The 72089-nt window shown below is 38.8% G+C and overlaps 3 protein-coding genes and 2 long non-coding RNA genes across 5 annotated transcripts; 3 read left to right on the top strand and 2 right to left on the bottom strand.

Annotated features, from left to right (window-relative positions):
* Positions 1–3521: 3521 nt before the first annotated feature.
* Positions 3522–5298, bottom strand: LOC117278693 (uncharacterized). The gene is made up of 2 exons (XR_011415776.1): positions 5057–5298; positions 3522–4017 (listed from the first exon to the last, which is right to left on the bottom strand). It is a non-coding gene; the product is annotated as an uncharacterized lncRNA (long non-coding RNA).
* A 23355-nt stretch (positions 5299–28653) lies between these two features.
* Positions 28654–29250, top strand: LOC138909817 (uncharacterized). The gene has a single exon (XM_070201034.1). The coding sequence runs from the start codon at positions 28654–28656 to the stop codon at positions 29248–29250; it is 597 nt and encodes a 198-aa protein (XP_070057135.1).
* A 6153-nt stretch (positions 29251–35403) lies between these two features.
* On the bottom strand, positions 35404–36689 carry LOC138909818 (uncharacterized). The gene is made up of 3 exons (XM_070201035.1): positions 36360–36689; positions 35773–36258; positions 35404–35667 (listed from the first exon to the last, which is right to left on the bottom strand). Exons 1-3 carry the CDS (start codon positions 36687–36689, stop codon positions 35404–35406), a joined length of 1080 nt encoding a protein of 359 aa, XP_070057136.1.
* A 16660-nt stretch (positions 36690–53349) lies between these two features.
* LOC104120556 (uncharacterized) lies at positions 53350–55996 on the top strand. The gene is made up of 4 exons (XR_691686.4): positions 53350–53489; positions 53564–53663; positions 53755–53824; positions 55922–55996. It is a non-coding gene; the product is annotated as an uncharacterized lncRNA (long non-coding RNA).
* Positions 55997–60235: 4239 nt separating this feature from the next.
* On the top strand, positions 60236–63239 carry LOC138909819 (uncharacterized). The gene is made up of 5 exons (XM_070201036.1): positions 60236–60749; positions 61211–61399; positions 61787–61947; positions 62124–62383; positions 62987–63239. Exons 1-5 carry the CDS (start codon positions 60236–60238, stop codon positions 63237–63239), a joined length of 1377 nt encoding a protein of 458 aa, XP_070057137.1.
* Positions 63240–72089: the final 8850 nt, after the last annotated feature.

Raw genomic sequence — 72089 nt, forward strand, 5'->3', positions numbered from 1 at the left:
AGTAACCTCAATTTTCACTCTTTGGGATCATTCATTGTCTCCTACATTTTTTGAAATTTGCTCAATTTTATGATAAAAGTCACCTGACTAGCCAATGAGTCAATGACTATTTGTTATCTGGATTCGGGTTATTCAATCATCTGTTAAATCTTTGTACATTCAAAGTACTGCCTATTACACACATGGCAATATCAATCTTTTAGAAACTGATCATATTCGTTGTTAGATTACATTGGATGGTATTCACCATCACAACTCATTGTGTTCTTATTTCTATGCACCCTATGCACCCCATGTTGGGGGGGCGTTTGGAAAAGAATTTTTATGGGCTTCCTTGAGGGGCTGCTGAGTGCTCCTGATCAATGGCCAGAGAATGTAAATTTCACAAAATTAACCCATATGCATCCTTTTCATCCAGAATTTAAGTGTATTCACAACGAGACACATGCAGAAAAAAATGGGGTGAAATTCAAAATTAGCCAGATTTACAAGTGATAATTGAAAAATAGTCACAATTTCAAAAGTAATCAAAATTTAGCCACTTTTCATATAAAGATAAATTTGAACGTAAACACTGTTAAAAATCCGAAAAATATTTCAGCATAATATACTGGAGTTCCAGCATAATATACTGGTCCAACATAATATGCTCGAAGTTTATACACATGTGCTCCAATCTCCTGTATATTATGCTGGAACTTTCCGTGGTTGGAGTTCCAGCATAATATGCTGGAAGTTCATACACAGGTGTAACAATCTCCAGTATATTATGCTAGAACTTTCTGTGTTGCAGCAAAATAGTGACTATTTTTCAATAACTTTGCAAACGCTGGCTATTTTTCAATTATCAATCCGAAAATTGGTTAGGCCGTGCTATTTTCACGGGAAAATGCTCATACCCCATGCCTAGAATTAGAAGAATATGCATACATTAATCTCTCCAATAGAATATTGCACGGCAAAGATTGTCCAAACCATGAGCCAAAATCTAACAAATGATGAACCAAAAGCTAAGCCCAAATATAAACATAATTTTGTCTTCATCAAGCAATGTTACGATAAACCAAAAACTGAAGCTTCAAGGATAGAATTTAGTTCAAAGTTGCGATAAACCACTTGAATCCGGCTCTTCCTTTTCATTGTAACGCTGGACATGAAACTTTATCAATCGTTGAAGTCAAACCTAAAAAGAAAAATTACATTATAAATATATCTATATAGTTTAAATAATTGAACAACTATTAAGACAACAATAAGAAAATACTTGCTATTTAAATTATTCCATAACCACGTGCGAGCATACATCAAAGCTTCCAAAGTACTTAGATGAAGTCTACATCGCTGCGGACTAATCAATCTCCTACTAGTGCTAAATGTCGATGTTGAAGCAAGGTAGACACGAGAATGGCTAAGAGATCACAAACCACTTTTTGCAATATAGGAAATTTCAATCCATTTATTTTCCACCAATTCAAATTCTCAAATGATGGAGTTCGAGGGAATAGACTTTCATCTAAATACAAATCCAACTCTGATGTTGTCTCTACGGTAGCTCCACTCGAAGCGACAAATCTATCAAAGCTCGAATGCCGATCACCCTCAGTAAAACTAGTGACTTCACTAGAACTAGATTCTACTGAATTATGCGGGGCAGATAATTTACTCTTATAATCTTGAAAGAGCTCATAACAATGGGATCGAACTTCTTGAATTTTAGTTGAAACTTATTCACCATAAATTAGTGGAAGAAATAACTCTACCAACTTCATCTTATACCGTGGATCAAAGATGGTAGCTACTCCCATCATTTTAAATTTCAAAAACATCACGAATGCCATATTGCTAATCAAATAATTAAAGCTCTTCACCCAAGCTTCCAGTTCTAACTTAATTTCACAAACCTTTGTAAAGTATTGACTAGAAGTTGGATATTGAGTTCCAAAAAATTGTTTACTAATTTGGTCAAAAAGTTTGAGCTTATCAGATTCATTTTCTGCATTACTCTATTGCTCTTCTGTTGGATAAGACTGATAAGCTGTGTCAGCTAGACTCAACTTTTTAAACACCTCTTTATATTCTATAGACGTTCTCAACATTAGATATGTTGAGTTCCAACGAGTAGGACAATCATATTCTAACTTCTTGTTACAAGAACAGTGTAGCAAACGTGTGGCTTTTTCAAACCTCTCAATTCTGCCAGCTGATCCAATCTAATACAAGACACTATCACGCACTTTGCTAATACTTTCTCATATAACCTTTAACCCTTCTTCCACAATCAAATTTAGAATATGTGCAACACAACACACATGTAGGGGTGTTCATAAAAATTAGAAAAACCGAACCAAACCGACCAAAAAACCGATACTTTTTAGGTTTGGTTTGGTTTTGATTTTGAATTTTAAAAATCGATCAAATTTGGTTTGGTTTGGTTTCGGTTTTAATAAAAAAATTACCGAAAAACACGAACCAAACCGACTATAGAAGTAGCTATTTAAATTTATTATTACACACACACACACACACACATATATATATATATATATATATATATATATATATATATATATATATATATATATATATATATATATTTTTTTTATATAAAGTTTCTAAAATTTTATGGTACATATTAGTCATTTGTATTTTTCGTCTAGTTCTTTGCGATTATAATAATCTAATTCTTTGCTTTTATATTCTAGTTTGATTGTTAGTTTTCTTTTGCTAAGTATAAGAATTTAGTTCATGTTAAAAATAATCGATTTTTAATTGAGTAATTAAATTATTCATCAGTATTTGATTCAATTATTATCGATATATCTTGGTAAAAGATAGATTACTCAAAGAGCAGATGATTTGATAGTGTTACATTAAAAATGTACTCGCCCGAATATATATTTGGTAGTGCATGTCTCATATTTAAGAAAAAAACCGATAAATAACCGAAAAAACCGAAAAACCGACAAAACCCGAATCGATAAAAAAATGACTTAATTGGTTTGGTTTGGTTCCAATATTTGAAGAACTGACTTAGTTTGTTTTTTTTAGGGAAAAATCGATCCAAACCGAACCATGAACACCCCTACACACATGAAACACATGACCAGTCAACAACAAATCCCTTTCATTAAGTTTCTCATCTAATAAAGTTTTAATCATAGCATTATTTGTGCTAGAATTATCAACTGCGATTATTGATAATTTTTGTTTAAGTTTTCAATCAAACAAACAATTAACCAAAGCACTACACAAAGTATCTTTATCATGTGGAGCGAGTACATAAGCAAACCTTAAAATATGGCTTTGAAGCCTCCATGAATCATCAATAAAATGCCCAGTAATAGCCATAAATCCTTTTTTGTTGCTATTGGAAGTCCACATTGTTTTTGCAATTCTACTGGCGACTTTCTCTAACAACTAAGAAGTTTGTAATTTCAAGTAGTTAAAAATATTTTGTTATGTCATTCTTGATTGTATTTCTAGAAATCATCTTTAACATAGGTTGGAGACTCGTAACAAAGTTTTTAAACCCTACATGATCAATTATAAAGAGTAAATACTCGTATAAAATAATAGCATGTGCAAGTTATTTACGTGAAACATCTTGATCAAAATAATCATCCTCTGTATCACCCTCATTTTGTATATCTCTTGGCCTTTTAGGACATTTAGGCATATGATCTTCTAATATAGATTTCCTTTTAGGACATTTAGGCATATGATCTAATATAGATTTTGTCTCACAATTTCTATAATTTTTATATCAACAATGGCAATACTTAAACACCATATGGAACACCATTAAAAGCCACCAAACTGAAATGCGTCATGCTTTGGAATATCTCCTTTTTTCCAATTCAACAACTTCATCAGGTTGTGAAGGCCTTCGACTCCCATCCTCTAACGAAATAACATTAGACGATAAACCCGGTAGATTCTCTTCATTTCAGATGCCATGATTACCTATTCCAAATATATTGCATAGTATAGAATCTGACAACAATATTAATGTAGAACCTACACATAACAGATACTCTATGAGCAAACATCCGAAGAGTGTGTTGACTATCTGATTAAATACTCCACGAGACAGTACCGCCAATTTTTGTATTAAACCCAAAATTAAAAATTACAGTACTGTTGCCAATAAAAAGTGTGTTGACACTTTGATCGAATATTAATTTAAATGAAGAGGAAGGGAAACAAGTATTGATCCGGATATGGATAGGACCATGTGAGAACCTGTTAGACACTAGAAAATTTAGTGGCCAAATAGTCCATATTCCTAGTATTTTGTAGTGTAAAATCTTACTATTAACCTAATTACAAAAGAAACTTTTGATGGATTATAGAAAAAAACTTATGCAGATTGCTCAGAGAAGAGTAAACCACAGTCTAAAAATAAAGCTAGAACATTTTGAGAATAATTTTTCATGATACTAAAGCCTGATGAGCAATTTGAAATGTCATTTGAGGTTGGAGTATTATATTATCATTATCTACTTCTAGATAATCAGCTTAAAAAATAATAAAGTTAGAATTTTTAATGGAAATCAAGAAACCAAAGGAAAAAAGCGAAAAATCAAGAAAAGAAATACATTGGATTTTGCTCTCTAGGCTTATCATGCCAACCTACTGAAAATGCACAAATTCGAGAGTACTTCCAAATGCAGTCCAAATTGAGAGGGGCGCTCGTTAGCCAAATTTCTAGAGTACTAAAGAAAGACGACATACCCATATCAAATGATGGAATATCAAATATGTAGGACTTTCTCTTATTGCCTTGTTCCTCTCTATTTCTTGCAATTCCTATGTTCAACAGTTAAACTAGTACAACACTCCGACTAATCAAAATAATTATAATTCCTACAAAACATTAAGATTAAAGGAGAGAGGATTGGCCAATCATTAGTAATTTCTTGGAAAATGCATAGAGAATACTCTCTCGTTGCCTTTGGCTCAATTAATGGCCGGTTAATCTAATGGAGAAATTCTCAATTGAATCCCAAAACTCAAAAGAAAATAAAATTGGATTGAACGGATTAGACTTATTTACCTTGTAACTTGTTGAGTTATTGGAGATTGAACTTTGGATGGAGGCTGGAAGATTGAAGAACCGACGAAGAAAGGTTTTACTGTTTTAGGGTTTCATCGTTCGGAAGAGACAAAGAGAGTTTGTCGGATTCAAAGAAGGGATTGGGAAAAAAGAGTAAAAATACACCGGTCACTTATTTTTTACCCGACCCATCTATTATTCCGACCTTGCCCTGCCCTTCCCTAACCCATTAAATTAATTAAAAAGACAACACATTCCCCTACCTTGTCCTGCCACAATTGTCATCCCTATTTCTACACCTAAAATATGAATTTTTAAAGGAAAATTTGGGATTTCTATCTACAACATAAGGAGGAGTATTTTGGGAATTTAAAGGTCGATTAGGACTTGGATTTGAAATCTAATCATATATTTGGACTCGTGGATTATGGGTAGTCGGGATCTACCTGTTGATGCATTTTTTGACTATGTGGGTCCGGATTGACTTTTATTGACTTTTGGGAATATGTATAAAGATCGAAACTTTGTTGTTTGAGGTTATTTACTATGAATTTGTTTGATGTTATTGAGTAATGTTTTTACTAGATTTGGGTCATTTGGAGTTGAATTTGGATGGTTAGGCGATGTTTGCTTCATTTGAGGTTGTCGGGCAGAGGTAAGTCGCTTATCTGTCCCGGTAAGACGGAATTCTCCCCATAGCTTATATGACTGCTACTTGATCCATGATTTAGGAGCCACGTATATGTGAGGTGACGAGCGTATATGTGTAGCTATGATTTGGCCATATCCAGTATTGTTGACTTGAGTTGCGCTTTTATTAAATTATGTGAAATTGTTATTCATGTTCAAATTGATTATATGACTATGTGATAATTTATATTATTGATTTAGGAGCATGTATAGGGTTTTGACTTGTTGATTTTACAAGAGGGTTACTTTGCCATGTCGAGTTTTATTATAAATTCATGGTCATATACTTGCCTTACTTGCTCCATAATTTTTTATGATTTCTATGGCCTAATTATTTCATGATAATAATATGATTAAGCTATAACTTGTTAACTAGCTTATTGAGCTGTTATAATATGAGTTACCAGATTTACCATAGCCATCTCTTAGCCATTTGAACTTTTATCCGCATTCTTATTATTAAGTCTTGTACCATTTTATTATATCGGTTCTTACACAAATGCATGAGTAGTAAAAAGTAGTTATTGAGGATAGTTGGGGAGTTTAGCACTATGGGCACTTAAGCAAATATTGCTATTGATTATTCGATTGATGATGTTATGATTGGATGGGGTTGTGCGCCGCAACGATTGATCGATGATCATTAAATATAAAATGATCAACGCTTGTATTATGGATCCGTCTCTCCCGAGTCAGGTGATTAACCATGTTTTCTCTAGCCCTCTGAGTGTAGGCACTCGTGATTCTTTTGGTACTTGTTGGACATGTGGACTGTGTGAGGCACATGGATTTATGTTGTGAGTTGTTGAAAAAGGGATCATGAGAATGCATATGTATATTTGCTTAGACACATGCTATGAATTGATGTAAGTATTTTTGACTGATATCAAGTTTTATTCGAGAATTGGGATGCTGATATCTTATTTCATTTCTGTTATATGAAAAACATGCCTAAATTTCGTATGAGCCGTATTTTTTAGTCCTATACTTGTTGATGATACCATGTTTAGTTTCGTGTTGAATTATTCTCTCGTATGATTATTTGATTGATAGTGAGTGTCGGAGTCGACCCCTCGCAACTATTTCTTCGACGCTAGACTTGATACTTAATGGGTATTGTGGTTTGTACTCATACTATATTTCTGTATATTTTGTGCAGGTTCTAAGGCTGGTGTGAGTGGCATTCATCCAAGTCAGTAGGAGGACTTGTGGAGACTTCGTGGTGAGCTGCTCTACTTGGTCGATTCGCAAGACATAGTGTCCCCATCCCTACTTATCTCTTATGTCTATCAATTTCATTCAGACAAACAGTGTATTCAGATGATTTTACATACTCTTGTTAGATACTTGTGATAATTGTGAAATCCGGGGATTGGACAGTATTGGCAGTTGTGGTCGTGTTTAAACCATGCCTTGGATAGTTTATCTATGCTATCAAAATTGAGATTATTCTGTTTCTTATCATATTGAGTAATTTGTTAAAATTTGATTAATCTGCTTTAGAATTATGATTGTTATTGTGTTTGCTTGCGTAGCAAGCGGGTTAGGAGCCATCACAATCTTTTGGTGGGATTTCGGGTCGTGACAAGTTGGTATCAGAGCATTGGGTTCTAAGGGTCTCACAAATCACAAGCACGCATAGTAAAGTCTTACGGATCAGTACAGAGATTTCTGTACTTATCTTCGGGAAGCTATAAGGCTTTAGGAAACTTCCTTTTTCTTGATTCCTCATCGTGCATTGATTATTGACTTGAGTATATATCCTTCTATTATATTCTCTCACACATGATGAAGACTCATACATCTAGAGCAGCAGAGGATGTAGGGGAAGTACCACCAGTTGTGACCGGGAGAGACAGAGGCTGAGGCTGGGGTAGGGCCAAAGCTCTTGCTAGAGGCCGTAATATTACAACTAAAGGTGAAGCATTAACCGGGCTCGTGGTCAGGATAGGGCAGTTGTAGCGGACCCACCAATGGACCGGGTGGAGGAGCAGATCATAAACGAGCATGTTGAGGCTCCAATGCACACCCAGTAGGCAGAGGGTTTCACTGTTGCCCACGTGTTTCAGGAGGCTATGGCCAAGATGGTCAGTTTCATCGATGCATTGACCTAGGCTGGGTTGGTTCCAGTGGCTCCAGTCATATCTCAGGCAGGAAGGGGAGCTCAAACCCCGGTCACTCGTACTCCAGAGCAGTCGATTGTAGCAGCTAGACCTGAGACCTTGCTTGTCATGTCTGTTGATGAGCAAAAGAGACTAGAGAGGTTTCAAAGGTTGTTTCCTCCACACTTTAAGGGCAGTGCTTTAGAGGATTCTCGAGACTTTCTAGAAAGGTGCCATCAGATGCTTCCTAATTTGGGCTTGGTAGAGTCCAACGGAGTGGATTTCACTACTTTCCAGTTTAGAGGAGCGGCTACGAGATGGTGGTAGACATATGAGCTGGCCAGGCTAGCTGGTTCATCTCTTCTTACATGGGTTTAGTTTTCACACCTATTTCTTGAAAGTTACATTCCCCTCACCATGAGGGATGAGTTGAGAGACCAGTTCGAGTGCCTTCAGCAGGGTCATATATTAGTGACCGAGTATGAGGCGAGATTCACGGAGTTGTCTGGTCATGCAGCTTTCTTGATCCCTCTCGAGGTTGAGAAGGTTAGGAGGTTTATTGAGGGTCTGACTTATGACATCAAGGTTAGTATGGCTCAAGAGTCAGAGATGGGGACTACTTTTCATCAGGCAGTAGAGATAGCTTGAAGGATCGAGCATGTTCACAACCAAGGTAGAGAAGTCATGATGAGGGACAAGAGGCCTCGTCGTTCTAGTGGTTTTAGTGGTATCTCATCTTTAGGTAGAGGTTAGATTGTTAGGGGTCTTCAGGTAGTCTAGCTCAGTTTACTCAGCACGGGACCCGCAGTGTGATGTCCTAGTTCTCTAGTTCCGTCATCCTTTTGTGCTCTTCCAACGAGCTCATAACGTTCTCTCTCGGTTCAGGTAGTAGGTATTCCGGTCCTCAGGGGCAGTATCAGATTCAACAACATTTTCCAAGGAGGTTAGGCGCCAGTTACATTACCCCCTGACCAAACAGCTAGAGGGGGAGGTCACGCAGTGAGAGGATGCCTGAGGGGGGAGGTCAGGTTGGTGGTAGTCAGACCAGTAGTGGTCAGCCTCGTTGTTATGCTTTTTCGAGGAGACCCCAGGCAATGGCCTGCGATGTTGTGATCAAAGATATGGTTTCAGTATGTCATAGAGATGCTTCCATGTTCTTTAATTTGGGATCTACTTATTTTTACGTGTTATCATATTTTTGTCCTTATTTGGATATGCCCGTAATTCTCTTAATACTCTTGTGTGTGTATCTACACTTATTGGTGATTCTATTAGGGTGGATCGTGTGTATCGGTCGTGTGTGATCACTATTGGTGGTTATGAGACTAGTTTCGATCTCCTATTGCTTAATATGGTGGACTTTGATGTGATTTTGGATATGGATTGGTTATCCGTACAAAGATATCCTTGATTGTCAAGCTAAGACTGTGTCATTGGTTTTGTCGAGGTTGCCGAGGTTGGAATAGAGAGTTTCTCTTGGTCACACTCCTGGCAGAGTGATTTCATTTCAAAAGTTTCAACGGATAGTTGAGAAGGGGTGTTTGGCATACCTAGATTTTGTTCGAGATGTTAGTGTTGATACTCCTACTGTTGACTGAGTTCCAGTAGTGAGAGAGTTTTTGGATGTGTTTCCTGCAGACCTGCCAGACATGCCACCCGATAGAGATATTAATTGGGTACCAGACACACAGCCCATATCTATTCCTCTATATCGCATGGCTTCAACAAAGTTGAAGGAATTGAACAAATTTCAAGAGTTGCCAGATAAGGGGTTCATCAAACCTAGTGTACCACCATGGGGTGAGCCAATGTTGTTTGTAAAGAAGAAGGATGGGTCTTTGAGGATGTGTATTGACTATCGGCACTTGAACAAGGTTACTATCAAGAACAAGTACTCATTGCCGTGCATTAATGATTTATTTGATCAGCCTCAGGGCGCCAGAGTGTTCTCGAAGATTGAATTGAGATCTAGGTATCACCAGTTAAAGATTGGGGCTTCAAACATCCCTAAGACGGCTTTCAGGACTCGTTATGGGCATTATAAGTTTTTGGTAATGTCTTTTGGTTCGACTAATGCCCTAGTAACTTTCATGCATTTGATGAACAATGTGTTCCACCTTTATATGAATTCTTTTGTTATTGTGTTCATTGATGATATCTAACTCTTGTAGTGCTGAGGAACATGAGCAGCATTTGAGGATTGTACTTTAAATTTTGAGGGAGAAGAAGCGATATGCTATTTTCTCCGAGTACGAGTTTTGGTTGAACTCGGCGGTGTTCTTGGGTCATGTGGTATCAAGTGATGGGATCAAGGTGGAACCGAAAAAGATTGAGGCAGTTCAGAGTTGGCCCAAATTTTTTACCGCTACTGAGATCAGGAGCTTCTTGGGTTTGGTTGGTTACTACCGTCGCTTCATAAAGTGATTTTCATCTATTGTAACCCTATTGACTAAGTTGGCTCGGAAGGGTGCTACATTCAGGTGGTCAGATGAGTATGGGAGAGCTTTTAGTAGCTCAAGACTGCTTTGACTAGGGGTTGTATATAGTTTATTATGATGCTTCACGGGTTGGTATTGGTTATATGTTGATGCAGGATGGTAGGGTGATTGTCTATGCATCACGCTAGTTGAAGCCCCATGAGGAGAACTATCTAGTGCATGATTTGGAGTTAGCAGCTATTGTGCACGCACTTAAGGTTTGGAGGCATTACTTATATGGCGTATCTTGTGAGGTGTATACGGATCATCGGAGTTTCCAGCACTTGTTTAAGCAAAAAGATTTGAATTTGAGGTAGCAGGGATGGTTGGAGTTGTTGAATGATTATGATATCACTATTCTTTATCATCTGGGGAAGGCTAATGTGGTAGCAGATGGCTTGATCAGAAGGCGGAGAGTGTTACATCGCGCATTTTGTACGTTAAAGTTTCGCCGTAAGTTAATCGACGAAAGCTCGGGAATGAGATTATTTTTGAGGTTATAAGTATTTATGTTATTTGTAACAAGTGATAAGTGAGTGTGGTGAAGATTAGAGGGTAAACAAATCAAAGAATGAGTATTCGTTGAAGTTTGTCAATTTGGGATAAAATACGGTCCAAGCTATAATACTCCATATTTATGGTTTATCCGAAGCCATATTGATCTTATGATATTCCGAGAAATCTTATTAACTTACTTCTTATGCATTTCATTTATTTATACATGTATATTGACATATGACCGGATGGCGTTATATACTCGTATATTATATATATATGGGATATGGGAAAAGGTAGCATTATATACGCACCACCACCTGATCAGTTGGTATACGTTGATGATTTCGCCCACAGAGGCCGAGATGATATAACGGGATGCCCTCAGAGGCTTGATGATGTTATGTACACATATACCTATACATGATACGACACTTATACGCACATGCATGACTTTATAAATATTTCAGTATTCACAAAGTTATTTAGATTTACAGGCGTATTCCTTTACTTTATGTTTCATTTATTTCTTTTATGTACTGATCTTCATGCCTTACATACTCGGTACATTATTCATACTGACGCCCCTATTTATCGGGGCCTGCGTTTCATGCTCGCAGGTGCAGGTAGACAGGCTGACGGTTCCCCTTTTTAGGATCCTTGATCAGCAAGAGTTGGTGTGCTCTACTTGATCCGAAGTTGTTACTAGTTTTGGTACGCTATTTTTGGTATGTAGATATGGGTACGACGCGGCCCAATCCCGTCCTTTATACAGTTGTACACTCAATTAGAGGTCTGTAGATATTCATGTATAGGTGGATAGTATGTGTCCTTGTCGGTTTGTAGTTTTGAATATAAAGTTGTCTATAGTAGCCTTGTCGGCTTGCCCTACCGTATTCTGCATGTATCTGTATATATGTATTTTGGACATATTTTCCTCACGTATGTTATTCACGTGATTCAACAGTTTAATGATAGATGTTTTTCATGACCTACCCTTAATTCATGTTTATATCTTAGACGCATGCTTAGGGGTGTTCAACAGGTAGGACTAGGGCACTCGTGGCCCATCGGTTTGGTTCGTGATAAAAGTGGTATTAGAGCAATTCTGTCCTAGGGTTGTCTACAGACCATGTCTAGTAGAGTCTTATTTATGGGTGTGTTGTACACCACACTTATAGATAGGAGGCTACAGGATATTTAGGATGGTTACTTTTCTTTCTAATCTAGATTGTGCGATAGAACTGAGTCGTAAGTATTCACTCCTAATCTTTACTTTATTTATGTTCTTAGTGATGCCTATTACTACTAGATGAGAGGAGCCAACCGCTAGCACGGGTCAGAAGGCTACGAAAGTGTTAAAAGGAGATATAAGCTACACTATGGAGTGAGACCCATCGGAGATCATGGGTTCTATTGAGGAGGCTCCTTCTGAGGATCCATATGAGTCATCCGTTTGAGTAGTTTCGATTTCGCCGGTAGCAGATGGGGTGAAAGGAGTTCCGACCTCACCAAGACCGTTAGTTTCATTATCACGGCCCGTTGATCAGGGTATAAGGGGAGTGGTAAACAGATTGGCACAACCGGATTTCCCTCAGGCTCAGAACTATGTCAAGGTATTTACAGACACCAGCTCTTTTGAGGTTCCAGATAGTCCAAAGTCTTGGGAGTCCGTCAATCAAGGTTCGTCTGTGTATGTCATGGGCTATGCAGAGGAAGAAGAGAGTAGTCTGGCCAAGAGGAGAAAGGTAGCTAATAAGGATACGAAGATTCCTCTTCGAAGTGTGTCTGATCGAGGCTCTCATATAGGACGAGGCGAGGACCCTCTACTATAGGCTGCCTCCAAATATCAACTTTTGGTTAGTGAGCTCCAATTCTTCCTGAAGTATTACCAAATCAAGGTTATGTATATGTTATGTTGTTTTATGAGGACGTCGGGAGCCCTGTCCCGACTTATATATATTATGGTTATGCCTTCTTAGAGGTTTTGCAGATAGTATCCTATATATAGTTTTGGGTATGACATGTCTACGACCTAATCGGCCCCTATGTATCTATATAAACCTTTTTTTTGAATTAGTTATGCGAATTAAATTCTAATTTTATTACTTATATATATGTGTGGCCTGTAATGGCCTGTGATAAGTTTGATAATAAATAAGGATAAGGTACGTGGCGCTCAGTTGAGTAGATAGGTGAATAAGGCGGCGATCAAGTATAAGTAACCGCTCCAGAGGATCGATGATCTATTTGATCAGTTGCAAGGTGCCAAGTGTTTCTTGAAGATAGACTTGAGGTCTAGGTACCATTAGGTAAGAGTTAAGGAGAAAGATATGCCAAAGACAGCATTCAGGACCAAATACATGCACTTTGAGTTTCGTGATTGAATTTATCGATGATATATTGGGTTATTCCCGTTCAGAGACTGACCATGCAGATCATTTGCATATTGTGCTCAGAGTTCTAAAAAAAGGGGAAGTTGTATGCAAAATTCTCTAAATGTGAATTCTGGTTGAATTCTGTAGCTTTCCTAAGACCCATCTACCCAAGCCCATTAGTGAGGCCATATAAACATAGATATATCTCAATTGCACTTAGAAAACAATTCATAATCCATCTCTCTCTATTTTAACTTGAAGAAGCTCCAAAATATCAGCCCAAGATCTCTCTCAAAGTTATCCTAGGGTTCAAGACCAAATCCACAAGTTGGTAAGATGATTTATCTCTTGGAAGATCAAGATCACCTAGTTATCTCTCTACTTTGTGGCTTGGGGTAAAAAGCTTATTTGAGCTTGAAGTAAAGCATAGTTGGATGAGTATTCTTGCTACCAAGGTAAGGTTTAACTTCTCCTATATGCACTTAAGATCATCTATCTATATTTAGTTGATTTGATAAAGGAAACTTGTGAAGTAAGTTGAACTTCATGATTGAAGTGTTGTAGTTACTGGACTATTTTGGAGTTGAAATCTGGATGTTTTATGGCTAGAAATCAGTAGAAATAACTTAAAAATACTATTACTATTGTGGTTGATGTGTTTGGAAGAAGAGAAGGCTTGGAAATTGCAAGTTAGAACTTGGTTCAATAAAGACTTGGCTAGACCCATTACACCGACGGAGGTTCGTAGCTTCCTCGACTTGGCAGGTTATTATAGGAGATTCGTAGAGGGATTTTCTTCTCTTTCAGCACCATTGACAAAGTTGACTCAGAAGGGAGCTAAGTTTCAATGGACTGATGCTTGCGAGTGGAGTTTCCAGGCATTGAAGGACAGATTAACTTTAGCAGCGGTTCTAACACTCCCAGAGGGAACCGATGGTTATGCTATCTATTGTGATGCTTCGGGCATTGGATTGGGTTGTGTACTGATGCAGCATGGTAAGGTTGTAGCTTATACTTCTAGACAACTAAGAAAGCACGCGAAGAGTTACCCGACCCATGATTTAGAGGTAGCCGCGGTGATTTAGAGGCACTATTTGTATGGCATTCATGTTGATATCTATGTAGATCATAAGAGTCTTCAGTATATCTTCAAGCAAAAAGAATTGAATTTACATCAGAGGAGATGGTTGGAGCTACTAAAAGACTATGACGTTGATATTTTATACCATCCGGGGAAGGCGAATGTAGTAGTCGACGCCCTTAGTCGAAGATCTATGGGTATCATGTCATATTTAAAACAAGAGAAGAGTGGGATAGCCCATGACATTCATCATCTAGTCAATCTTGGAGTTCGATTACTGGACTCAGGTGATACCATAGTTCCTATACAGGACATGGCAACATCCTTTTTAGTAACTGAAGTGAAGGAATGCCAGTACGAGGATCCGGTGTTAGCTCATTATAGGGATACAACCCCTCAGAAGGAGAAGACACCATTTGAAATTACTGGAGATGGAGTCCTTAGATATCGAGGATGATTATGTATCCTTAATGTTGCAGGGGTGCGCCGGCAGGTTATGGGAGAGACTCACTATTCTCGTTATTCTGTCCATCCAGGAGCAACAAAGATGTATCATGATATCAGGGAAATATATTGGTGGGACATAATTAAAAAGGATATAGCAGAGTTTGTTGGTCAGTGCCCTAACTATCAGCAGGTTAAGATTGAGCATCAAAAACCCGGTGAATTAGTGCAGGCTATAGAGATTCTAACTTGGAAGTAGGAAGTAATTGATATGGATTTCGTCATAGGCTTACCTCGTACCTAGCATATGTTCGATTCTATATGGGTGATTGTTGATAGACTTACAAAATCAACACATTTTCTGTCCGTTAGGACTACATATTCTGCTGAGGATTATGCAAGGCTTTATATTAAGGAGATAGTACGACTTCATTGTGTCCCTATAACTATTATCTCGGATAGAGGAGCTCAGTTTACAACTAATTTTTGGAGGTCCTTCCAAAAAGGGTTGGGGACTCAGGTAAGTCTTAGTACAACATTTCATCCCCAGATAGACGGATAGGCTGAGCGTACTATTCAGACACTGGAGGATATGTTGCAGTCTTGTGTGATATACTTAAAGGGTAGCTGGGATGATCATCTGCCACTTATTGAGTTCGCGTATAATAATAACTATCATTCCAGTATTTAGATGGCTCCATACGAAGCTCTTTACGGACGAAAATGTAGGTCGCCTATCGGATAGTTCGAAGTTGGGGGAACTAAGTTAGTAGGACTAGAGCTAGTACAACAGGAAATCGAGAAGATTAAGCTTATACAGGAAGTCTATTAGCAGCTCAAAGCCGCCAGATGTCATATGCGGATAATCGACACTTGGAGTTTCAGGTTGACAACTAGGTATTCCTAAAGGTATCACCGATAAAAGGCATTATGAGGTTTGGTAAGAAAGGAAAACTTAGCCCTCGGTACATTGGACCATATAAGATCATACGCAAGGTAGGCAAGGTAGCATATGAGTTAGACTTGCTTTCTAACTTGGAATCTCTACATCTAGTCTTTCATGTGTCTATGCTCCGTAAATGTATTGGAGATCTTTCTAAAGTCGTGCCAGTTGATGATGTTCAGGTCACAGAGCAGTTTTCATATGAGGAAGCTCCCATTGCTATACTAGATAGACAGGTTCGGAGATTGAGGACTAAAGACGTAGCTTCGGTGAAAGTACTTTGGAGAAACAATAATGTGGAAGAAATGACTTGGGAAGCTGAAGAAGACATGAAGTCTAGGTATCTTCACTTGTTTCCTCCTCCAGAGGAGGATCCGACTGAGACATCACAACTTTAAGGTTCGTGTATGGATTCTTGTGTTAGTTATTGTCATTGGTCGTGTGAGGCTATTGTCGTTATTGATGATTGTGGCCCTATTTGGCATTGAATTATTGAGTTTTCTACAGGATGGGTTGGTAGTAGTACTGTTGCAAAGGCGACTCTGACAAAAATTTATATAGATCTCGGGGAGTTAACAATTCGAGGATGAGGGGGGAAGGATGTTACATCCCGCATTTCGTACGTTAAAGTTTCGCCGTAAGTTAATCGACGAAAGCTCGGGAATGAGATTATTTTTGAGGTTATAAGTATTTATGTTATTTGTAACGAGTGATAAGTGAGTGTCGTTAAGATTAGAGGGTAAACAAATCAAAGAATGAGTATTCGTTGAAGTTTGTAAATTTGGGATAAAATACGGTCCAAGCTATAATACCCCATATTTATGGACTAGTGCCATACAAGGTACCACATGACCATGTTAGTAAGGTATATAAAGTATGCTAAAAGTGATTAGTATTTTAAGTAATTTGAGATAATTCTTAATTATGTTGGTAATGGGTTAATTATTACTTTGATTGGGAAGTTAACAAATTAATTAGAAATTAATGGATAAATATTTGGTGGAATCACCACCCCTACGTAGCAGCAAGTGAAAATATGGATCAAAAACCTAATGGTGACTCTTTGGCTAGGTGGCATTATTTTGGGGATGTTGGCACATTAATCTTTATCAAGTGGGGCCCACAACCACTATAATAAGAAACCTCCCTAATTCATTAACGGGAGATAGATGAGAGCTTCAACAAAGTAATAGATGAAGCTACAACAAAATTCATACGAGACTACATAATGTAATAGCAACGTGATTTGCAATTCTAAGGGAGCCCGATATAACCTTTCTCAAGAATATCATACAGAATTTTCCCTACTTTGATCTCGCCTTTACGTGTTTTGTCGTGATTGACGTGTGTTAGAGAGATTGTCAAGAGAATTGGCTTAGGTATGTTAAGGCTATCCCTTCTTTCATTTTGGCATGATCCATATGATACAACGAAACGAGAAAACGCATAACTTTCATAAATGACTCTATTCATAAAAGTACTAGAGGTGCCTATTTTATTGATTCCGCTTATGTCCTATTATTATATCATCTGTTCATGGGTCTTAGAAAATACGTAAGTTGATAAAGTTTATCCGAAGGCATATTGATCTTATGAGATTCCGAGAAATCTTATTAACTTACTTCTTATGCATTTCATTCATTTATACATGTACATTGACCCATAACCAGATGGCATTATAAACGTGTATATTATATGTATATGGGATATGGGAAAAGGTTACGGCATTATATACGCACCACCACCTGATCAGTTGATATACGTTGATGATTTCGCCCACAGAGGCCGAGATGATATGACGGGATACCCTCAGAGGCTTGATGATGTTATGTACATATATACCTATGCATGATACTACATTTATATGCACATGCATGACTTTATAAATATTTCAGGATTAACAAAGTTATTTAGACTTACAAGCGGATTCCTTTACTCCATATTTCATTTATGTCTTTTATGTACTGATCTTCATGCCTTACATACTCGGTACATTATTCGTACTGACGCCCCTATTTTTCGTGGCCTACGTTTCATGCCTGCAAGTGCAAGTAGACAGGCTAACGGTCCCCCTTTTTAGGATCCTTGATCAGCGAGAGTTGGTGTGCTCCACTTGATCCAGAGCTGCTACTAGTTTTGGTAAGTTGTGTTTGGTATGTAGATATGGGTACGACGGGGCCCAGTCCCATTCTTTATACAGTTGTACACTCTATTAGAGGTCTGTATATGGTCATGTATAGTTGGATAGTATGTGGCCTTGTCGGCTTCTAGTTTTTTGATATATAGTTGTCTATAGCAGCCTTGTCGGCTAGCCCTACCATTTTCCGCATGTATATGTATATATATCTTTTGGATATGTTTTACTTATGTATGTTATTCACGTGATTCAGCAGTTTAATGACATATGTTATTCATGACCTACCCTTAATTCATGTTTATATCTTAGACGCATGCTTAGGGGTGTTCGACAGATAGGACTCGGGCACTCATCATGGCCCATCGATTTGGTTCGTGACAGAGAGTATGAGAAGTTTAGTATTCATTCCAGCTGGGGATAGGCCTTTAGCTTTGGATGTTTAGGCATTATCTAATAGCTTGGTGAAATTGGATATTTTGGAGTCGAGTAAAGTCCTTGCTTATGTTGTTTCCCAGTCATCTTTGTTTGAGCGTATTAAGGCTCGCCAGTTTGGTGATCCCCATTTGCTTGTCCTAAAGGACATGGTGCATCACGGTGGTACTAAGGAGGTGACTGTTGGTGATGATGGTGTGTGGCAGCTTCAGGGCCAGATTTGTGTTCCTGATGTGGATGGTTTGAGGGAGTTAATTCTTGATGAGGCTCACAGATCGCAGTATTCTATTCATCCAAGTGCTACAAAGATGTATTATAATTTGATGCAGCATTACTGGTGGAGAATGATAAAGAAGGACTTTGTTGAATATGTTGCTTGGTGCTTGAATTATCAGCAGGTCAAGTATGAGCATCAGAGACCGAGTGGTTTGCTTCACAGGTTAGAGATACCTGAGTGGAAATGGGAGTGCATCACTTTGTACTTTGTGGCAGTGTTTCCACAGACCATGAGGAGATTTGATGTTGTTTGGGTTATTATGGATAGACTGACTAAGTCTGTGCATTTCATTTTGATCATGACTTCCTACACATCGGAGTGGTTGGCTAAGATTTATATCATGGAGGTTGTCTGCTTGTATGGTATGCCAGTGTCTATCATCTCGAATTGTGGCCCTCAGTTTATATCGATCTTTTAGAGAGTCGTGCAGTGTGAGTTGGGCATGCATGTGGAGTTGAGTGTGTTTTTCACCCTCAGATGGATGGGCAGTCCGAGAAGACCATTCAAATCCTGGAGGATTTGTTAAGAGCCTGTGTTATTGATTTAGGTGGCCAGTGGGATCAGTTTCTACCACTAGCAGAGTTTGCATACAATAACTACTACCAGTCGAGTATTCAAATGGCTCCATATAAGGCTTTATATTGGAGGTGATGTCATTCTTTGGTTGGTTGGTTTGAGCCTAGGGAGGCTAGGTTTTTGGGCACCGATTTGGTTCGTGATGCTTCGGAGAAGGTGAAATTGATTCAGTTTCGATTTCGTACAGTGCAGTCCAGGCAATAGAGGATATCGAGCATGATATGCAGAGCAGATATCCTCATCTTTTCCGCACTCCAGATACGATTCTAAACCAGATCGAGGATGAATGTTTGTTTAACATGGGGAGAATGTAACGACCCGACCAATCATTTTGTGTATTTGAGCCCCGTTTCCCTATTTGATGCTTCTCATATATTTGTTTGTTATTTTTTGACTTGCGTGATGGTTAGTTTATCTTCAGGAAGTTTTGAGAGGGATTTGGGACACTTAGTCTCATTGTGGAAGCTTAAGTTGTAAGAGTTTACCAAGGTTTGACTTTTGTGTAAATGGCCTTGTATTGTTATTTGAGGATTCTACTAGGTTCGTATGATGATTTTGTACTTGAAAATATGTTCAAAATTTGATTTGGAGGTTCCTAGGATATTTTGGCGATATTTGCCGAAAGTTGGCAATTTGAAGGTTTGGAGAGTTCCTAAGTTTGGTTGGGGGTTGACTTTGTAGTTATCGGATTAGGATAGTTGTTCCGGAAGTTTGAATAGGTTTGTTTTGTCATTTTTTACTTATGTGTAAAATTTGGATAAAATCCGGATTGGTTAGGATTGAATCGGACGCATGGTTATAAGTTTTGAATTTGATGAACTTAAGAGAAGCTTAACATGTGTTTTGATCGTTGATTTGTGGTTTTGATGTTAGTTGTGGTGTTTGATATTTTGGACAAGTTTGGATAAGGTATTGGGACTTGTTGGTGTGATTGGATGGGTCCCGGGGGTTCGGGTGTGTTTCAGATCATTTTGGTGAAGATTGACAGTTCTAGTGTTGGTGCATTGCAACTGCAGAGAAGGGATATGCAAGTGCGAGGTCGCATATGCAAGCAGGAGGTCCGCAGATTCGAAGAGGAGGCTGGGATGTAGTGGTCGCTTCTGCGAAGCCTGGGCACTTCTACATAGGGCACTTTTGCGAGGTTTATCCGCAGATGCGGACATCACATTTGCCAGGATAGTCCGCACATGCAAGGAGTGGTCAGTTTATAGGAGTTCGCAGATGCACAACTTTGGAACGCACCTGCGTGCTCGCAGATGCGACGAATCTTATCGCCGATACGGTAATCATTGGGCAGTTTTATGTTTTGAAGGGTTAGCTCATTTTCATTATTTTGAATTTTGGAGCTCGGCTTGAGGCAAGTTTTGGGGAGATATTCATCACCACTTTGAGGTAAGTCTTTCTACTTGGAATTGATTTTATATATTTATTCCCCATGGGTTTCTACACCTAAAATATGGATTTTTAAATGAAAATTTGGGTTTTTGTCTACAACTTAACAGGGTGTATTTTGGGGATTTGAAGGTCGATTTGCTTGGAATTGAAATCTAATCATATTTGGACTCATGGGGTTATGGGTGGTCGAGGATTTACCCTTAACTCAAATTTTGACCGTGTGGGACCGGGTTGACTTTTGATAACTTTTGGGAATTTGTGTAAAGATCGAAGCTTTATTATTTGGGATTGTTTCCTATGGCTTTATTTGATGTTATTGAGTTGTTTTTACTAGATTTGGGTCATTTAAAGTTGAATTTGGACAGTTAGGCGATTTTGCTTGATTTGAGGTTGCCAGGCGGAGCTAAGTCTCTTGTCTATCTTTGTAAGAGTGAATTCTCCCCATAGGTGGTATGATTGCTACTTGATCCATGATTTAGGAAACTTGTATATGCGAGGTGATGAGCGTATATGCGTAGCTAGGCTTTGACCATATCCGATATTGTTGAGTTGAGTTGTGCTTTTGTTGAATTATGTGAAGTTACTATTCATGTTCAAATTAATTCTATGACTACGTGATAATTTATATTCACAATTTAGGATCATGCCTAGGGTTATGACTTGTTGATTTGACATGAGGGTTACTTTGCCATGTCGAGCTTTATTATTAACTCATAGTCATTACTTGTCTTACTTGCTCCATGATTTTTTATGGTTTCTATGGCCTAATTAACTCGTGATAATAATATGATTAAGCTAGAACTTATTAAATAGCTTATTTAGCCATTATGATAAATTGAGTTACATGATTTGTCAAAGCCATCTCTTAGCCATTTGACCTTTTATCTGCATTCTTATTATCATGTATTGTGCCTTGTTATTATATCATTTCTTACACATATTCATGAGTAAAAAAAGTGGTTATTGACGATTTGGGCTCTAAGGGCACTTGAGCGGATATTGGTATTGATTATTTGATTTATAATGTATTAATTGGACCGGGTTGCGCACTGGAATGATTGATTTCTCATTCCATATCTTCCTGCCTTTTATACTTGTTATCTCTCTCTTGGTATTTATCTTGGGGTCGTACTTGCTATTTTACTTGTCATCCTATTGTTATATTTCTCATTATTTTCTTGTTACTTAACTACACAAGTATATATGTAGGTGACTTATTTTAGCCTCGTCACTACCTTATCGGGGTTAGGCTCGACAGTTACAAAGTACATTGGGTCGGTTATACTCATGCTATAATTCTGTACTTCTTATGCAGATTTTGGTGTTAATCCTAATGGTACCCAGAGGACGGACTAACGTGTTGGTTGAGGAGACCCGAGGTAGTGTTGCACTCTCATTTGCAAGCCTAGAAGTCACCTATTTCATAGTCTTATTACTATTTATTTGCTTCGAACAATGTATTGTTTATTCCATACTTTGTATTTAGTTATTCGGTAGATGCTCATATGCTCAGTGACTCCAGTTTCTTGAAGGTGTTAGATGGTTGTTGGTTTTTGTCACGACCCAAAACCGAGGAGTGTGATCGGCGCTCAACTGAGTGAACCCAACTGAGCAAGCCTGTTACATTTCATTCTATCTAAACTCATCCACGAATAGAGATAATACATATTATCATTAATTAGACGAAAATGTGTTCATGTCTACAATACCAATTCATTTTCAATAGTTTCATCATTTTTAAAGTCTCAAATGGACAAGTAATACAACCACAACATAACATAGTTTGTCTTTTTCCAGCACCAATACACAATCCACACTATGTCTACGGAGCCTCTATAGATAAAGAAGAGTACAATGATAATGCCGGCAACAAGGCCCCGGCCATACCTCAAACATAATACACAAAGTACAAAAGATTCATGACCCCGGAATGAAGTGGGGCTCACCAAGTCAGCTGGGAAGAAGGTGCACTGCTATCACTGACCAATATCTCCTGCTGTGGAACCACCTGCATCCATTGAAAGATGCAGTGCCCATGGCAAAAAGGACGTTAGTACTGTCGAATAGCACTAGTACATATAACTAAACACCCTCTCAATATAATGACAAATAATACAAATAAGATTATCATAATATCAATGAAAGCCTTAATTAACATCAAACCTCAATTTAGGATCAAGAGAGTGTTCAAATTAATTTCCATATCTCACATTGGGATATTTTTAGTATCGTATACCACTGTCCACAATACCAGTACCATTATTCACCATACCAATACCACTATTCACAATACCATTATTCACAAAACCAGTACCACCGTACTCTTAGCACGGAGTCCGATCACGACTCGATCGGCTAGGCTATCTCAGTAGAGACATCAACCTCAATTTCTCTCAATATCAATACTACCGTCTTTAACACGGAGTCCGATAACGACCCGATCGGCTAGGCTATCCATTAGGGACATCGACCGCAATCACAATTTCAATTACAATTTCCAGCACAATCACCACCATGTGTGCGGCATGGTGTCCGATCACGACCCGACCGGCTAGGCTGTCTTATTTAAGACATCAACCTTTTTATATCAATCATCGCATTTCATATTACTTTCACATCTTTTCATTTCATTGGCACTAATGGCCATAATTATAAGATCATTCTTGGCACGTTGGCCATTTTCAGAATTTCATGCTCACCTTATCAATTTCAAATATCATTATCATCACCAATAACAAATACAACTCAAATCAAGGTGTGTAGTACACATGTGAGCAATTTAGAGTCTAATGCACATAGAGATATTTCACAAAATTTGGCATAATAGCCTTCATTTGAACTCGACTTAAAGTCAAAACATTATTAATGCATAACCCATATTTTAACACATTCTCAATTGATAACATAATATGAATAGAGCATTTGGGATACTTGTTGAACATATATCTTTCAACCCAAACTCGGAATAGCCAATTTCATAATGAATCACTCGGGACTTACATAATTTACATGAATATCGTGGGATTCAATTTTAAGAGAAGAGTTTAGCCAACATACCTCAGTTGAGCTTCCTTACACTCTAAATGTTCCGAAATTTTTAGCAACTTCAATCTATTATATAAATATAACAAATTGAATCAAAATTAGGAAGATTATCATGGTTCTAGCTCATTTGAGCATTTTATCAAACACTAGGTGTGCACAAGGTTTCAAGCCCCTTTTTATGGAGGATTCCATCATCCCACAACCCAATCTTTACCATGCTTAGTTCAACAATCTTCATACACCCCTTGATATCACATGCATGTAAAATAATCAACTCTCATGCCCAAAAATTATCTTGCTAATTACCCATTTTCAGATGATTTTGAAATTAGGGTTTAGGGTGTAGATACTTACCTTTAGGATGAAGACCTAGTGAGCTTGCCTTCTTAATCTTCCAAAACTTGAGCAAGAATTGAAGAACAATTATTGAAGAACCCCTTATCATTCTAGGGCACTCTCTCTCACTCTAAAATATCAGATTATGTCTCACAAATGGCCCAAAGAGCGCATTTAACGAAATAGGGTCGGGTTTAAAAACCCAAAAATGGAGCTCCGGAACAAGGTATGCGATTGCATAACCGATATGCGGACCGCATATCGGTCACATAATTGGTTACAAAATAGCCAAAAGAACTGTCTATGTATGCGGTCACTATGCGGTCCGCATAACTGTTATGCGGTCGCATAATGCACCGCATAACAGTTATGCGGTCGCATAGTCGACCGCATAGTTGCTTCCAACTGACCCAATTAACTGCCTTACTCTGCGGCTATTATGCGGTCCGCAGAGTGGTTCTACGGTCGCATAATGGACCCCATAAATGCACTTTTCCGCCAAAAAATTTCCTTTACTTTCCGATTCATTGTTCAACCCAAAAAGTCTGAGCCGCGAGAATTTCTACAATCCTCAAACACGTAAGCCTAGTCCGGCACCATGAAACATTATTTTTTTTGCAAACTTTACCGGGCTTTACACTTAAGTACTTCGAAATTTTTCGGGATGTTACAGTTTTAGACTTGATAAAATATTTTTCTGAGTTTTATCTTTTATTTATGATAGCATGTCATTTTATGTTTTGCATTGCCTTTATTTTTATTTTTATTTTTTTTATTTTTTAGCTTGCCTAGTAATTGGTGTTAGGCGCTATCACCATCCTTTGGGTGGGATTTTGGTTCGCAATTTGGTATCAGAGCACTAGGTTAGTAGAGTCTTGATGATCGGTACGGAGACGTCTGTGCTTATCTTCTAGAGGCTTTAAGGTCTTTATTGTGCGACTTTTTTCTGTCCTAAAGTTTGAATCTTTCTTTTCTTATTCTCTCACAGATGGTGAGGACATGTACTTCATCTGAAGCTGATAAGGAGCCGGAGCCCTAGATCGCAGCCACTACCAGAGGTAGGGGCCCGGGCACGGGAAGGGGCAGATCTCAGCCTAGAGCACATACAGCGGCACCTACAGTCTAGCCTCAGCTAGCTCCATATGGTGAGATTCCTTCTTTGGTTGAGCCAGTAGGACCGGCTTAGGTCCCAGAGTCATTCATTGCTACCCCAGTGCTTCAGGATGCCTTGGTCCGCATAGTGGGCTTAATGGAGAGTATGGCACAGGTCAGTGTATTTCATATAGCACCCGTTGCTTCTTAAGGCGGGGGAAGAGTTCAGACTCCTGATACTCACACCCTAGAGCATATGGCCCATGGTTATCAGACCCCAAGAGTTCTACCAGTTAGGGCAGTCTAGCCTATTGTTGCCATACAACCTGAGATTAGGCTCGCGATGTCAGCTGATACACTTAAGAGGTTGGATAGGTTCGCGAAGTTGTTTCCTCCTTACTTCAGTGGTGAACCTTTGAAGGATGCCCAAGAGTTCTTGGACCATTGCCATGAGATTTTGCGCAATCTGGGACTAGTTGAGTCCAATGGAGTTGACTTCATGTCTTTCGGATGCATGGTTCAGCCAAGAGGTGGTGAATGGTTTATGAGCTGGGCACGCCAGCAGGATCCCCTCCTTTTACTTCGGCTCAGTTGTCACAATTATTCCTGGAGAAATTCATTCCACTCACTCAGAGAGATATGCTACGTAGCCAGTTTGAGCGTCCTTAGCAGGGTAACATGATAGTCACCCAGTATGATACTAGATTTGTTGATTTGTCTTGTCATGCAGCTATCTTGATTCCTATTGAGAGGGAGAAGGTACGGAGGTTCAAAGAGGGTATTATCTATTGTATTAGATTTAAAATGGATGGATGGGCTGAGACTGAGTCTTCTTTCACTCAGGTAGTGGAAATTGCCAGGACGATTGGGCATATTAAAGGCCAGGTGAGAGAGACCACTTCCGATAAGAGGCCCCGTCATTTTGGAGGTTTTAGTGGTGCCTCATTTGGAGGCAGGGGTTCCCTTGGTAGAGGCCATTCTATCAGGCGGGTTCAGTCAACACTCCAGGTTACATGGTATATCAGGCAACCATAGTTCTTATCAACCTCGTTTCGAGCAGCTATCATTAAGTACACCTCTAGCTTCCATTAGTGCACCTCTAATACAAAGTTACCATGGTGGTTATACGGGTCGTTAGGGACAGTTTCAGGTACAACAACAATGTCAGTAGAGGAGTTGCTATATGTGTGGGGATTTGAGGTAGGTCGCGAGGTTTGCCCAAGGTCGTAGAGCAGTATGTCATAGTAGGGTGCTCATGCCATGATTCTGGTATCAGTTTCTGCACCACTCCCTCAGCTAGTTAGGGGCAGGGGTTAGCCAGCTAGGGGTGGAGGCCAGCCAGCTAGAGGTGGAGGTCCCTCGCAATTCACTTGATATACTTATTTCTAGGTCCACACCAGTTGAGGATTCTATATTAGTAAATTGGGTGTACCAGTTTTGTATTGTTACTATTAATGGTTTTGATATTATAGTTGATCTCTTGTTGGATATAGTGGGATTAGAGGTTATTCTTGGCATGGATTGGTTGTCTTTGTATCATGCTATCTTGGATTGTCACACTAAGACTGTGACTTTAGCTATGTCGGGGTTGCCTAGACTAGAGTGGAGAGGGACCCTTGGTCATTCCACTAGTAGGGTGATTATATTTTTTAAGGCTCAATGTATGGTTGAGAAGGGATATTTAGCATATTTGGCTCATACTCGACATTCTAGTGCAGAGGTTTCTTCTATAGATTCAGTGCTGGTGGTGAGAGAGTTCCCAGAGTTATTTTTGGTGGATTTATCGGGCATGCCACCCGACAAGGATATTGACTTTTGCATTGAGATGTTTTCGGATACTAAACCTATTTCTTTCCAATCATATTTTATGGCTCTATCTGAGTTGAAGGAATTGAATGAGCAATTTCAGTATTCTCTTGATAAGGGGTTCATTAGACCGAGTGTCTCTACTTGGGATATGCTAATATTATTTGTAAATAAGAAGGATTGATCTATGAGGATGTGCATTGACTATCGACAATTGAACAAGGTTACCATCAAGAACAAGTATACATTGCCTAGAATCCATGATTTGTTTGATCAGCTTTGGCTACCATCAGATGAAGATTAGGGCATCGGATGTCCGTAAGACAGCTTTTGGGACTCGCTATGGCCATTACGAGTTCTTGGTGATGTCATTTGGTTTGGCTAATGCTCTAAAAACCTTCATGGATTTGATGAACCGAGATATTTGGATTCCTTTGTGATTGTATTCATTGATAATATTCTAGTTTACTCTCGCAGTAGAGAGGATCATGAATAGTACATGCAGATTGTACTTCAGGCTTTGCAGGATCGTCAGCTTTATGCCAAATTTTTGAAGCGTGTGTTCTGGTTTGACTCAGTTGCATTCTTGGGTCATGTTATGTCTTGTGATGATATCAAGGTTGATCGTAAGAAGATTGAGGCAGTTCAGAATTGATCTAGACCCAGTTTAGCTACAAAGATTCGGAGTTTCTTGGGTTTGGCGAGCTACTATCGTCAGTTTGTGGAGGGGTTTCATCTATTGCAGCCCCATTGACCAATTTCACTCATAAGGGTGCTCATTTAAGATGGTCTGATGAGTGTGAGGAGAGCTTTCAGTGTTGATGTTCCTACAGCTGCAGTGTTGATGTTCCCATAGGTTTGGGGCTTTATACTATATATTGTGATGCTTTGTGTATTAGACTTGGCACAGTGTTGATGCAGGATGGTAGGGTGATTGCCTACACATCTTGTCAATTAAAAATCCATGAGATGAACTATCCCGTGCATGATTTGGAGTAGGCAGCTATGGATGTTCAGGCCTTGGCTAACAGATTCGTAAGGTTGGATATTTTCGATCCTAGTAGAGTTCTTGCTTGTGTTGTTACGCACTCATCTTTGTTGGATCGCATCAAGGATCGCTAGTTTGATGACCCTCAGTTGTTGGTGTTGAAAAACACGCACAATAGGGTGGTGCTAAGAAGGTTGTGATTGGAGATGATGGTGTTATGCGGCATCAGGGTTGGATTTGTGTTCCTAATATTGATGGTTTGAGAGAGTTGATTCTTGAAGAGGGTCATAGATCGTGGTATTCTATTCATCCTGGTGTCACGAAGATGTATCATGACTTGAAATAGCATTAATGGTGGAGGAAGATGGAGAAAGACATTATTAGGCATGTCTCACAGTTCTTGAATTGCCAATAGATGATGTATGAACATCAAAAACTAGGTGGTTTGATTTAGAGGTTGGTGATACCAGAATGGAAGTTTGAGTGCATTACTCTGGACTTTGTGCTAAGCTTATCACGTACTTTTAGGAAGTATGATATTGTTTGGGTCATTGTGGACAATTGACCAAGTCAGTGCATTTTATTTCAGTGATGACTTCCTATACTTCAAGGCGGTTGGCTTAGATATATATTAGAGAGATATTTTGATTGCACGGTGTGCCTATTTCTATCATCTCAAGCCATTTCACTTCACGCTTTTGGAGAGTTCTTCAGCGTGAGTTGGACACGCAGGTAGAGCTTAGTACCCCATTTTATCTGCAGATGGATAGCCAATCCGAGCGGACTATTCAAATCCTTGAGGATATATTGAGGGCCCGTGTCATTGATTTTGGAGTCTAGTGGGACCAGTTTCTACCATTGGTGGAGTTTTCCTACAAGAACAGCTACGAGTCCAGCATTCAGATGGCACTGTTTGAGGCCTTATATGATAGGCGGTGTCGTTCTCTTATTGGTTATTTTGAGCCCGGTGGGGCTAGGATGTTGGGCATATATTTGGTTCATGATGCTTTGGAGAAGGTGAAGTTGATTCAGGATCGCCTTCGGACAACGCAGAGTAGGCAGAAAAGTTATGCACACAAGAAGGTTTGTGATGTGGCGTATATGGAGGGCGAGAAGATACTTTTAAAAGTTTTGCCTATGAAGGGCGTGATGAAATTTGGGAAGAAGGGAAAGTTGAGTCCGAGGTTTATTGACCCATTTGAGATCTTAGAGAGAGTTGGGGAGGTTGCTTATAGGCTTGCATTACCTCCCAGCCTTGTGGGGGTACATCCAGTATTTTATGTTTTTATGCTTCGGAAGTATCATGAAGATAAGTCGTATGTTTTGGATTTAAACATGGTGCAGCTTGATAAGGATTTGACTAATGAAGAAGAGTCGGTAGCTATTCTAGATCGGCAGGTTCGTAAGTTGAGATTGAAGGATGTTTCTTCTGTGGAAGCTTTGGAAAGGTCAGCCGACGGAGGAGGCTACCTGGGAGTCCAAGTCCGATATGAGAAGTAGATATTCACATCTTTTTTCCAATTTAGGTACATTTCTATGTCCGTTAAAGGACGAATGTTTCTTCTGGAGGTGGAGAATGTAATGATTTGATAGGTTGCTTTGAGTTCTAGCTTGTTTTTTCGTTCTTCTAGACTTTGAATAACCTAATTTGATGATTTATGACTTGTGTGTATCGTGCATTTTGAATTCCAAAAAGTTTATATGTGATTTTTCAAAAAAGACTTGATTTTTTAACTTAAAAGTTTTTAGAGTAGACCAAGGTCAACAATCTTGATAAACGACCCAGATAGATACTTTGACGATTCTGATAGGTTCGTATGATAATTTTGGACTTGTAAGCATGTTTGGTTGGGTTTCCAGGTGACCCGAGGCCGTTTTGGCACTTATTTGGTTGGGTTTCCAGGTTGCTTTGAGTTCTAGCTTGTTTTTTCGTTCTTCTAGACTTTGAATAACCTAATTTGATGATTTATGACTTGTGTGTATCGTGCATTTTGAATTCCAAAAAGTTTATATGTGATTTTTCAAAAAAGGCTTGATTTTTTAACTTAAAAGTTTTTAGAGTAGACCAAGGTCAACAATCTTGATAAACGACCCAGATAGATACTTTGACGATTCTGATAGGTTCGTATGATAATTTTGGACTTGTAAGCATGTTTGGTTGGGTTTCCAGGTGACCCGAGGCCGTTTTGGTACTTATTGTGAATAGTTGAAAGTTTGAAGTTATGAACTTTGAATCTTTGAAATTGATGTATAATTCTTCATTTTAGATGTTATATAAATGATTTTAGCTAGCGATCAAGTTCGTCTGATGTTATTATACTTGTTTGGTGGTTTAGAGTGGGCACCGGGTGCTCGGGTGAGTTTCATATTGGTTTTGATAGATTTCCATGAGTTGGGCATTACTGGTGCTGCAGACATCACATTTGCGATGGCCTGTTCACAAATGCCAGCCTCTCATTTTTGAGTGTTAGATCGCATTTGCAATACTGAGGGGAGGGGGATTTGAGAAGCTTCGCGATGGTCCTGTCGTTTCATTTGCGAGGTACTTGACGCTTTTGTGACATCCGCAATTGCGATACATAGGTCACAATTGTAAGGTTTGAGACTCAGAGGCTGATTCACATTTGTGACTAGCTGTTAGCTTTTGCGAACATCGCAATTACGAATAAGATATCGCAATTGCAACATCTACAGTTAGGATAAATTTAGAATTTGAGGATTTAGCTTATTTTATTCCATCTTTGAGACCTAGATTACACTTAGAGGAGATTTTGGAGAATATTTTCTTTCCAACTTCATAGGTTAGTAACTTTAGCTTGTTTTGATCAATTTTCATTACTTTTCATAAATTTATATCCCTAAATCTAAGATTTCATAGAGTAGAAATAAGATTTGGGTAGAAATATTAGATTTTGTATTTTTGAGATTTAGACCTCGATTTGAGGTCGGATCTTGAAACAAATCACATATTTGGACACAGGGGAAAATGGGTAATAGGATTTGGTCTTAATTTTGAATTTCGACCATGTGGGCCTAAATTAACTTTTTGCTGACTTTTTCAAATATGTCAAAGATCAAACATTTTTTATACTAGGGTAGTTTCTAAAGCTTGTTTTGACTTATTTGAGTATTAATTGGCTAGATTCGAGTGGTTTGGAGGCTTATGCTAAAGGATAAGTGATGTTGGATAGTTGTTTGTGTCAAAAAAAGGTAAGTGTCTTAGTTAACCTTTATTTAAAAGAATTAGGATGCAATTATGTCTAATTATTATGTGTTACTATGTTGGGAGCGGCGTATATGCAAGCTGACGAGTGTAAGAGTTACTATGGGTTGAGCATGCAGGTAGAACTAGTTATTTACATCTTGTTACTTCATATATTATGTCTATCACGCTTTAAATAGAATGTAAGACTCTTTTGACTATTTTCATTCATGTTAGTAGCCGTGTTGAGCTTGTTGTGATATTGGGTAGTACGTCTATTGAAATATTGATTTGTCTATTGGTGCAAAGTGATGATTATTTCCTATATGACAAGCTATGTTCAGTCACTCTTCTAGATATTGTTTGTGCAACCTTGCTTGGCACTTCTTTACATGTTTATGCTTGGTGAGAAAGAGTGAGTTGCACGAAAGGTGTTTCCATACTAATGAGGAAGAGTGATTGTGCATAAAGAGTGATTCTGCGCTTGTGAGAAAGAGTATTAAAGCACGAAGGGTGATACCGTTCCATTTGTGTGGTATCTTGTGTTTCTTATATTGTTGTATAGACTGAGGACTTGGCTATGTTGTCTCATGATTATTTTTGAAGGGCTTGTTTGGAGTTGCTTGTGGAAGCATAAACTGTTGTTTACCTTAGTTGTTTCTTTCATTTCTATATCTTCCTGCCTTTTATACTTGTTATCTCTCTCTTGTTATTTATATTATCATCTTACTTGCAATTTTACTTGTCATCATATTATTATATTTGTCATTATTTTCTTATTACTTAACTGCATAGGTTTATATGTAGGTATCTTGTCTTAGCCTCGTCACTACCTCAACAGGGTTAGGCTCGATTCTTATGGAGTACATTGGGTCAGTTGGACTCACACTACACTTTTGCACTTCTTGTGCAGATTTTGGTGTTGGTCCTAGTGGTACCCAGAGGACGAACTAGCGTGGTGGTTGAGGAGAACTGAGGTAGTGCTGCACTCTCATTCGTAGGCCTTGGAGTAAGCTATCTCATAGTCCTATTACAATTTATTTGTTTCGAACAGTGTATTGTTTATTCAAAACTTTGTATTTAGTTATTCGGTATACGCGCTCATGTACTCAGTGACTCTAGTTTTATGAGGTGTTAAATGGTCATTGGCTTTAGACTTGATATATATTTTTCTTAATTTTATCTTTGACTTATGATATCATGTCATTTTACGTCTTTACGTTGCCTTTATTTTTTTGTTATTTGTTGGCTGCCTAGTAAGTAGTGTTAGGCATCATCAAAGCCCTTTGATTGGTATTTTAGATCGTGATACATGATATATTATTTATGCTTAACCTATAAAGAGCCAAATGATGATTATATTGGTACTAGATAGGTGGCGCCCGCGCTGTGCACGGGCATATATGCCTGACTTGTCTGTTTCAATAGACCTTTTAAAAGGTGTTTCAACATAATAACTGAGACGGCAAAGATGGTCTCACTCTTTGAGATATAGGTACTTCTCAAACTATTTCCTGAATGCACGGGCTATGTGAAAAAAGAACAAATCTCAAATGACATGCAATAACAAGCAACAACATCAACAGCAACAATATACCTAGTATTATCCCACACCGTGGGGTCTAGGGAGGGTAGTGTGTACGCAGACCTTACCCCTACCTTGTGAGGATAGATAGACTGTTTTCAATAGACCCTCGGCTCAGGAAAGTATAAGCACCACAATAATGAAAATATAGACAAGAAGGGACAGTACCAAAAAGCCATATAAAAACAGAATAAAAACAACAAGACAATAAGGTGATCAACAATGAAAGAAAATAACGGTTAGTCATAAATGCGTCAATACTACTGTTATGACCACTCTAGACTACCTACTCTACTACTCTAATCCTCGACCTCCATACCTTCCTATCAAGGGTCATGTCCTCGATTAGCTGAAGTTACGCCATATCTTGCCTAATCACCTCTCCCTATCTCTTCTTAGGCCTACCACTACCTCTTCGAAGGCCCTCTAATTCAACCTCTCACACCTCCTCACCGGGGTGTCTGTGCTCCTCCTCCTCACATGAATAAACCACATAAACCGCGCTTCCCGCATCTTGTCGTTAATAGGGGCCACATCTACCTTGTCGCAAATAACCTCATTTCTAATTCTATCTAACCTGGTGTACCCTCACATCCATCTCAACATCCTCATCTCTACTACCTTCATCTTCTGCACATGAGCGATCTTGACTGGCCAATACTCAGTCCCATACATTACGAAAAAAAATATTTAGCGACGGAATATAGCGACAAACGATATTCCGTAGCTAAATAATGACAGATTAGTGACATATTTTATAGTTTGTCGCCAAATAAGCTACAAAAGAATTCATATCAAATATAGCGACGCATTAGCGACAAAAACTTATATTCGTCGCTAAAGATTGGCGGTAAATATTAGCGCCTTTATTTTACCTACAAAATTAGCGACGAAAGTGGGGAGGCAAAAATTATTAAAAATTAGCGACGGATATAACGTCAAAAAAATTTGTCGCTACATTCATTTTACTTATCAACACATTCCAAAGTTAGTTGCGACAAAACTTTCCGTCGCTAGTTTCCTAAAAATAAAATTTTTCTAGTTATTATTAGCGACAGAAATTATGTCCCTCTATTGCCGTTGCTAAAATTTTCGTCCTAAAAATAAAATTTTCCTTGTTAAAAGACATTCCAAAAATTTAGGGCACAAACACACCCACTTTCTCTCCTCTCTATCAGACTCTCACTTGCACTCCTCTTGAACAACGTGAGTTTTTTTCTTCAAATACATAAAATTGGACGTGAATCTAAGGCTCATATGCAATGGAAAACAAAAATATCAGATAGTGAATAGAAGAAAACTTTCAAAATGGCAAAGTTTTTGCTGCAGAATTCTGAAATTGCCAAGAAATTCGAAGTAGTGTGCGTTCCTGATCCTCGTTCTTCCCTTTATGTTTGCTGCTCCGCAAGATTCTCAAATGAAAGCCCTCATTTTTACTATTTTTTCATTTTGTCTGCACCATTATTCTTATCTTTGGTCAGGTAAAGTTTCTCTTTTTTTTCTTTATCTTTATATAATTATGTTGAGCAATTTTTGATATGGTAATTTTTGTTTGACTGATGCGTTGATTTTAGGGATTGTATGTCCTTGTAGCAATAATAGTTAGATTAAAATTTTTCTAGTTATAAAGATTCCCTAATTTGCCTTCAAAAGATGAATCGTTCTTTTGTACTGGTGAATGAGTCTCAATGGAGCAGAATTATGTGAATGATTCATATAGGTCCCTTACTAATTTGGAATGGAGGAATAGTTAATTTCCTGTATGAAGTTTTTCAAGTTCTAATTTCTGTCAGCAAGTACTTCCAAGCTATTTCAGAAAGCATTATGTGAATTAAGAAGGATTAAGCTTTTCGTATAACTCTATTTAAAATAGGGTCTTTTCCATAGAGGGGTTCATGGTTGATGAGAAGACTTGAGGAAACTTTGCCTTAATCAGTTTTGAGGGATAATCATGTGTTGTATATCAGGAGATATAAAAGTTTGTATACACAAATGTCTACTAAGTGCTGAGCATCTTGATAATAATTCTGCTCCATTAAGTAGTTAAAATGTTAGATAATTAATCAACAGTGAGAAGAATGTCATCAATAGTCAGTTGCGGAGTTACCATTCAGATTTGTTTTGATGTGTTGCTATGGCATATTTGGTTGCTGTTGACAGGGGTGCATATCTTAGTTTGGGAATTTTTATTAGGGGTTTACCCATTCATGCTTCAATGGCGTGCTGATACACATTTACTCGAGTCTCTTCCAAGTTTGATTTTGTATCTGAAATTAATATACTTTATCTCATAAGCATGATGAGAATGCAGTTTTTTTGGATCTTCCTTCAAGATTTTCTAGTGGATGTGACGGATTTATTCTTTGAAGTTCTTTGCTGGCTATCTCGACAGTATTTCTACAATGAGTACTAGCTATATGAGTTGCTTTCTTTCCAAATTTAACTGGAGATGAATTAGAACTTGTGAAGAACTTATGATAATGTGGAAGGATGAATACCTAACATAGATCTAAATAAAAATATGAAGAGTACTGTAATTTGCTTATTTTTTTGGTGAATGAAGGGTGTATTCCTTACTCTAAGAATATTGAGCAATATTTTGAGTTTGTAGATCTATAGTCTTAGTTTGCCTTTTAAATTTCTTCCATTCTCATTTGCATCTAATCTAAATAATAGAGTTTCCAGTTATGAACTATGTGATTTGAAACTTTTTTTTTTGGTAATTAAATTTTTTATTAATCACCAAGAATGGAATTTACAAAGCAAAGCTGAACTAACACAGTCAGCTATCTAAAGACAAGAACTAGTATAACTAAAGAACCCTATCTATACAGTAAAGAAAACTCATTTATCAATCTACATTGTACTAAAAACTCCAAGATTGCACCAAACTTCTAATCCTTGGGGAAGCTCTAACATTACAGAGATAAGCAATGTTTCTAGCAATATTGTCTACTTCCTTACTGACTCCTTCAAATACTCTTTTGTTTCTTTCTATCCACACAGCATAACTGACTTCTGCATAAATCGTTTTAAAGGCTTGAGCTGATTGTGATCTGCCCTTAGCACTCTTTAAAGCCCATTGGATTTGCTGCTCCCATGTAGTTGCTGAGAAGGGATGTCTCTTCATCTATACCAGTAATCTATTCCACAAAGCTTTAGTAAATCTACAACTTCCATATAGGTGATCTCTTGATTCATGTTTAGTTTGACAGAGAGAACACAAGAGATCTACCTGGACACCCCAATTATTAAGCCTATCTGCAGTAAGTAATTTCCCATGCAACCTTAACCACATTATGAATTTTGTCTTGGGCTTTGCCTCATTCTTGAATATTAGACTTTTCCAGTAGACTCTAGGAGCATCTCCTAACAGCTGGAAATAGATTTGTCTAATATAGCACTTACCTTCTTTAAATGTGATGCTAATCCGGTCCAATGTACTCCTTGCTTCAAAAATCTTCCTGACCATCCAACTAGCTTGTTGTGGTATAGTTATATCTTCTAGCTGATATCTTTTTATATAATAGGTATGTATCCGCTTGATCCAAATCTTGTCTTTCTTATGGGCTAGATCCCAACAAGTTTTTGCAATAGCAACTTTATTCCACAAATGCAAGTTAACAAGGTTGAGTCCTCCTATAGATTTAGGAGTGCAAACTTTGTTCCATGCCACCAGTGCTCTTCTAGTAATTGTGGTAGTTCCAGGAAGATGTAGCTTCTACAATAAGAATCTATGATCTTCACCACCTTGGCAGGTGAAAGGAATAATTGCGACCAGTAAGCTTGAATACCAAACAGGACAGGTTTGACTAATTGTACTCTTCCTACATAGGCAAGTCTTTTTGCAGTCCAAGAAGAAATCTTTGCAATAATCTTAGCAATGAGAGGTTGCCACTGTATTAATGAGAGTTTTTTCATTGATAGTGGAATGCCCAAATACTTGAATGGGCTTTCACGTTGTGAGTATCCCATTTGTTGTAGTATTTGTTTCCTATCATTCTGTTTGACCCCTCCAAAGTACACACAACTTTTCGCTAAATTTTCTTGAAGCCCAGATGCCATAGAAAACTTCAAGAAACATTGATTTAGAGCAACTATAGAGTGAAGGTCACCTCCGGCAAACATCAGCAGGTCATCTGCAAAACACATGTGAGTTATTCCTAAGCTACTTTTTTTAACTCAACATGTTCTTCCTTTTAGAAGGCATCTTGATTGTTTAAAGTCTACTTTTTTTAACTCAACTTGTTCTTCCTTTTAGAAGGCATCTTGATTGTCTTTAACTCTTTATTTTTTTTTCCTCATTTGTTCTTGGTTTTTGGTTATTTTTCCATTGTAACTTTCCACTGTTAATTTTCTAAAGTATGATTTTACCTAAACTTTGTTTGTAGCCACATTTTAGAGGTTTTGGCTATGTTAAAAGTCAATTGATGACAAACTGAATGTGGCTTTGTTTCAAAACTAATACACAGGTGTATGTTAAGGCTCTTTAAAGTTAGTTCCTACACAATATTCATGTCACGACCCAACTGGAAGGTCATGACTAGAACCCGGGCCTTACTTGCCGAGCACCAACGTACATTTTATCTAACCTTCCTTATTATCTTTAAGGGCCGACAAGACCAATATAAATGGTAGACATGGATCTTGAACATCCAACAATGAAAGATAATGTCATGAACATACGTAACATGGGACGACAAGACTGTCAAGAAACTATATATAAGGTACGAGCTACCATGGTGCCATGAAAGACTATACAACAAAAATCAGCTGACAAGACATTCCAAACCATACATGAGTCGACACCTGTCTATGAGCCTCTAAAAGAACATAAGTGCTACAACATTGCCGGAACAGGGCCCCGACATACCCATAATGTCTATAACAAAAATGCATACCAAGACCACGGCAAGTCCGGAGAAGGGATCTTGCCAATAATCGCTGAACCGGATAGCCTACAGTGATGGGGGAGCTGCATCTACCCGTCTATCAGGACCTGCAGCACAACATGCAGCGTCCACAAATAAAAAGGACGTCAGTACGAATAAAGTACTGAGTATGTAAGGCAGGAAAGTATAAGTAAGAACAATAATGTAAACAGTGATAGGGAATATACAACCTGTGACATCTGGGTACATCTGAGGGATACTGATATGAAATACATGATACATACATATATATATATACATAAACTTTTAAAACATATGCCTTTGTGGGCATCATCATCATCATATCGTACCCGGCCATAATAGGCTCGGTAAAACGTACCCGGCCATCATAGGGCTCGGTAGAATCGTACCCGGCCATGTGGAGCTCGGTAAAACCCAACTGATCAGTGGTTGCACAATAGGTGCCATACCCGGCCGACTATAGCGCGGCTCGGTAGAGTAAAATAGATACATATATATGATGCATGCTGGACTCATTGGAATCACATTTTGAACCTTTCGGAGTGACGTAAGGTCGGTATCCTTCGTACACGTTATTAGGATTAACTCTTCATCAAGAATCTTATAAGAATCAGGAACTACCAACAACATTGATAATATAAGAATAAGAGAAGTAACATCAATATCAATCGTTTCATAAGAAGGGCAGCAATGTAAGTACTGCTAGCTTCTAAGAGTAGAGTATCTTTGGGAGCTCGTTCATTACATTATGTACAATTGGAGTCGTGCAAAAGAATGAAGGGGATAGCCTCACATACCTTGTATATACTGCCCAACCTCAAGCTATGCAAATGTCACGACTCCTTAGTCTACAATAAGAGAAATGACACTATCATTATCGTTTAAGCGTCGTAACTATTATGTATCGACCGCAACCTATTTTACGATGAAACGGACAGCACCTCCCCTATTTATATGACTTCCCACAAGTCAATAAAATCACAAAACAGCCCAAACAACATCATTAATAATCATATTGAGCCTCCAAAACAGTCCACCAACTAACAACATTACTACCAAGCCTTTCGATATATATTTCACAAGTTCTAGCATCAACGACTTAGCCACAATTGGATAATCTTAAATATATATAGAGTAAGAGGTTCCTTATCTTTAAACAGAAAGAACAACTCCAATTTGACCTTAATTTTCCACGAAATATCCCTTCAATTCTTCCACAAGAACAAGGAAGCAAAACTAGCAATTAATTCGGGTTTTTCGGCACTAGAATTACTTTAGAAGACTTGAAATCACCTAGGGTTGATATTAAAAATTTGAAGGTGTATTTACAGAACATAAAACACTTAAAACAACCTCCCACACGAGCTGGAACAACACAAAAATTAGCAACAACAAGAAGAACAAGAAACTTACTAGGGCCACGGGATTCCCGACATTTGATTTGTGTTGTTTGCCCTTTGTTTGGGTCTTGGATCATGAGAGAACCTTGAGAGACTGTTTTTAGGGTTATAAGGTCTGAATATACTGAAAAATAATGACTTAAAACGTGGTTGAGGTATTTTATATATGTCCATATGTCTTAAACCGCCTTTGTGGGCCCCATAGAGAGCAGCTTGGCGCACTCTCGCAAAAACACAAATATCTCTCTTTTTCGAGATCGTATCGACGAACGGTTTAATGCGTTGGAAACTAGACTCATAGATCTTCAATTTGATAGGTAGATCACCCCATAATTCCAAGCACATTGGGAGAAAAATGCAGTAACATTTGACCTAAAGTTTAAGTAAAATTATAAACCTAAGTTGCGACAACTTTTATCGACTTTTGTTTCATAACTCGCTTGACTTCAAGACTTATGATGCGGATATTATATGATTCAAATACATTAAAACAAGACCTCTTGGGACAGTTAATCACCTCTAGTGTTACCCGAAAATATGGGTTGCAACATCCTTGATTCGTTTAACTTCTAATACTTGTTAACCACTCTTATACACCCTTGTATCGTTTAAGACCAATAGGATTAACTTCTTATCATATCAAAGATAATCTCTTCTTGGATTTACGTCGACTAACTTACGGCGTGATCTATGGTATGCGAATTTGGGTTGTAACACCCTCTCCCCCTTAGGAACATTCGTCCTCGAATGTAAGGGTTTATGGGGTGTCTAACTCATCGTGGATTCCGACGGAGATTTCCGGCTGAGTTTCCCCTATAAAATGGACACTAGCCAAACTTGCAAGCAGTTAAACCCAACCCATGGCCTTACAAGACTATACAAAGCATTATGGATATGTACATTATCTGCATATCACCATTTTGTATTATAAAAAAGAGTATTCACAAGCTATTGCTTACCTCATAGAGCCGTTTCACCTTATAATGCGTCCTTCTTTCCCCCGGCATCCTCGTTATCTTCACTCTGGAATAGGTAAGGGTATTTAGACTTCATCTCCTCTTATGCTTCCCATGTCATTTCTTCTATATTCTTGTTCCTCCATAATACTTTGACGGAAGCTACATCCTTTGTTCTCAGCTTGCGGACTTGTCGATCTAATATAGCCACTGGCACTTCATCATATGATAGATCCTCTGTAACTTGTACATCTTTGATAGGGACGACCCGAGAAGGGTCTCCAATACATTTCCTCAACATAGATACATGGAATACCGGGTGGACAAATTCCAATTCGGATGGCAATTCTAACTTATAAGCAACCTGTCCAATTCGTTGAAGAATTTTGTACGGCCCAATATACCGCGGACTCAACTTACCTTTCCTCCCAAAACGCATAACACCCTTCATCGGTGAGATCTTCAGGAAAACCCAATCACCAACCTCAAATTCCAGATCACGACGTCGGACATCGGAATAAGACTTTTGCCTGCTTTGTGCCGTCCTCAGTCGCTCTTGTATCACTTTCACCTTCTCAATGGCTTGGTGAATCAAATCTGGCCCATATAATTCTGTCTCACCGACTTCGAACCATCCAACTAGTGATCTACATCTCCTCCCGTACAGTGCCTCATACGGGGCCATTTTAATACTGGAATGGTAGCTATTATTGTAGGCAAATTCTATAAGTGCCAGATGGTCATCCCAATTCCCCTTGAAATCTAGAACACATGCTCGTAGCATATCTTCAAGCGTCTGGATGGTACGTTCAGCCTGTCCGTCAGTCTGCGGATGGAATGCAGTGCTGAGATTTACTTGTGTGCCTAAACCCTTCTGAAAAGACCTCCAAAAGTTAGCCGTAAATTGAGCTCCTCGGTCTGATATAATAGATACCGGCACACCATGAAGCCTAACAATCTCCTTGATATACAACTTCGCATAATCTTCAGCCGTGTAAGTTGTCTTAACTGGTAGAAAATGGGCAGATTTTGTAAGTCGATCAACTATCACCCAGATGGAGTCAAACTTATGATAAGAGCGAGGTAATCCAATAATGAAGTCCATATTAATCACCTCCCATTTCCAGGTCGGAATCTCTATATTCTGAATCAATCCACTGGGTTTCTGATGCTCGATCTTTACTTGTTGACAATTAGGACACTGGGCTACAAATTCTGCAATAGACTTCTTCATGTTATCCCACCAATACTGCTCCTTAACGTCATGATACATCTTTGTCGAGCCAGGATGGATAGAATATCGGGACTGATGAATCTCAATCATAATCTTCTCTCGCAACCCTGCCACACTAGGCACACATAATCGGCCCTGGTATCTCAGTGTCCCATCTCCTCCGATCTTGAAAGCTGTAATCTTACACTGCTGAATTCCCTCTCTCAATCTTACTAAGGTAGGATCTTCATATTGCCGTGCTTTTACCTTGGCTACCAAAGATGATTCTGCTGTATTCTGGTACAGTAACACCTCCGTCATCAGAGTCCAACAATCTGATTCTCATATTGGCCAGCTGGTGAAGCTCTTTGGTCAACCCTTGTCTACCTGCCTCAATATGTATTAAGCTTCCCATTGACTTACGGCTGAGAGCGTCTGCCACAACATTGGCTTTACCGGGATGGTACAATATCTCGACGTCATAGTCTTTCAGTAATTCAAGCCACCTACGCTGCCTCAAATTCAACTCCTTCTGCTTGAAGATGTATTGTAAACTCTTGTGATCTGTGTAGATGTCAACATGGACGCCGTATAAGTAGTGCCGCCATATCTTCAAAGCATATATTACTGCAGCCAATTCCAAATCATGAGTCGGGTAATTCTTTTCATGCTTCTTCAATTGTCTTGATGCATAAGCAATCACCTTCCCATGTTGCATCAATACGCACCCCAAACCTATACCTGAGGCATCACAATATACCACATAACCTTCTGTTCCTTCTGGGAGAGTGAGCACCGGCGCAGATGTCAATCGATTCTTTAGCTCCTGAAAACTATGTTAACAAGCATCAGACCACTGGAACTTGGTAGCTTTCTGTGTTAACTTAGTCAATGGTGCTGATATAGAGGAAAACCCTTCTACAAACCGCCTATAATATCCTGCTAGCCCCAGGAAGCTGCGGACTTCTGACGGTGTTGTAGGTCTTGGCCAATTCTTCACTGCATCGATCTTCTGAGTGTCGACACTAATACCCTCATCAGATATCACATGGCCAAGGAATGCTACTGAGTTCAGCCAGAATTCACATTTAGAGAGCTTAGCATATAACTTATGATCTTGAAGGGTCTGTAATACTATCCGCAAGTGGCCCGCATGTTCCGCCTTCGAACGAGAATACACCAGAATGTCATCAATGAATACGATCACGAACACATTAAGATAGGGCCCGAATACACTATTCATGAGATCCATAAAAGCTGCTGGGGCATTTGTTAGCCCGAACGACATCACCAAGAACTCAAAGTGCCCATATCTTGTCCGGAAGGCCGTCTTTGGAATATCCTTCTCCTTAACCCTTACCTGATGATACCCTGAACGCAAGTCAATCTTAGAGAAATACTTGGCACCCTGGAGTTGGTCAAACAGGTCATCAATCCTTGGAAGTGGATACTTGTTCTTTATTGTAAACTTATTCAACTGTCGATAATCAATACACATCCTTAACGACCCATCTTTCTTCCACACGAACAAGACTGGTGCACCCCAAGGTGAAGTGCTAGGCCTAATGAAACCCTTATCCAGCAAGTCCTTCAACTGCGCCTTCAACTCTCGCAACTCTGCCGGGGCCATCCTGTATGGAGGGATAGAGATCGGTTGAGTGTCAGGCAACGCATCAATGCTAAACTCAATCTCCCTTTCAGGAGGAAGGCCTGGGAGTTCATCTGGGAAAACATCTGGAAATTCATTGACCACGGGGATTGATTGTAGAGTAGGCGGCTTCGCCTCCGCATCCCTAACGCGAACAAGATGATAAATGTAACCTTTTGAGATCATCTTCCTTGCCTTAAGATAGGAAATAAACCTACCTTTCGGCGTAGCAATGTTCCCCTTCCATTCAATGGCGGGTTCACAAGGAAACTGAAACCTAACCATCTTCGTACGACAGTCAACATTTGCATAGCATGAGGCCAACCAGTCCATTCCCATTATCACATCGAAATCAACCATTTCTAACTCAAATAAATTTGCCGAGGTTTGACGACTACAAATCATCACAGTGCAACCTTTATATACCCTTCTAGCAATCACAGAATCTCCTATCGGAGTGGATACCGCAAGTGGTTTACTTATCAATTCAGGTTCAATGCCAAACTTATTAGCCACAAAGGGTGTAACATATGATAAGGTAGATCCTGGATCAATTAGCGCATATACATCATAAGAAAACACAGACAATATACCTGTAACAACATCCGGAGATGACTCGAGATCTTGTCGACCTATTAGAGCATAGGTTCGATTTTGAGCACCACTCGAACTCGGCACTGAACCTCTACCTCTACCACGACCTGTCGACTGTTGAAAACCTTGTGCTAGAACCAGACACAGATCCAGTCAGTTGAGCCATACCACCACCTCCTCTGTTAGGATAATCCCGCATCATATGACCAGGCTGTCCGCAAGAATAGTACGCATCAGAACCTCGACGGCACAGTCCAAAGTGGCCCTTGCCGCACTGATCACAATGAGGTGTTGGGGTTCTCGTCTGACTAGTATCTCTATGAAATTGTGAGCCTGATGCCCTCGAACTCTGACCGGAACTAGAATAGGTAAATCGATCATACCGAGGCCTCTGAAACTATGGAGGAGCACTAGCTACAGGTGGCGCCGAACTCCTCGAAGATTGGGGCCTGATACTGCCTCTGAACTCATCAGAATACCCTGCAAATCTCGCCCTCTTATGCTGGCCCCTATCCTGCTCCCTATCTGCCCTTTGCTGGCGCTTACGATCCTCTAGGGTCTGGGCATAAGCCTGAATACGGGAAATATCCATGCCCTCTACCAAGGAGGCTGTTGTGCACTCATTTATCAGATGTGGTCCCAACCCGTTCACGAACAGATGCACCCTATCACTCATCTCGGACACCATATGGGGAGCATACCTTGCTAAAGAATCAAACTGTATACTATACTCTCGTACACTCATATTACCCTGTCGAAGGTTCAAGAACTTATCAGCTCTAGCTCGTCGTATCTCAACTGGCAAGTAGTGACGAAGAAAGGCCTCAGAAAATTCCTTCCACATGGCTGGAGGAGCGTTCGGACCCCTAGATCTCTCCCAACTATCATACCAGAAAATCGCTAAATCCCGTAACCGATAAGAAGCCAACTCTACTGCCTCCGTATCACTAGCATGCATAACCCGCAATGTACGTTGAACCTGATTAATAAATGTTTGTGGATCCTCCTTGGGGTCTGATCCGGTAAACATTGGAGGGTCTAGATTAATAAAATCATGAACTCTCGCACTAACCGGTTTATCAGCAGCACCGGTATTCTGCCTCTGAGCCTGAGCAGCTACCAAACTAGTCAACAACTGCACCGCACTGCGCATGTCATGGTCTGTAGTGCCAGACGGGGGAACTCGATGTACTGGGTGCCTCCTAATATCCTCTGGAGGAGACGGAGAGGTATGAGACGGCATCTCACTCTGAGCCTCACTTTGGCCTGCTCTGGCTGGAGGCACCTGAATGTTACCCTCTCCCACAGCTGTATCAAGCCGTTTACTAATCGCTTGCTTCCTAGTCGAAGGCATCGCTGAAAGAAAATAAGGTGAATATTAGATATGAACACTTACGACTCAACTCTACGCACGATCTAGATTCAGGAAGAAGGTAACAACCCTAGATGTCACGTAGCCTCCTGATTATAAATGTGGCACGCTATACATCCATAATCAAAACTCTACTAGACACGGCACACAAACATCCCCTAGGACAGACTTGCTCTGATACCAAGTTTGTCATGACCCAACTGGAAGGTCATGACTAGAACCCGGCCATACTTGCCGAGCACCAACGTACATTTTATCTAACCTTCCTTATTATCTTTAAGGGCCGACAAGACCAATATAAATGAAAGACATGGATCATGAACATCCAACAATGAAAGATAATGTCATGAACATACGTAACATGGGACGACAAGACTGTCAAGAAACTATATATAAGGTACGAGCTACCATGGTGCCATGAAAGACTATACAACAAAAATCAGCCGACAAGGCATTCCAAACCATACATGAGTCGACACCTGTCTATGAGCCTCTAAAAGAACATAAGTGCTACAACATTGCCGGAACAGGGCCCCGACATACCCATAATGTCTATAACAAAAATGCATACCAAGACCACGGCAAGTCCGGAGAAAGGATCTTGCCAATAACGCTGAACCGGATAGCCTACTGTGATGGGGGAGCTGCGTCTACCCGTCTATCAGGACCTGCAGCACGACATGCAGCGTCCACAAATAAAAAGGACGTCAGTACGAATAAAGTACTGAGTATGTAAGGCAGAATAGCATAAGTAAGAACAATAATGTAAACAGTGATAGGGAATATACAACCTGTGACATCTGGGTACCTCTGAGGGCTACTGACATGAAATACATGATACATACATATATATATATACATAAACGTTTAAAACATATGCCTTTGTGGGCATCATCATCATCATATCGTACCCGGCCATAATAGGCTCGGTAAAACGTACCCGGCCATCATAGGGCTCGGTAGAATCGTACCCGGCCACGTGGAGCTCGGTAAAACCCAACTGATCAGTGGTTGCACAATAGGTGCCATACCCGGCCGACTATAGCGCGGCTCGGTAGAGTAAAATAGATACATATATATGATGCATGCTGGACTCATTGGAATCACATTTTGAACCTTTCGGAGTGACGTAAGGTCGGTATCCTTCGTACACGTTATTAGGATTAACTCTTCATCAAGAATCTTATAAGAATCAGGAACTACCAACAACATTGATAATATAAGAATAAGAGAAGTAACATCAATATCAATCGTTTCATAAGAAGGGCAGCAATGTAAGTACTGCTAGCTTCTAAGAGTAGAGTATCTTTGGGAGCTCGTTCATTACATTATGTACAATTGGAGTCGTGCAAAAGAATGAAGGGGATAGCCTCACATACCTTGTATATACTGCCCAACCTCAAGCTATGCAAATGTCACGACTCCTTAGTCTACAATAAGAGAAATGACACTATCATTATCGTTTAAGCGTCGTAACTATTATGTATCGACTGCAACCTATTTTACGATAAAACGGACAGCACCTCTTCTATTTATATGACTTCCCACAAGTCAATACAATCACAAAACAGCCCAAACAACATCATTAATAATCATAGTGAGCCTCCAAAATAGTCCACCAACTAACAACATTACTACCAAGCCTTTCGATATATATTTCACAAGTTCTAGCATCAACGACTTAGCCACAACTTGGATAATCTTAAATATATATAGAGTAAGAGGTTCCTTACCTTTAAACAGAAAGAACAACTCCAATTTGACCTTAATTTTCCACGAAATATCCCTTCAATTCTGCCACAAGAACAAGGAAGCGAAACTAGCAATTAATTCGGGTTTTTCGGCACTAGAATTACTTTAGAAGACTTGAAATCACCTAGGGTTGATATTAAAAACTTGAAGGTGTATTTACAGGACATAAAACACTTAAAACAACCTCCCACACGAGCTGGAACAACACAAAAATCAGCAACAACAAGAAGAACAAGAAACTTACTAGCGCCACGGGATTCCCGACATTTGATTTGTGTTGTTTGCCCTTTGTTTGGGTCTTGGATCATGAGAGAACCTTGAGAGACTGTTTTTAGGGTTATAAGGTCTGAATATACTGAAAAATAATGACTTAAAACGGGGTTGAGGTATCTTATATATGTCCATATGTCTTAAACCGCCTTTGTGGGCCCCATAGAGAGCAGCTTGGCGCACTCTCGCGAAAACGCAAATATCTCTCTATTCCGAGATCGTATCAACGAACAGTTTAATAAGTTGGAAATTAGACTCATAGATTTTCAATTTAATAGGTAGATCACCCCATAATTCCAAGCATATTAGGAGAAAAATGCAGTAACATTTGACCTAAAGTTTAAGTAAAATTATAAACCTAAGTTGCGACAACTTTTATCGACTTTTGTTTCATAACTCGGTTGACTTCAAGACTTATGATACGGATATTATATGATTCAAATACATTAAAACAAGACCTCTTGGGACAGTTAATCACCTCTAGTGTTACCCGAAAATACGGGTTACAACATCCTTGATTCGTTTAACTTCTAATACTTGTTAACCACTCTTATTCACCCTTGTATCATTTAAGACCAATAGGATTAACTTCTTATCATATCAAAGATAATATCTTCTTGGATTTACATCGATTAACTTACGGTGTGATCTATGGTATGCGAATTTGGGTTGTAACAATTCATTTTGCTGGTAAGACTATTCACCAATATTATTCCCTCTTTCTAACAGAATGTCCAGTTAGATCATGGTTTGTTTTCTAATTTAAGCAATACTTATTTGACTTCTTTTAAAGTGATCACTTGATGCTGTGATGTGGAGTGAACTTGTAAGAATTTATTCTTATATAGTATTGACCTCAGATAGTATTGATCTGTCACTCTAAACTTTAATAGAGTATTATACAGTGTTATACTATAAGAATTTATTCTCATAGTATTGATCTCAAATAGTAATAATATATGCAGTGACTTCTTATACAATATTGATCTTAAAGTTAGTTCTGGTAGTATCTTTTGGAAGGAAAGATGGGCAAGGAATGAAACTATATGTCAGTTTTTTGCTTGGTAAACAGAAAAGAAGGCATTCTGATGTCAACTTGCTATTCCCTTTAGAAAGCATTCTGATGTCTTATTAAATAAAGAACTCTAATATCTTGTTTATTTTAATATTAAATAGGAACATGGATAATCTAAAGCGTGATTGGATGTACAAAATGTTGGATGGCCGAGGGGGTATTAATTCAAGTTTCATAATTGGTGTGAACAAGTTTTTCCAGTTTTCTTCTTCTCAGTGCAGTCGCATGAGTGGTGACGATGTTAGATGTCCATGTAAAAAATATCACAGCATTAAATACATGGATGTTGAAACTGTTAAATTGCACCTTTATCAGTATGGATTTGTTGAGAACTATTTTTTTTGGAAGTATCAAGGAGAAAAAAATGTGATCAGTGAGATGTCTTCTAGTGGTGATTTGCATGGTGGCGCTCAGCCTGAATCAGGATATGAGAATCCATATCGACAAATAGTCTTGGATGTAGTTGGACCCAATTTTGGCTATGGTTTGAGCTGGCAGTCTTATAATAATACTGAACCTGAGTCGTCTCATTCTTATGAACCTTCAATGGAGGCGGAGCCTAATCCTTCAATGGAGGAGTAGCCAAATCTTGAGTGCCAAAGATTTTATGATTTTTTACAAGCTGCTGATGCAAAATTATACCCTGGTTCTTCTCTCTCTCAACTCGTAGTAGTTTCCAGGATGCTGTAACGACCCGGCCGGTCATTTCGAGAGTTATAGTCCCGTTTTCCTTATTTCTGCTTCATTTTGTGTCCTTAAGCTATATTATGTTATACCAGGTTAGTTGGTTCGGGTCCGGAGTGATTTCAGAGTGAATTGAGATATTTAGTCTTTTATTTAGAAGCTTAAGTTAGAAAAGTCAACCAAATGTTGACTTATGTATAAATGATCTCGGAATTAAATTCTGATAGTTTCATTTGCTTTGTTAGGTGATTTAGGACTTAGGAGCGTGTTCGGAATGAGATTTGGAGGTCCGTAGTGGAATTAGGCTTGAATTAGCGAAAGTTGGAAATTTGGCGATTTCGGTCGGTAGTGGAAAATTTGATATCGGGATTGGAATGGATTTTCGGAAATTGGAGTAGGTTCTTGGTGTCATTTGTGACGTGTGTGTAAAATTTGAGGTCATTCGGACGTGGTTTGGTAGGTTTCGGTATCGTTTGTGGAATTCGGAAGTTTAAAAGTTCTTAGGCTTGAATCCGAGGGTAAATTGGTATTTTGATGTTGTTTTGAGTGGTTCGAAGGCTCGACTAAGTTTGTATGTTATTATATGACTTGTTGGTATGGTTTGTTGAGGTCCCGAGGGGCTCGGGGTGATTCCGGGTGGTTAACGGATTGATTGAAGTTGCAAAAATGCAGCTGAAGCTGCTGCTAATGGTATTTCCGCACCTGCATAGGGGGAGCCGCAGGTGTGCTTGGTAAGCCGCAGATGCGAACATGGAGGACCTGGGCTGGAACCACAGGTGCATAGAAGTGGTCGCATCTGCGAGCCCGTAGATGCGAGGGTGAGTCGCAGATGCAGAATTGAAGAGTTTGGTTGTTTCCGCAGAAGCGGAGGGAAATGCGCAGGTGCGCGTTCGCAGGCGCGAGACCTGGGATGCAGGTGCGGGGCCAGTGCGTTAAGTGAGTTTCTGCAGAAGCGGAGTTCCCAACCGCAGAAGCGGCTCCGCAGGTGCGGATATTGGACCGTAGGTGCGGTTTTGCTGGGCCGAAAGTGTAAAAAGGGGACTTCGAGATTTTTCCTCATTTTCATAATTTGGAACACGGACTTTGGAGCTTTTGGAGCTATTTTTGGAAGGAAATTCGAGGGATAACACTGAGGTAAGTTCCTTGAGCCTAATTATCCTTAGCTATGGTGTTTTCCCGTTGATTTCTCACCTAATTAGTAGGAATTTTAAAGTGAAATAGAGGGTTAGGGCTTGGGATTTTGGAGAGTGTAATTTGAGGTTTTGAGGGACCAAATGATATCGGATTTTGATAAATTTAGTATGGGTAGACTCGGAAGTGAATGGGCTTTCGGGTTTTGTAACTTTTGTTGAATTTCGAGTTGTGGGCCCGAGGGTCGGGTTTGAGTGAATTTCGGGATTTGGCCCATAATTTGGTATTTTCCTTGTGGAATTCATTCTGTAGCTCATATTGATCGTATTTTATTGCTTGTGGCTAGATTCGGGTCATTCGGAGGCCGGTTCGAGAGGAAAGGGCATTTCGGAGTGGGAGTTCTACGCTGTTGAGGTAAGTAACAGTTATAAATCTGATCCTGAGGGTATGAAACCCTAGACTTTGTATCATGTAATTATTTTGGAGGTGACGCACATGCCTGGTGCTGGACGTGTGGGCGTGCACCGAGGGGATCGTGACTTGGTCCGTCCCGTGGAAACTGTAAAGTTGAATAACTTATTGTTAGCTATGTGCTCTCTATGTGTTGTGGAAATTTGACTATAAGTTATGTTAGAAACCATGTTTAGGCTATATGTTGGTATTGTTAGGACCCACAGAGGTCGTGTACATATTGAACTATCTTCTTAATTGTTGTTTTGTACTCAGTCACAGTTTACTTGATTATGTTATCCCAATCTCTATTATTCATTATTGATGCATCATATAATTGTTGTTGGGCTGATTTCATGATATCTGAGAGCCCGAGAGAGTAGAGAGATTTATGACTGAGTGAAGCCGAGGGACTATTTGTGAGATATTATTATAGCACGTGAGTTGTCCGTGCAACACGTGAGTTATCCGTGCGTATCCAGATATTATACTATAGCACGTGAGTTGTCCGTGCGGATCCAGATATTTATACTATGGCACGTGAGTTATCCGTGCAGATTATAGCGCTTGGGCTGTAGAAACCCCTCATGAGTCTGAACACGCCAGTGAGCGCGGGTACCCATTGAGTGTGAGTGCTGAGGGTTGAGAGCCGAGTGGTTGAGTTGTTGTGACGAGTGGAGTGGCTATTGCCCCTGATAGGCTGTACTTGCTTTTCATTTATTATTGCACTTAGTTGCCATTTGTCATTGCTGTGAAATTTTCTGAAAGATTTTATATCCGGATTACATGAACTTGAATTGTATAAATTGATTTGACTTGAACTGCTGGATTTGAAAGCATGTCTCTTCTTGCTGGAATTATTGAAAGTGAACTATAACTGTGTAACTCGTCACTATCTTCAGCTCCTTATTTATTATTGTTACTTGCTGAGTTGGTTGTACTCATACTACACCCTGCAGTTCGTGTGCAGATCCAGATATTTTCGGACATAGCGGGTGTTGATTCTTTTGCGCAGTTGTTTTCTCCGGAGATTTTTTAGGTAGCTACCGTGTTATGCAGATCTTGCCTCTTCTTCCCTATCTTCTTGTTTACTGTATTTGGTCTTAGACTATGATAGATCGTATTTTCCCGACTTGTATTCATAATAGATGCTCATGTACTCAATGACACCGGATTTTGGGAGTGTTTACATATATAATTGTAAGTTTTTCTTCCGCTAAATTTAGATATTATATTTTCAAACTTAAAAGATGTGGTGGTTCATTGGGATTGTCGGCTTGCCTAGTATTGAGATAGGTGCCATCACGACGGGTGTGATTTGGGTCATGATAGATGTTAAATATTAAAATGGAGAATACTTTATCATAAAGAGGCTATAACCAAATGATGCAATTGTTGAAAGAGGCTTTACCATAAGATAACACAATGCTTGATAACCATTATGAGACCAAGAAGCTAGTGCGTAGCTTGGGTTTTCCAGTTGAAAAGATTGATTGTTGTAATTCTGGATGTATGTTGTATTGGGGTGAAGATGAGGACCTCACATCTTGTAAGTTTTGTGGCCACCAGAGGTACAAACGTCGTGTCGGTTCTCGTAAGAGGAAATTAATCCCTTACAAGAAAATGTATTATTTTCCTTTGATTCCTTGATTACGGAGATTATATGCTTCTCATGCTACAACCACTGATATGAGATGACATCATGAGCACATACAAGAGGAGGGCATAATGCGTCATCCATCAGACTGTAAGGCTTGGAAGCACTTCAATGAAACTCATCCCCTTTTTGCTGTTGAACCAAGAAATGCGACGTTGGGACTATGTACTGATGGTTTTCAGTCCTTTGGTCATTCAGGGAGGAAATACTCTTCATGGCCAGTGATTTTCACTTTATACAATTTGCCTCCAGGGATGTGTATAAAAGAGGAGTACATGTTCTTAAATTTCATTGTTCCAAGGCCAAACAACCCTAAACAAAAAAATAATGTTTATCTACAACCTTTAATAATGAAATTGACCTTGTTGTGGGAGACGGGTGTAGAAACATTTGACATCTCAAAAAAGCAAAATTTTCAATGAAGGGTCATTTTGATGTGGACAATCAATGACTTTCCAGCATATTCAATGATATCTTGATGTAGTACTGCCGGTAACTTAACATGTCCTTATTGTATAGAGGAAGCACAATCCTTTAGATTGCGTCATGGTGGGAAAATAACTTGGTTTGACAGTCATAGAATGTTTCTTGACCAAAATCATCCTTTTAGGAGAGATCGTAAAAACTTTCATAAAGGTTAGACTGTCAGAAGGCTACCACCACCCCTTAGAATAGGAGAGGAAATCTTGAACCAAATTTGTGAGTTGGGACTGAGGAAAATAACTGAGCTAGATGCACAAGAAGTTAATGGGAGAATTTCTAGGTCTTGTGGATGGAAAAAGAGAAGCATCTTTTGGGATTTGCCTTATTGGAGCTCTAAGATGATCCGACATAATCTTGATGTCATGCATATTGAGAAGAATGTCTATGATAATGTATTTAACACAGTTCTTAATGTTGATGGCAAAACAAAAGACAATCCAAAGGCACGTGAAGATATGGTAAACTATTGCGATCGATCGCAATTGGCAAAGAATCCCATTGATGGAAACTATCCCAAAGTTGTATATACAATAGAGAAGAATGAAAAAATGGTCTTGTTCGATTGGTTGGAAAATTTGAAGTTTCCAGATGGGTATGTTTCGAATTTGAGTCGATACCTAGAAACAGACAAGTATAAATTATTTGGTATGAAAAGTCATGATTGCCATGTGTTCATGCAACGATTAATGCATATTGCCTTTCGTGAGCTACTTCCTAATAACGTGTGGCAAGCACTTGCGGAATTGAGCTTATTTTTTAAGGATCTCACCTCGACTATTCTTCGAGTGGTGGACATGGAGAGATTAGAGGCAGACATCCCATAGATCTTGTGTAAGTTAGAGCGTATATTTCCTCGTGGATTCTTTAACTCAATGGAACATGTGGTTGTACACCTTCCATTCGAAGCAAGGATTGTTGGACCTGTACAATGTAGATGGATGTATCCTTTTGAAAGGTTATGAATTTTTTATGATCTTATTATGGCAAGTATGCTACACATGACTTTATGAATTTAATAGTCTATCCATTTACTTGTATAGGTACCTTCGAACTCTTAAAAAAATGATAAGGAACAAAGCTAGTGTTGAGGGTTCAATTTCTAAAGCATACTTGATGATGGAATCAACACAATTATTTTCTCATTATTTTGAACCTCATGTCATGACACGTAATTATAATATGGCCCGCAATGATGATGAGGTGTTATGGAAGATCTTAAAGGAAACTTATTAATATTCACCCATCCAGGCCGACTATGGGGAGAAGGAAAAAAGAGAAGTTTGTCCCTCGAAGAACTCAAGGCAGCCCAAACTTATATTCTACTAAATTGTGTAGAGGTTGAGCCATTTGTAAGGTATTATTTTTTAATAATAATAATTATATCCATATATTTTGAGTCCGTATTTAACTTATTTTGTTGCAATGAAGTATGTACATACAACGGTTGCAATAAGAATTCCCCAATCTATCTTAGGATCAGATAAATGAGAGTCTCGAAACGTATTTTGCTATATGGTTCAAGGAATATGTAAGACTATAAAAATCATTATCTTTTAAGCAATTATGCACTTGAATTGGCTTGTTATATTTAACAAAGTCTTATAATTATTTTGAAATAGGTTCGATGCAACCACATTGAGAACCAATTCTTGCGTAGTCTTGCTCATGGACCATTAATAAGCACGAAATGTTATCCGGTGTGTTTTGTTAATGGATTCAAATTTTACACGGAATGTCATGGTAGTGCAAGATCAACAATTAATAGTGGAGTTTGTATCTCGGATCCAAATGTTGGTGACTACTATGGATGGATACAAGAGATTATAAAAGTGGAATACCGCGAAGAACCTTTAAAGCAAACTGTGTTATTCAAGTGTGAATGGTTTGATCAAACTGTGAATGTTGGTGTCAAGGAGAATAATCAATACAAATTAGTTGATGTGAACCATCGCCATCGCTTTAGAAAGTATGAACCTTTTATTCTTGTGATGCAAGCAACTCAAGTGTGTTATGTGCCTTATCCTAGCACGAAAAGGGACAATGATGATTGGATAGATGTATTGAAAGTTAAGCCTCGGGATGTTATTGAACTTCCTGATGAGGCAATAACATCATCTCCAGAACCAAATCTTCCATTCCAAGTTGAAGAAGTTGAAGTCCATTTGATAGATATGAATTTCACCACTGATGAGAATATAATCTTGCATGATCCAAATGGGATGTAATTGAAATGGATGAACCCATTGATGATGGATTATTAATAGAGAATCAAGAATTCGAAGAAGAATCTTCAGAAGACGAGTATGAAACTGAGGATGAAAATGAGGAGGATGATGAGGAAGAGTTTGAAGAAGAAACAGATGATGACTAGGGTGTTGATAAAAATACACTACTATATTTTTATTGAGTTTTGTTTTTCTAGTAATCTATGTGGTATGTTATAAGTTATGTATCTATTTTGTAGTATAATCTATAGAGACTCAAATCGAACATCACGTTTGTAGTAATCTAAATGGTATATTACACTTCTAGCTTACGTTGTGTTGTGCCTCTTTTTACATTAGTTTGACTCTTTTTTTGTAGCAGTAGAATAATATTTATTATCAACTTAATAGTATTACCTGATTAATCTGTCTAAATTCAGAATTAATTGGAGCCAATATCGTTGTATTTTGGTCTAAAGAAGTTATCAAATTCAACAATTCAGTGAATAGTTCAAGCATGGATAGTGCAGGTATTTTTTTATTGTGTTATGTCTTTTTGTATCAATTTAATAGTGTCTTTCTGATATTGTCTTTAGCAAAACATTTTATTTTGAAGCTTCATATGCCATATGTTATTTAGATATGCTTTGTTTCATATCCTTCTTTTATTTATTTATTTTGTAGATATGCCTCAAGGTAGAGGTCGAAGTAGCGCAGACCATGTAGGTAAATCTTTAGTTAGGGGTAATTTTGCGACTCGTGAAAATATGCCTTTTGTTCCCATTCCCACAGTTAGTCCTCAACAAGATGGTACGAGTTCCTTAGGTGGACCAAATCATATCAATCAAGTTCAAATATTAGGTCCTAGTAGTATGCCACATATTCAAACATTAGGCCATGGTAGTACCCCATCCATTAATTTGGAACCATCTCCAAAATACCCATAATCAGAGCAACACAATAGGCGAGGGTACATCTTCTCAAAGCAACATAATAGGCGAAGCTATGTGTAGTAGTACCCGTGGGCCGCAGACGCTTCTTACTATTTCTCCTACAGGGTTAGTCCTTACTTGTACTATTAATTTTGGTATATTTTTATTGATATATGGTATGACTTTAAATAATGTCTTCTAATTTGTTCAGGTTAGAGCCTTCTCGAGAATGCTCTGAGTGTATAACTAATTCTTTCAAGTATGAATCTGATCCTAATGGAGTCAACTGGAAAAGCATCTCAGATGAGATAAAAAAGTTTTATTTTGGAGAATTCAATGTATAATCCATCACAACTAAATTTAGAAAGTATATTAACTTTTATATGTAACTTATTAATGTTATTACTTTATAAAATTATTTCAGAAGGCCTTCTACTGGGATTCTTCCATTGATAGTGCTGTGCGGAACCAATGGGAGTGTAGGGCAACAAAAAGATATAGTGATTTCATTAGCAAACTAAAATCAAATGGGGTGCAACGAGACTCTATTCAAAATAATGTGTGGCAAAGTTGGATGAGACTTTGGAAAGATCCTAAGTGTGTTGAAAAGTCAAAAATAAATGCAAAAACTCGTTGTGCTGGGAACGGAGTTGCCACTGGGACTCACACAGGTGGCTCTATCAGTGTTGGGGAGCATCGCAAGAGACTTGTTAGTGTATATAAAATATCTGAAAATCTCATTTAAGTTTGCTCTAATTCGAATCTGAATCTCATTTAAGTAGGTTACCTGTAGTTGTGAGTTGCGGATTGTCTCTTATTCTATTTTTAATATTTTGTGCTTGAAATTATGGTTTGAGAATTTATTTTTGAAAAATATAGGTTATCTAAGTGTGCCGAGATTGAACATAGCAGCAATAGTAACTCGATCACCTGTTAATTGTTGTACATTCATCTGCCCTTGCACTTTATTAATTTTCCCAATACCATTAGTGTGTTGCCCAGCTTTTATAGGAATATCATTAGTAACTTTAACTCCTTGCTAACCTGATTCAGAAGCATCAGTTATTTTTGCTGGAACTGCACCAGATTTGCCTAAGAAGTCAAGCACCTGCATCAGTTACATCCCGCATTTCGTACATTAAAGTTTCGTCATAAGTTAATCGACGTAAGCTCGGAAATGAGATTATTTTTAAGGTTATAAGTATTTATGTTATTTGTAACAAGTGATAAGTGAGTGCCGTGAAGATTAGAGGGTAAACAAATCAAAGAATGAGTATTCGTTGAAGTTTGTCAATTTGGGATAAAATACGGTCCAAGCTATAATACCTGGTATTTATGGACTAGTGCCACACAAGGTACCACATGACCATGATAGTAAGGTATATAAAGTTTGTTAAAAGTTATTAGTATTTTAAGTAATTTGAGATAATTCTTAATTATGTGGATAATTGGATAGATATGGATTTTTGGTGGGAGATTAATATGTAATTGGAAATTGGTGGATAAGTTTGGTGGAAACATTACTCCAACGTGGCAGCAAGGGGTTAAATGGTTAAGACTAAAAAAAATGACTCTTGGGCTATATGGCTAGGCGGCATGTTTGAGGGGATTTTGTCAAAATAATCCTTATAAAAGTGGGGCCCACAAACCCACAATTATAAGAGACCTTCTTACCTCATTAAGGTGTGATGTTAGGTTTGCTAAGTAATGGATGAAGCTCAAACAATTCATTAAAGAGAGATATCATACGAATTTGCAATAGCAACATGATTTGCTACAACAAAATTCATACGAGACTACATAATGTAATAGCAACGCGATTTGCAATTCTAAGGGAGTACGGTGCAATCTTTCTCAAGAATATCATACGGATTTTTCCCTATTTCGATCTCGCCGTTACATATTTCGTCGCGATTGATGCGTGTTAGAGGAATTATCAAGAGAATCGGGTCAGGTATGTTAAGGCTATCCCTTCTTTCCTTTTGGCATGATCCATATGATACAAACAAAATGAGTAAACGCACAACTTTATTAAATAGCTCTATTCATAGAAGTACTAGGAATGCCTATGTTCTTGATTCCCAATGTGTTCTATTAATATATTATTTGTTCATGGGTTTTAGAAAAATACGTAAGTTGATAAAGTTTATCCGAAAGATCTTATTGACTTACTTCATTATGCATTGCATTCATTTATACATATACATTGACCCATGAACATATGGCATTATATACGCGTATATTATATGTATATGGGATATGAAAAAAGGTTACGGCGTTATATACGCACTGCCACTTGATTAGTTGGTATACGTGATGATTTCGCCCACAGAGGCCGAGATGATATGACGGGATGCCCTTAGAGGCTGGATGATTTTATGTACACATATACCTATGCATGATACGAAATTTATATGCACATGCATGACTTTATAAATATTTCAGAATTCAAAAAGTTATTTATACTTACGGGCGGATTCCTATACTCCATGTTTCATTTATGTCGTTTATGTACTCATTTTCATGACATTACATACTCGGTACATTATTCGTACTGACATCCCTTTTTACTGGGGATGCTGCATTTCATGCCCGCAGGTGCAGGTAGATAGGCTGACGGTCCCCCTTTTTAGGATCCTTGATCAGCGAGAGTTGGTGTGCTCCACTTGATCCGAAGCTGTTACTAGTTTTCGTACGCTGTTTTTGGTATGTAGATATTGGTACGATGGGGCCCAATACCGTCCTTTATACGGTTGTACACTATATTAGAGGTCTGTAGACAGTCATGTATAGTTGGATAGTATGTGGCCTTGTCGGCTTTAAATTTTGGATAAATAGTTGTCTATAGCAGCCTTATCGGCTCGCCCTACCGTATTCCGCATGTATATGTATATATGTCTTTTGGACATGTTTTCCTCACATATGTTATTCACATGATTCAACAGTTTAATGACAAATGTTATTCATGACCTACCCTTAATTTATGTTATATATTAGACATATGTTTAGGGGTGTTTGATAGGTAGGACGCGGGCACTCGTCATGGCTCATCGGTTTGGGTCGTGACAAAAGTGGTATCAGAGCAGTTATGTCCTAGGGTTGTCTATAGACCATGTCTAGTAGAGTCTTATTTATGAGTGTGTTGTATACCACATTTATAAATAGGAGGCTACGGGGCATATATGATGTTATCCTCCCTTCTTATCTTAGATCATGCGATATAAGAATTCATTTTCCTAATGATGTGTTATGTTTTAAGTGATGCCTAAGAAGGCTACTGCCACCTAAAAGGGCAAGTCTGTGGCTGATAAGACTACTAGTCGAGTGCCATGAGTTACCAGGGCTCGGGGAGAGTCTCATAGTTAGATTCCATCTCAGACTTCACATACCCCGCCCTCTCAAGAGGAGCTCTGAGGGGCAGCAACTCCAGCGCCTGCCCTTGTACATCCAGCTCCTCAGCCAGATGCACCGGGTCAGGAGATGAGAGATTCTATTCAGCTATTAACTCGATTAGTAGCTGCACAGGCTCGACGTCAGGAGATAGGTATTGGTCATGCAGATAGGGCCATCAGTGCGAGGGTTCGTGATTTCATTAATTTGGACCCTCCGGTATTCACTGGAGCAGATCCAAACGAGGACCCTCAAGTATTTATCGATAGGATGCAGAGGACTTTGAGAGTAATGAAGGCCACTGTGACTGAGTCAATTGAGCTAGCTTCCTATAGACTTCAGGATGTTACAGTTAATTGGTACGAGTCTTGGGATTTTTCCAGAGGTGAGGATGCCCCTCCAGTGTTATGGCAGTAGTTTACAGAGGCTTTTCTTCGTCATTATATACCATTAGATCTTAGACGGGTCAGAGTTGATAGGTTTTTGACCCTTCGGCAGGGTAACAGGATTGTTCGGGAGTACAGTCTCTAGTTTGATTCGTTGGCTAGGTATGCTCCCACTATTGTATCTAAGATGGAGGATAGAGTTCACTTGTGGTGATGGGGTTGGAGTCGCACCTGCTTAACGACTGTATGTCGGTCTTACTTCAGCCAGGCATGGATATTTCTCATATTCATGCATACGCTCTGGGTGTAGAGGAGCATAAGTAGAAGCAGAGGGCCAGTCGTGAGCATGATAGGGGCTAGAGTAAGAGAGTGAGATCTTCGAGTCCTTTTGGTGAGTTTTGAGGTGGTCAGAGACAACAATACCCGAGGTATCCAGCCCAGCCATCGGCTAATGCACCCCCTCAATTTGCTGATAGGAGATTTGATTGTTCCACATATTCAGGGCCTAGTTAGAATTTCAGGGCCTCAAGTTCTCAGTATAGGGGTGAGTCAAGTCAGATGAGGCCGCCCTTACCACGATGTGCTCAGTATGGTAAAAAGCATGTCGGGCAGTGCCGTATGGGGTTGGGTGTTTGTTATACTTGTGGTTATCCAGGCCACATTATGAGATATTATCCAATGAGAGGTGGTACAAGCATAGTTCAGCCAGCGGGATCTGTAGTTGGTTTGTCATCATAAGTACACCCCCCTATGCAAGGTTCACAAGTACCAATCAATCGTGATAGAGGCAGAGGTGGAGCATCTAGCTCGAGCAGTCCTCAGAACCGCATTTATGCATTAGCAGGTCGACAAGATCAGGAGTCGTCACCTGATGTTGTTACAGGTATATTATCAGTCTCCTCATATGATGTATATGCATTGATTGACCCAGGTTCCACCTTATCATATATTACCCTGTTGGTTGCTAGTAAGTTTGGAATAGAACTTGAGTTGGTTAAACCTTTTGAGATGCCCACGCCTGTTGGGGATCAAGTAATAGCTAGGCGGGTATATAGAGATTGTACAGTAGTAGTTCATAGTCAATTTACAGTAGCAGACCTAATTGAGTTAGTTATGGTAGAATTTGATGTTATACTGGGTATGGATTGGTTGGCTTCTTGTTATGCCAATGTTGATTGTAGATCAAAGATGGTTCGATTCCAGTTTCCAGGGGAGCCTGTTTTGGAGTGGAAAGGTAATACAGGATCGCTGAGAGGTAGGTTTATTTCCTATCTCAAGGCAGGGAAGATGATTAGAAACGGCTATATTTATCACTTAGTTCGGTTTCAGGATGTGAAAGTAGAGTCACCAACCATTCAATCTATCCCTGTGGTTAACGAGTTTCCCGATGATCTTCTAGGTCTTCCACCAGAGCGAGAAATTGATTTTGCTATTGACATATTACCAGATACTCAGCCAATATCTATTCCTCCCTATAGAATGGAACCTGCAGAGCTGAGAGAGTTGAAGGAACAATTAAGGGACTTGCTTGAAAAAGGCTTTATCAGACCTAGTACATCACCTTTGGGATCACCTGTGTTATTTGTGAGGAAGAAAGATGGTTCCTTACGGATGTGTATTGATTATAGACAGTTGAATAAGGTGATGATCAAGAATAAGTACTCGCTTCCGAGTATTGATGATTTATTTGATCAGTTGCAAGGTGCCAAGTATTTCTTGAAGATATACCTGAGGTCCGGGTACCATCAGGTAAGGGTTAAGGAGAAAGATATTCCGAGGCAACATTCAGGACCAGATACGGGCACTTTGAGTTTCGTGTTATGTCATTTGGTTTGACCAATGCCCTAACATTGATGATTGTATTTATCGATGATATATTGGTTTATTCTCATTCAGAGATTGAGCATGAAGATCATTTGTGTACTGTGCTCAGAGTTCTACAAAAATGGAAGTTGTATGCAAAATTCTCTAAATGTGAATTCTGGCTGACTTCTATAGCTTTCCTTGGGCATATTATTTGAGGTGAAGGTATCCGGGTTGATACACAAAAGATTGAGGCTGTAAAGACATGGCCTAAACCTACGACACCGATGGAGGTACGTAGCTTTCTCGGGTTGGCAGGTTATTACAGGAGATTTGTAGAGAGATTTTCTTCTCTTTCAGCACCATTGACAAAGTTGACTCAGAAGGGAGCTAAGTTTCAGTGGACCGATGCTTGCGAACAGAGTTTCCAAGCATTGAAGGATAGACTAACTTCAGCACCAGTTCTAACACTCCTGGAGGGAACCGATGGTTATGCTATCTATTATGATGCTTCGGGCATTGGATTGGGTTGTGTACTAATGCAGCATGGTAAGGTTGTATCTTATGCTTCTACACAACTAAGAAAGCACGAGAAGAATTACCCGACCCACAATTTAGAGTTAGCCGTGGTGATTCATGCACTAAAGATGTGGGGCACTACTTGTATGGCATTCATGTTGATATCTATACGGATTATAAGACCCTTCAGTATATCTTCAAGCAAAAGGAATTGAATTTACGCCAAAGGAGATGGTTGGAGCTACTGAAAGACTATGATGTTGATATTTTATACCATCCGAGGAAGGCGAATATAGTAGTCGACGCCCTCAGCCGTAGATCTATAGGTAGCATGTCATATTTACAGCCAGAGAAGAGTGGGATAGCCCATGACATTCATCAGCTAGCTAGTCTTGGACACGACAACATCCTCTTTAGTAACTGAACTGAAGAAACGCCAGTACAAGGATACTATGTTAGCTCATTACAGGGATACAACCCCTTATAAGGAGATGACACCATTTGAGATTACAGGAGATGGAGTCCTTAGATATCAAGGACGGATATGTGTCCCTAATATTGTAGGGTTGCGCCGACAGGTTATGGGAGAGACTCACTATTCTCATTATTTTGTCCATCCATGAGCAACAAAGATGTATCATGATATCAGGGAAATATATTGGTGGGACAGAATGAAAAAGGATATAGCGGAGTTTGTTGCTCAATGCCCTAACTGTCATCAGGTTAAGATTAAAAACCCAGTGGATTATTGCAGGCTATAGAGATTATAACTTGGAAATGTGAAGTAATTAATATGGATTTCATCATAGGCTTACCTCGTACCCACCGTAAGTTCGATTCTATAAGGGTGATTGATGATAGACTAACAAAATCAGCCTATTTTCTGCCTGTTAGGACTACATATTTCGCAGAGGATTATGTAAGGCTTTACATTAAGGAGATAGTACGACTTCATGGTATCCCTATATCTATTATCTCAGATATAGGAGCTCAGTTTACAACCAATTTCTGGAGGTCCTTCCAAAAAGGATTGGGAACTTAGGTAAGTCTAAGTACAACATTTCATCCCCAGACAGACGAACGGGCTGAGCGTACTATTCAGACACTGGAGGATATGTTATGGGCTTGTGTGATAGACTTCAAGGGTAGCTGGGATGATCATCTGCCACTTATTGAGTTCGCGTATAATAATAGTTAACATTCCAGTATTCAGATGGCTCCATACGAAGCTCTTTATGGACGGAAGTTTAGGTCGCCTATAGGATATTTCGATGTTGGGGAAACTAAGTTAGTAGGACCAGAGTTGGTACAACAGGCAATCGAGAAGATTAAGCTTATACAGGAAAGGCTATTAGCAGCTCAAAGCCGTGAGAAGTCTTATGCGGATAATCGACGACGAGACTTAGAGTTTCAGGTTGACGACTGGGTATTCCTAAAGGTATCACCGATGAAAAGTGTTATGAGGTTCGGTAAGAAAGGAAAACTTAGCCCTCGGTACATTGGACCATATAAGATTATACACAAGGTAGGACATGTAGCATATGAGTTAGACTTGCCTTTTGACTTAGAGCAAGTACATCCAGTCTTTCATGTGTCTATGCTCCGTAAATGTATCAGAGATCCTTCCAGAGTTGTGTCAGTTGACAATGTTCAGGTCACAGAGCAGCTATCATATGAGGAAACTGCCATTGCTATACTAGATAGACAGGTTCAGAGATTGAGGACTAAAGACATAGATTCGGTGAAAGTACTTTGGAGAAACAATAATTTGGAAGAAATAACTTGGGAAGCCGAAGAAGACATGAAGTATAAGTATCCTTACTTGTTTCCTCTTCCAGAGGAGGATCCGACTGAGACATCACAGCCTTAAGGTGTGTTTATGGATTCCCGTGTTAGTTATTGTCATTGGTCGTGTGAGGCTATTGATGTTAATGATGATTGTGGCCCTATGTGGCATTGGACTATTGAGTTTTCTACAGGAAGGGTTGGTAGTAATATTGTTACAAAGGCGACTCTGCCAAAATTTTATATAGATCCCGAGGAATTAAACATTCGAGGACGAATATTTCAAAGGGGGGAAGGATGTTAAATCCCTCATTTCGTACGTTAAAGTTTCGCCGTAAGTTAATCGATGTAAACTCGGGAATGAGATTATTTTTGAGGTTATAAGTATTTAAGTTATTTGTAACAAGTGATAATAGTATTATTTTTGGTTGGGAGAATCAAATGTTCATAATACCAATGTTTATAATACCAATGTTCACAGTACCAATGTTCACAATACCAATGTTCATAATACTAATGTCCACAATACAAATGTTCATAATCCAATGTTCATAATACCAATGTCCACAATACCAATGACAATGTTTACAATATCAATACTACCATGCTTTTAGCACGGAGTCCGATCACGACCTGATCGGATAGGCCATCTCATTAGAGACATCAACCACAATCACTATCAATACCAATACCACCGTAATTTTAGCATGGATTCCGATCACGACCCGACCGACTAGGCTATCTCATTAGAGACATCAACCACAATTACTATCAATACCAATACCACCGTAATTTTAGCACGGAGTCCGATCACGACCCGGTCGTCTAGGCTATCTCCTTAGAGACATCAACCATAATTACTATCAATACCAATACCACCGTAATTTTAGTACGGAGTTCGATCATGACCTGATCGGCTAGGCTTTCTTATTCGAGACATCAACCTTTTTATATCAATCAATGTCGTCCCAATTAAGGGGAATAATTTAATCATATCAATCTCATCCCAAATAAGGGGAATAATTCACAAAAATAACATAGGTACAAATGTATTTACCTCATCATATTTCACATTATATGAATATACACTAGTATTTTCAACCAGTAACAACAACAATATTCCCTTGGCTCTTTTGGCCATTCACAAGATTCTTTATTCAAGGCACGTGGCCGTAGTTGATATTCCGCACTTTCACCACTTTCAAATTAAAAGATCACCATCACATATCAACATATATACTATTCCGAAAATCACAACCTTAGTTCATTAGAAATGAACAATTTAAGCACAATAGATTTCTTTCCGAGAAATGGAGTAAATAATTGGCAATTGATGCGCAAGTTACAATCATCAACAAGTAACACACCATTTATTCTTGAAATACTTTTTCCCCAAAAAGGGCAATACATAATTTTCACTCACAAATATGTAAGAATGCAAAACACATTGAAAATACTCACAAAGCATAGCATTTGTTAGAACAACCACATATGGGCTTGACTTGAGTTTATAAGCTTTTAGGCAATTCTATTTTCGAAGTCAATTTAGAATAGTTGAATAAAGGCTCATTTCATAACCTTTCTCACGTCATTTCATTTCATTGGCACCATTGGCCACAAGTATAACTTCCACTCTTGGCACATTGGCCACACTTCATATCCCCAATTCACTTATTTAACTTCCAACCATATTTATAGATTATCAACAATAGGACATTTCCCATCAAGACTTTAGGTACACATATTAGCAATTAAGAGTCTTAAGAATATTGGGATTTTCTCACACAATTTGGCATCATAACCTTCATTTGAAACACGACTCAAAGTCATAGCATTTTAATGCATATATCATTCTTGAACACATTCCCAAAGGATAACATAATGTGATAGAAACATTTGTAACACATTTTGAATACATAATTCTCAACACTTTGCTTATTCAGGACAATCAAATTTATTGGGAACGTCTAGGAACATAGAATAAGGAACTTGAGACAACCATACTTGAAACTTATGAGAACATCATTGAATTCAAATCTAAGAGAGTAGTTTAGCCAATGTACCTTGCTTTGAGCTTTCCTTAAATTACTACAACATTCCCGAAATTCTAGCAATTCCAATCTATTTTGAGACATAACAAAATTGAACCATAATTAGGAAGATATTCCTAGTCTCAGCTCATTTGAGCATTTTATCAAACGCTAGGTGTGCAAATTTAACTACAAGGTTCTTCTACAAGATTTCCTTCACTGCACAACCCAATCTTTACTTATTTGAGCTCAACAATCTTCCCATAAACCTTATTAGTACAAGCATGTATAAATAATACTCTTACTCCCAAGAATCATACTCCCAATCACCCATCGTTTACCCCGAACTCAAAATTGAAGACTAGGGGTTTGAATCTTACCTCTTAGATGAAGATCTTGTGAGATTTCCTAGTTGGATTTCAGATCTTGGGTCAAGATCTTGATGAACAAAACTCTTCATCTAATTTCTCTCTCTAGAACACTCTCACTTCTATTAAAACCCTCAGATGATTGCTCCAAAATAAGCCCCAAAGCCTATTAATCAAATTGGGGTCGGGTTATGAAAATAGAAAAATTAACCCTCTGAAATCAGGTCTGTAGTCGCATAATATACCGCACAATGAGTATGCGAGTCGCACAATGCATCGCAGAATCGATTCCCAAAACTGGGCTGCACTGGCCAGGTCTGCCACCATATTGCGGTCGCATAACCATTTCTGCGATCGCATAATGGTTGTGCGATCGCAGAATTGGTCGCAGAATCGCATTATGCCAGCCTTTGGTAATTTGGTCATAACTTCTTGTAGGAATGTCAAATGACGAACGGTTTGAAGAGTTAGAAACTAGACACATAGACCTTTCTTTTGATAGGTAATACACCATATAAATGTTCATCTCAAGATAGTTATGCTCGTTTGAAGTTAGGTCTTGTGCGTACTCACTTGAAATTTTATCCCATCATAAAATTTTCAACTTGACTTAGCCTTGGGGATCTTCATTGACCATAAACCATTCTTAATGCATCTCATACATATATTATCATGATCAATTGATATCATTCATATAATAGTCCTTGTCTGCACACAAAATAATTTAATTAGCGCACATCAACTTTCTTAATAGCGCTTAAGTACTTCAAAAATTTTCGGGGTGTTACATTCTCCCCCACTAAAGAACATTCGTCCTCGAATGTTTTACAAGTCCCTTCTAAGAATAGAGTTACCATCATTTTACCTCCAACCATTATACATAGGTACTTATGACTACAATGGTCGTATACATCCTTTCCAAAATTTCAACTTACTTATGGACCTTAAGATTGGGCTATCTTTACAAATTCTTAAAAATTTCGACAGAGTTTCCCCTGTAACTGAGACTATCCACTTGTCAGAGAATCCCAGAAATCAACCTAACAATATATCCATTACTCAAGAACGCATCACAATATATATCAACAACACCTATCTCAACATTAGGGCATTACATTAATAAAAGTGGTATCTTGACATGAAATGTACACATTTAAACCATAATTCATAGAAGGTATGTTTTTGAACCACAACCATTTGGCTCTACAAACAAGTGAGAATATTTCCTTTCCTCAACACTTTCGGCCTACGAGGTGATCTTCTCGACTCACAGACTTAGCCATAGCACTTAACAAAGGCAATCTTAACTTCCGGACTTATCTAACAAGGATAGCAATTAGTTTCTCCTCATAATCCAATTATCCATTAACTTCACCTTCTTAGACATAGACACATGAAACACCAGGTACACGGAGAACAATAATAGGGAAACATCATACTCATAGTTTGATCTATTTCCTTTAAGATTTCATAAGGCCTAATGTGACTACATATACTTTACCTTTATTAACAATTCACATACCATCCTCATGGAGAAAATATTGAGAATAACCCGTTCACTTTCTATCTCTATGTCGAACACCCAAATTAAACCTTTGGCGACCTCCAACAATTGGTCTAAGATGTGCTAGCTTGAATACGACCATAAGCTTCCTATCCAATATATTTGATCACGGGATGATGCTTCTTCTTTGACATATTTGAACCTTCAACCCCCATAGGTTACTATAAATATGAACAACGAGGTTCGAGATTGGCTAGAATTATTCAAGAATCCATCAATGTGCTGAGCAAGGCATTTCAGGAGGTTATATCCTAAAAGACATGAAGGTTACTATCAATAACTCTGGCATTGTTAATCATTGTGATGACATCATTAATTTGACAAATGAGGCATAGAGTTGCCTAGTAGGCATTGATAATGTAGGGATCATGTTCATGATTCTGAGATTTAAAAGAAATGAGTTATGAAAAGGACAACAACAGTTGTTTCATTCCATATGTGCCCTGTTTGGAAATAGTAGGCCTCAAAGAGAAATAGCCAAGTACGTGACACCAATCGTCTCCTCGAGTGTAGGGAAAATCAGTTTAACTTGAAATGAAAATATTCTAGCACCCTGAAAGTGATATGGGTTTTAAAATGCATGAAATTGCATTACATTATTAACATTAACCGACACAAAGAATCTATGTCACAAGCCCATGGGGATGAAAAAGAAGTTGAACATTTGTGAGATTATTATCATTCTCACAACTTAACCTTTGCCTATAGTTGATCCTATATGAGAGGACTAGAGATACTACAAACTTGTCTTTCAAATCAATATGCTCTCATTTTACTAGACGGTGAAAAGGATTCGTGATAATATACACAAAGGAACAAAGTGATTGTTCAAACCATAGGAGCCACATACACCGAAGAGAAAAAGAGTGACTCAAGAAGGATCTCAACACAAGGGTGCGTTACATTAGATTTGATACCACATAGGTAAATATTATGGTGGTGCGTGCATAGGCACAAATGACCAGAGGTTATCCATTTGAATCAAAAGGTTCTGTACAAAATTCATCAGGTATAGTCCCTTGTTGAGAATTTAGGAAAGCAAGTGGGAAGTATTAATCCTAGAGTTATAACTCACTTCAAGGACATAATTATAGATCTCAATTCCACAAGAGGTTGTAAATAAGAGAATTTGTGATAGAGTGGATTCACGAATAATGTGTCTCGTTCAAAGAGTAGATACATGCAATGTTTTGTGATTCAACGTTTTGGTTAAGACCATATTTATGTGTCACGCCCCAAAACCGAGGAGCCGGCGCTCAACCGAGTGAACCCGGCCGAGCAAGCCTATTAGATTTCCTTCTACCCAAACTCATTCATGAATAAAGAGAATATATATGTTTTCGTTAATCAACCAATAAAGTGATCATGTTTGCAATGCCAATTTCTTACCATCAGTTACTTTATTTTAAAGTCTTAATTCCAAACACATTTTTCATAATCTGTAGTGGAAATAGTAATTCAAGCACAACACACGAGTTTGACTTCCCCAGCACCATTATACAACCCACACTATGTCTACGGAGCCTCTATAGATAAAGATGAGTATAATGATAATGCCGGCAACAAGGCCCCGGCTAAACAGAATACACAAAGAACAAAAGATACATGAACCCGGGATGAAGTAGGGCTCACCAAGTTAACTGGGAAGAAGGTGTGCTACTATCATTGATCAATATCTCCTGATGTGGAACCACCTGCATCCATTTAAAGATGCAGCGCCCCCGACAAAAGGGACATTAGTACCGTCGAATAGTACTAGTATAAGAACTAAACACTAATTTAAGAATTCAGAAATACAAGATGAATATGATGAACCAGTGCTGCAATGGAATAATATAGATAACCGTTTAAACCATAGCAAGCTTATTAAAAGCTATCAATAACATTTGTAGGATTTAAGATGAGATCCTCTGTAACCATCTTCACACAAAGCGGCCCTCCCGCCTCACCCGATGTATGCAGGTGGAAGTGTACGTACAATACCACAACTTTAATCAAGCAGCACTGCTGCCTCACCCCAATGTATGCGGGTGGAAATGCATCAACGTTACCAATACCAACATAGAGCGGCTATGCCGCCTCGCCCCAATGTATGCGGGTGGTGGTGCCACAACAATACCAAAACTATAAACAAAGCGGTCGTACCGCCTCACCGCAATGTAAGCGGGTGGAGGTGCAGTCCCACAATAGCATAATCCCTACATAAAGAAGTCATGCCGCCTCACCCCAATATATATGCGGGTGGAGGTGTATCACAATCACAATCTCTATACCATAATCCCCACACAAAGCGGTCATGCCGCCTCACCCCAATGTATATGGGTGTAGGTGTATCACAATCACAATCTCTACACAACTTGGCATAATAACTTTCACATAAATCACGACTAGAAATTATAACATGTGGATACATAATCCATAGTTTGGGACACAACCTCAATTTATAATGCAATATGATAAGAGCATTTGAAATACGAATTGAACATATATCTTTATCAAAAAACTTATCGGAATACTCAATTTGTAATCAACATCTTGGAACTTACAAGGATAATGGGAATTCCAATTCTTAAAGAAGAGTTTAGCCAACATACCTCAACTGAGCTTTCTTAAACTCTAAAATATTCCGGAATTCTTAGAAACTTCAATCTATTTTAGAAATATAACAAATTGAATCAAAATTAGGAAGATGATCATGGTTCTAGCTCATTTGAGCATTTTATCAAATGCTAGGTGTGCACAAGGTTTCAAGGTCCTTTTATGGATTCCATCATCCCACAATCCAATCTTTACCATACTTAGTTCAATAATCTTCTTACACCCCTTGATATCACATGCATGTAAGATAATCCACTCTCATGCCCAAAAATTATCTTGCTAATTACCCATTTTCAGATGATTTCAAAATTAGGGTTTAGGGTGTAGAATCTTACCTCTAGGATGAATACCTAGTAAGCTTGCCTTCTTAATCTTCCAAAACTTGAGCAAGAATTAAAGAATAATTATTGAAGGACACCTTCTCACTCTAGGGGACTCTCTCTCACTCTAAAATGTAAGATTATATCTCAAAAATGGCCCAAAACGTGTATTTAACGAAGTAGGGTCAGGTTTTAAAAACCCAAAAATGAAGCTCCGGAACAGGTTCTGCGGTCGCATATGCAACCGCATATCAGTCGCATAATTGGTGTCCAAAATGACCAAAAATCTGCCTGAGTATGCGGTCACTATGCGGTCCGCATAACTGTTCTGCGGTCGCATAGTACATCGCCAAAAAGTTATGCGGTCGCATAGTCGACTGCATAATTGCTTCCAACTAACCCAATTAAGTGCCTCACTCTGCGGCCATTATGCGGTCCACAGAGTGATTCTGAGGTAGCATAGTGGACCGCCAAAATGCACTTTTCTACCAAAATATTTCCTTTACTTTTCGGTGCATTGTTCAACCCAAAAAGTCCGAGCCGCGGCGAGCAAGCTCGCCGCAAAGAATTTCTATAATACTCAACACGTAAAACCAATTCGGTACCATGAAACATTTTTTTTTTTTGCAAATTTTTACGGGGCCTTACATTATGTAGGCCTCTTTAATATGGATGTATTTATACAACAAGGAAAATAATGCGGTGTTCATAATGATGTACTAAGGAGTGACTTACTTGATGACTTTAGATTGACAGGGTAGTACCTTAATTGATTCCCCTCTACTCCACATCCAAAACATACATTAGTACCATAGTGACATACCCCCGAATGACATCTCATACACTTCACATAATGAGGATGGGATCTACTAAACTAATTCGCCCCACTTACCCGATATTTACCTTTTTTGCATATATCATAAGCATTCCCCTTAGTCTTCCGCCAAGCCTTCATGGCGGGAGTAACAATGTATGCAACAACTCATTGTATGGACTTTTGGAATTGCCCAAATCTACCACCCCTAACATGCTTCTAAGCATACTCACAACATGACGCAAATTATTTTCACCCGCGTATCGGGAAGACCGGGATAGGTGTATCCAACCTAAGGGAATTTGTTCTTATTGTGCCCCTCTTTCCATAACCATAACATATTTCAAGAATCATCCAACATAAACCCGAGTGGCTCTTCTTTCATATCAAACATTTCAGCTTATTGATGGCAATAATCCTCTTTCATTTCTTAGGTGCTCTCACCATATTAACTGGTGGCATGGTGACATTAATAAAAACAGGGGCACTTTCCCTAGTAACTGGTTCTTTCATTCACTTCTCGCTGCCTCGAACTTGCAGGTTACTCATATGGAAAATGAGACATGACAAGGAAATTAGTTTCCTATAACCATTCTTAACGCACCTCATACATATATTATCATGACCAATTGATATCATTCATATAATAGTCCTTGTATGCACGCAAAATAATATAATTAGCGAACATTAACTTTCTTAATAATGCTTCAGTACTTCAAAATATTCTGGGGTGTTACAGGACAAATTCCAATTCGGATGGCAATTTTAACACATAGGCAACCTGTCCAATTCATCGAAGAATCTTGTATGGCCCGATATACCTCAGACTCAACTTACCCACTTCCCAAAATGTATAACACCCTTCATCGGTGAGATCGTCAGGAAAACCCAATCACCAACCTCAACTCCAAATCACGACGTCGGGCATCAGAATAAGATTTTTGCCTACTTTGCGCTATCCTCATTCGTTCTTGTATCACTTTCACTTTCTTAATGGCTTGGTGAATCAAATTTGGCCCATATAATTCAGTTTAGCCGACTTCGAACCATCCAACCGGTGATCTACATCTCCTCCCGTACAACGCCTCGTACGAGGCCATTTTAATACTGGAATGACATCTATTATTGTAGGCAAATTCCATGAGTGGCAGATGGTCATCCCAATTACCCTTGAAATCTAGAACACATGATCACAACATATCTTTGAGTGTATGAATGGTACGTTCAGCCTGTCCGTCAGT

This window comes from Nicotiana tomentosiformis, chromosome 4 (genome assembly GCF_000390325.3).
Source record: "Nicotiana tomentosiformis chromosome 4, ASM39032v3, whole genome shotgun sequence".
Lineage (NCBI taxonomy): Eukaryota > Viridiplantae > Streptophyta > Magnoliopsida > Solanales > Solanaceae > Nicotiana > Nicotiana tomentosiformis.

Bases quoted from the DNA above. Each gene is read 5' to 3' on its own strand.
- LOC138909817 (XM_070201034.1), top strand. From the start codon at position 28,654: ATGGCACTGTTTGAGGCCTTATATGATAGGCGGTGTCGTTCTCTTATT.
- LOC138909818 (XM_070201035.1), bottom strand. From the start codon at position 36,689: ATGTGTTTTGCAGATGACCTGCTGATGTTTGCCGGAGGTGACCTTCAC. The intron at 36,259-36,359 runs GTACAATTAGTC...TTCTTATTGTAG, and splicing joins GACTTGCCTATGTAGGAAGA to AAGCTACATCTTCCTGGAAC. The intron at 35,668-35,772 runs GTAGATCTCTTG...TTACTGGTATAG, and splicing joins TTAATAATTGGGGTGTCCAG to ATGAAGAGACATCCCTTCTC.
- LOC138909819 (XM_070201036.1), top strand. From the start codon at position 60,236: ATGGTTCGATTCCAGTTTCCAGGGGAGCCTGTTTTGGAGTGGAAAGGT. The intron at 61,400-61,786 runs GTAAGGTTGTAT...CATCCTCTTTAG, and splicing joins TTGTGTACTAATGCAGCATG to TAACTGAACTGAAGAAACGC. The intron at 62,384-62,986 runs GTCCTTCCAAAA...TAAATGTATCAG, and splicing joins TTTACAACCAATTTCTGGAG to AGATCCTTCCAGAGTTGTGT.